Genomic DNA, 67371 nt, shown 5'->3' on the forward strand with positions numbered 1-67371 from the left:
GGAGAAAAGCAAGGGAGAAGGACCTGGAGGAGATTGGCCAGTCGAGTGGCTTGGAGGGAGCTGATGGGGACGGGGTGAAGGGGAGCAGCGGGCGCAGAGAGGTGCAAGGGAGCCAGGCGGTTCAGGGCCTGAGAGGCCAGGCCAGGGAGTCTGGATGAGAGGGGAACGGCTGGAGGTGGTCAGAGGCACTGCAGTGGTATGGACAGAGGGGAGCGAGCCAGGGCACAGGCATGGGGAGGACAGCGGGGGATGGTCAGGACCTGGGTGAGGGGCCGAGAGGAACAGGCAGGTTTGGGGAGGACGTAGGAGGGATCCTCACCCAGTGGGATCAGACTGGCTGGGAGGCAGAGAGGGGTGCTGACGGTGATGCCGAGCGGGCACCAGCCCAGGGGACTGGCTCCTCCTAAACAGGCCAGGAGTCCTCGGGCAACACAAGTGTCCAGGGCCTTGCTGGAGTGGGGCAGGTTTGGTTTCCATTCAAGCACTGCTGGCTCTGCCCGGTGGCCATTGTCCCAGCTCCCCCCTGCCGTTCACTGGGCAGGCGGAGGAAGATGCAGGGCAGAGCCGCCCTTGCTAAAGTCCGTTCCAGGAGGACACAGGAATCCATGTCACATTTTTCTCCACTTTACTGGGGGGCAGACAGAGGGCCAGAGCTGCAGCAGCTGGCTTGGGGTTCAGATGCATGCCCCGATACCTGGAGCAGTGCTTTGTGCTACCAAGGGCCCTGCCCCCCTACTGCTCTGCTGGCCTTTTCCAGCATCTCCTGCCCTCCCCTACACTCCTCTAGTCTGATCCCCGCCTAGTGCTCCACTGACCCCTACACACAGCCCCTCCCCACACCCTCTTCACCGGCACATCTGGCTGTCCTGGCCTAGCTCACCAGTGGAAATTAATTGGGCGACTCCTAACCTGGTCCCAGGGCAGACATGTCTACACTGCAGAACCACTGCGCAAACGGCCAGATGGACATCTCCGATCAGGGAGGCCCAGGGCTGGGGTAGCAGGGGGCTGAGGAGCACTGGCAGAGCTGTGGGTGGGGAGCCCAGGGCTGGGTTAGCAGGGCCCCCTGGGGGCTGTGGGTCAGGACTGTCAGGCACTGGCAGAGCTGTGGGTGGGGACCTTAGCCAGCACCTGCTCACACTCTGCCTGCCTGCTCCTAGCCCCTCACTTCCCTTAGCCTCAAACCGTATAAAATGAAGGAAAATCCGCACCAGGGGTAGGGGTAGGGCAGGGGAGGGTGGGCCCAGCAATGCCAGGAAAACCAAGGCCCCGGCACCAGTCAGATGAGGAGAGAAGGGCAGCTGGGGGTGGAGGGAGAGGAACACAGCTGGAGATGGGCCTGGCTGGGGGAGCCCAAGATTTATCACTAAAACCAAACTCTAGTGACAGAGTGGAGCCCTCTGCCTGTGACTGGCAATAGCTGGACCTGGGTGGAAGCATGTCCTGCTGCCAGCGGGACTCGGACCGCCTGGCTAGAGGGGAATGGACACCTACCTAGGTCTTTATACCACCCTCGTCACCACGGCGCCCCGGGAACAGGGTTAAGGCCACCCCTGCACTACAGCTACCATCCTTCTCTTAGAGACTAACAAATTTATTTGAGCATAAGCTTTCGTGAGCTACAGCTCACTTCATCGGATGCATTCAGTAGAAAATACAGTGGGGAGATTTATATACATAGAGAACATGAAACAATGGGTGTTACCATACACACTGTAAGGAGAGTGATCACTTAAGGTGAGCTATTACCAGCAGGAGAGCGGGGGAGCGGGGGGCTTTCCGGTATAGGGTAGTGTTTATGTGACCATCGCTTATTAGCACCGTAGTGTCCAGGAAGTGGATCTCTTGTGTGGACTGGTCCAACCTGAGGTTGATGGTGGGATGGAAATTGTTGAAATCATGGTGGAATTCCTCAAGGGCTTCTTTTCCATGGGTCCAGATGATGAAGATGTCATCAATGTAGCGCAAGTAGAGTAGGGGCGTTAGGGGACGAGAGCAGAACGCCACTAGCCATCACCTTCAGCCCCCAACTAAAACCTCTCCAACGCATCATCAAGGATCTACAACCTATCCTGAAGGACGACCCATCACTCCACAGATCTTGGGAGACAGGCCAGTCCTTGCTTACAGACAGCCCCCCAACCTGAAGCAAATACTCACCAGCAACCACACACCACACAACAGAACCACTAACCCAGGAACCTATCCTTGCAACAAAGCCCGTTGCCAACTGTGTCCACATATCTATTCAGGGGACACCATCACAGGGCCTAATCACATCAGCCACACTATCAGAGGCTCGTTCACCTGCACATCTACCAATGTGATATATGCCATCATGTGCCAGCAATGCCCCTCTGCCATGTACATTGGTCAAACTGGACAGTCTCTACGTAAAAGAATAAAGGGACACAAATCAGACGTCAAGAATTATAACATTCAAAAACCAGTTGGAGAACACTTCAGTCTCTTTGGTCACTCAATTACAGACCTAAAAGTTGCAATTCTTCAACAAAAAAACTTCAAAAACAGACTCCAACGAGAGTCTGCTGAATTGGAATTAATTTGCAAACTGGATACAAGTAACTTAGGCTTGAATAGAGACTGGGAGTGGATGGGTCATTACACAAAGTAAAACTATTTCCCCATGTTTATTGCCCCCCCCCCACACACACACACACTGTTCCTCAGACGTTCTTGTCAACTGCTGGAAATGGCCCACCTTGATTATCACTACAAAAGGTTCCCCTCTCCTGCCCTCCCCGCTCTCCTGCTGGTAATAGCTCACCTTACCCGATCACTCTCCTTACAGTGTGTATGGTAACACCCATTGTTTCATGTTCTCTATGTACATAAATCTCCCCACTGTATTTTCCACTGAATCCATCCGATGAAGTGAGCTGTAGCTCACGAAAGCTTATGCTCAAATAAATTTGTTAGTCTCTAAGGTGCCACAAGTCCTCCTTTTCTTTTTGCAAATACAGACTAACACGGCTGCTACTCTGAAACCCATCCTTCTCTTGTGCCCCTCACCCTGCTATCTGATCGCCCCTGGATCCTCTTGTACATTGCACCCGTCAGTGTCTTGCAAAGGGATGCAATTGTCATCCAGGCTCTGGGAGGATCCCTGGAGTTACATCCTCCTTAGCACACACACACCCCACCATAAAAGGGGAGGCATCTGACCCCAAGAAGCTGCAAGTAACCGCCTGATTTCCCCTCTGGGAATGTCACTGCCATATTTCCGAGCAGAGAACAGCTTAATTCCACGTGGATTTAAGCCCCAATGTGCTCAGGCTTGCGTCTCGTACTCGGTGCAATAGGGTAATGTGCTGCCCAGCGCCGGGTGCTTGGGGATTAGCTCCTGCTTTATTAGGTGAGCCTAAGGAGGCAGCATTTGAGGCTTGTGGGCAGATGGCTGATGAGCCCTGCGCTGGGATTGGGGACTTCCTAGGAGCCAGGTGATGGCTCATACGAGCTGCAGTCTGTGAGAGACCAGGGCACTGTGTTCAAACAGCAGCCGAACCCAGCATCTCCTCAAATGCCAGGGGATGAGTGGGGAGGGCAGGTGGGCGGGGGGAACCACCTGGGTACTAGGGCAGCTGCATTGTCTGGGCACCCTCAGCATGGCTCTGGTTTGACTGAGGAGGGACCCCTACCAAGCGCGGGCAGGGAGAAGACTAAGGGCCCGGCCCTGTTTGTGAGTGCCTGGATCAGAGCTGGCAAGGACTCCGTGCCAGGCTGGGTGGGTGCCCGCGCTGGGAGACTCACTGCTTGCAGAGGCACGGAGCTACATCAAAGGAGCACTTTCCTTGCCTGACTGCAGCCGGCACAAAATGGACATTGGGGAGAGCATCTGAGGCGGGCAGCGCGGATGCTGGGGTTGGCAAAGCCCGGCCGTGTCTTAGAGCCGAAGAAAGAAACCCCACTCTCTGCTCTGAGCACAGGCAGAAGCAGACCCTGGCAGGGCATGGCTGTGAGAGGAGCTCTGAGCTCGGGCACAGCCTGCGGTGCCGGGGGTGCTGCACAGAGCCCATGAGTCCTCAGAGGCTCCTCTTCCCCCCGGTTAGTGCTCGCCCCAGCGTCCCTGCATGTAGTTACAGGGATTGGTGCGGATGACACCATCGGGGGCGCTGTCCTGGCAGAGTCAGTACCGACGCTAGGGGCCCGGTGCTGCTGGAGCTGCCATTGGTCAGTGGCCCTGTGTGACACTCCGATCGTTTGTGGTTCTTAAAGAGCCCCGGGTGCTTGTTGTAAGTGACGGTGTTAGCTCTGGCGCCCTGGCCAAATACCACCTTGACTGAGTCCAACCACCTCAGCCCCCCTTGCAGTTTCAATTGCACAGAGAATTGTGCTTCACTTCCTGTCCATAACCCCCCCTCTCCCCAATGTGGATGTCTTGCCATGGTGGGGGAAGTGATTTCTTTGTACTTGTGGCCTTGTTTACACAAAGAAGTTGCTTAGGTTTAGTTTAAACTGGTTTTAATCTGGATCAGTTTAACTGGCGCAAAGAGCAGTGTGGACCCTCTTCATTCGGGTTAAGAGCATCTTAATTTGGTTCCGTTTAAGCCAACCCATAACCGACTGAAGCCGCACCGAAACAAACCTGCTTTAAACTGCATGAAGTGGGCCCACGCAGCCTCTGGCACCGGTTTAATGAGATCGGTTTGCGCTTACACCTGGCGTTCGGCCTGGCTGGCGCTGTGTCTAGCAGTGCTCCATGTACTCTGGGACCCACAGAAATGAAAGGTGCTAGAGACAGTAAATGGAAGATCATTCTCATAACAGCCTCCTATTGCCAGAAATCGCTTGCCCAAACATGCCTCTCTCAACCTGCCAAAAGGCTCCATTTGCTAAAAGCATCAGCTAAAAGGTTCTTTCAGGAAGCGCCGTGGGTTACGCGCGGAGAGATGGACTCCAGCATCTGCGCCTGGCCCTGCATGGCTGGAGGTGGTCTGACAGGCTGACCCATAGCCCTAGTAGGGGGGTGGGTGGGTTAAGCCAACTCCAGGGAGGAGGCTGAGAGAAGGAAGCACAAAAAGGGAAACCTGGCTATGGTGTTTTAACTACCAATGTTCCCAAGCTGGGATGCAGGATGCCAAGTTCTCTTTTGTACACAGAGGGCGGCCTGCCCCACAGCAGGCTGCTTCCCCGCCCCACCAGCATCCTAAGCGCCTGCCTACAAATGCAATGGGGTGATTGCCAGCGGCCACCCCGCCCACCCCATGCCTGCTCTTATCTTATCTTGGGTGAACAAAAGGGTGGGACCTGTCTCGCAGGTGGATAGGAGACTGAGGATCCCAGGGTGTGGGGGTGCATGTGCGTCTGGCGCTCATGCTGCGGGGGGCGCCCTCCTCCACGCTGGCACAGGGGTCCTGGCAGCTGAGAGCTCCTGTCTGGCAGGGCAGAGAGCCCACCCTTCAGCGGGAGTGTGCTTGCATGTCAGGGCTCCGCGCAGGGTGACGCATGGCATGCGGGGCCTGTGCTGTCCTGGGGCCAGCCCTTTGAATTAAGTTTTCATGCCACTTCACTGCAGCCTCCCCCTCCCTGGGACCCTTGGGTTGTCATAGCTTGAACATCTCGACTGGCTATGTCATGCCAATCAGGGTGGGGTTCAGAGCCCCAAAAGCCATGGTCTATGTTAAGGGTTAAAATAATTTCCTGATAGTCAGGACTAAGCCATTTGTCACAAGAGATGCTCAGAGCCCATGTCCAGGAATTACCCGCAACCCTTCCCCCCTACCTCCCCTCGGCCCAACGTCTGAGCAAACTCTGCTTAAGAGACCAAGAAACAGACTCACGAAGATAACAGCCTCTTCCAAGGATGCCAGTTATAACAGCTGCAGTCTAAAAAGGGCCAGGGTGATAACAGAGTGTGTGGAATAGATGCACTTAGTAAGAACACTGCAAAGAGCTAGCTGCTGTGAGTGTTTCATAGGCCCTATACTGCAAGCAGTTTAGGGTGATTCTCCTTTAGCTCAGGCACTATAAGCCTGTCTTCTTGCAGCTCCGAGCTCTAACCCCACTGACACCCTGAAGTTCTAGGAGGCAGTGGAGTGCAGCAAACCTGGGAAATCCTGGGGCGTTGTGGGTTCATTGTGACCTTAAGAATTGGCTTTAGGATGCTCAGGGAAACTGGAGCTGGCGTGTCTGCATTGCTGTGTTTAGCCCCATAGCACAAGCCCTGCGAGCCCCAGTCAGTGGAGCCAGGCTCTGAGAGTCGCTGCCACGTGGGGGTTTTTACAGTATAAATGTGCCCTATTGAAACACCTCTTGAGGGTCTCACCTCAGGTACCCCAAAATATAAAAGGTGAATTGGGGGGGTTGGTGAGACAGGGCTACTTATTGCCCCTGGGCTCCTCTCCCTTCTTTGCGCTATAGCGTATCGGGAGCAGAAAGACAAGAAAGCCGCCTCCGTGGCCAGGGGATCTCAGAGCACTGAGCCAGTGTGGCCCGGCGCCCTATGAATGGGGCCAGATAACACCAGCGCCCCAGCCCAGGGAGAGTCACTTTGAAGAAGAGGCTTCACACCAGCAGCGAGCACTCTCAGATCGGCCCCGTCAATGAGGGCGGATGGTGTTAATGTCACTGCGGGGCCATGCACCAGGCCAGGCCTTCTGTCCCTGCGTGGTTAGGAGTAGAGGTAGTCATGGGTGGTGGGTGAACGCCCCCTTTGGGGAGACTAGCCCCCAGCCCCATCCCCTCCCCCTGCTCTCCCTTTCCCCCTCCTTGACCACCGGAGCCCTGAGCGCCCCCCTCCCCACCACAGCCGGAGGAGCCGCAACTGAACCATCCTGACCCACTGTCCTGAGTTGAGCCCCTGCTGACTTCGGGGAGACGGGGAGTCCCGTCCATGGGGCGGAGCGTGGGAGGAGCCATGGCCTGGCCTATGACACCCACCGCCCATGGAGGTGGCGAATGGCGTCAAACAGGCCTCAATACTGCCTGTGTATTGTCTGTAAGCACCCCCCCGCCCCCATGCATTGCCACACCCTGACTGGACTTGTTTCACGTACCCCAGTGCTGGGAATGGAGGGGGGGTCAGGATCACCATGGGACTAAGTGACACAGAGCAGAGGGAGACAGTAACCTGTGTCCTCCTGCTAGGTCTCCTCGAAAGCTACAAAAGAAGAGGGGGGTCACTGCTTGGTTGAAGGGCCTCTGAGGACTGCAGAGGCTGCTCCTGAGTCAGCAGAGGGCGCTCGTCTCTCTGTCATTACTCACCCCGATGCCCCAGCGTCCTGGAAGGGGGTGGGGCGGTGCTGCCTTTCGGATGAGATACACAGGTGAGAGCTTAACCACTTCCGGTCATGAAAGGTGCCGTGACCCTTTGTGCAAGGGGTGAAACCCTGGCCCTGCCGAAGGCAGTGGGAGTTTTGCCCCTCACTTCAGTGGGATCAGGACATTTACCCTGGCCAAGTCCCATTCTGTAGCTGCAACGGGGGCTTTCTGTCCTACCTTGTACTCGGGGACAAGGACTGTGTCTTCTTCTATGTTCGTGCCGCACCAAGCACAATCAGGATTGAGGCCTTTACTTGCTACCGTAATATGTCACGTTGTTGTTGAGTGTGGTTAAATCGCTGCTGCGCCTCACCCCAGAGGTGGCTGCATTTCAGCCGGGGATGACACACTTCCCTGTGTATTCTCTAAGGTGCCACAAGTACTCCTTTCCTTCCCTGTGTATTGTTCGTGAAGGAGCCTGGGGACGAAAGGCACTATAGAAATCCCTTGTGTTATTAAAATCCCACTGGTGTGGAATCTGCAGCTCCAGCGAGTGGGTCTGCTCCGGGCGCAGTTTTACCCACTGAGCCGAGAGTCACGGGTGCCAGCCACCAGTGGTACTTGGAGGGAACTGAGAGCTGCCCAGGCAGGGGCTGCAGCACAGCACACGGGCATCGAGCGCTGGAGGGGCGTCGGTCCCACACAGGGCTGGTTGGCCAAGAAAATAAAGAAGAGCATAAAAGGGCAAATAAAACGCCTCTTGAATGCTGGGGCCATTGTGTGGCGGATCCCAGCGCCTCAGGCTGCCGCCTCCTGTCTGCAGGCTACAGGCCAGCCGAGGGGGCCCTGCAGGACTCCCCACGGAGCTGCAGTAAAATCTGGGCCGGCTGCTCTCTGCATCACAATGGCATTGCTCTCTTCCTGTGCAGCCGGCCCAGTGTGAACACAGGAAGCCGCTCCACTTTCCCCAATCCCCGCTGTGCCTGGGCCCAAGCAAGGAGCTCTGAGCGAGGGACACTCCGGGCATCGCCTGTCCCCCCTTCCCAAACTGCCAGGGAGTCACCCACCCCCCTCAACCGCTGAGGCTGGCTGCCAGGTTGCCACGGCTCAGGAAGGCCCCTTGACAGGCCGGGGCTGGAAGGCAGGCCCAAGCCGTGGTCCCTCGCTAGCTGCCTGCCATCCCCATCCCCTTTCCGTCTGAAAAGAGTGCACAGCTGTAACCGCACGTTCCACGCCTGCGAGCGCCTGCACCGCCCCCCTGTCCCCCCCCACCCCCCCGGGCCTGCGTGCGGCTTGGCCTTGCTGCCGTTACACGCTGCTCTGGCAGCATCTAAAGAGCTGGGCTTGACCTGAGCGCGGGGAAACCCAGCCACCCATTGCACAGCCCCTTCCCTTTCCTGCCGGGGGGGAGGGCGGGGGGATGACCTGCGGGCGCCCTCGGGGGGGTGTGGTTTGATCTGGAGGCTTCTTCTCTGCCCCCTTCCCTCCCCAGCGTCTGTTAAGGACACCCCAAGCGACAGTGCCCAAGGGCTCAGCCCAGGTCTGGGGTAGCCTCGGGGGAATCGGTGGGGTGGGGGGACCCTGAATTGCCATGGGAAAAGTTTGCAGCTCCGGGTGCAGGGAATGTTGCACATGCCCCAGACCTGGAGCCGAGGGCCTTGGAGCAGACTGAATGGGGGATTTCTTATAAGAGGATGAATGTTTGTGGCCTGCTTCCCTAAGGATCTGGCAAGGTGGTCAGGGCCAGCAGGAGGGGACCCAGTGGAGACTGAGCCGGCAGGACCCCAAGCAGCTTGGCTAAGGGGCAGTGATTCCTTCCTACCTGCTCGGCCAGGGGGAGGTAACCCCAGCCAAGACCACTCTGTGGTGACTCTGAGCAGCTTGGCTAGCAAGAGGAGACGCCCAGCTCTTCAGGGATCCCTACTGGAGGGAAGCCCCTCTCTGGCTGACCCAGCCAAGCTGCTTCCTCCAGCCCATAAGTGGGTCTGCTGGTGTCTCAGCTGCAGTAACTGGGTGCTGAGCACCAGCCGGCAGACACGGCCCCACGGTGGTGTCAGCAGGAGAGCCAAAGGCCCTTCTGCCTCCAAACACCCTCTGCCTCCAAACACTGTCCCATCAACCCGGTGCATGGCCCCATCAGCCCTAGGACAGGGTCGGCAGGGCTGTTACACTGCGCAGCTGCTGACTGCAATGGGGGGAAGGAATGGGGAAAAGGACAGAGTGCTTAAGGAGGGAGACAACTAGCAAAGACTGCGTCAAAGGGGGCAGCAGGTCAGCTCCCACTGAGCCCCGGCAGCTCTGCTCTTTGCTCCCAGCAGGGAATCCTTTCCATGTGAACACCACACTTCAGGGGCTTTGCTGGAGCTTGCAGGGAAGAAGCAGGAGGCCAGCCAGATGCGGGCAGCATGTTCGCATCCAAGGGCAGAATTCACCCCTGGGATGGGTGGGGGTATCTGGGACGCGTGAATAGAATTTAAGGCCAGAATATCCATTAGAATCATCCAGTCTGGCCTCCTGCTGAATTCCACCCGCTGAGCCCGTAACTCCCAGGAGAGCTGGAGCGTATTCCTGGAGAGACGACGTGCTGGGCTTCGTGCAGCGTCAGGCGGTAGCGGGGTTTCTGAAGCAGGTGAAACGACAGGCCCAACCGGGGCTGTGCTGATCTCCCCCTGACAAAAGGGATTGTGCGTGGGGATGGATGTAAGGAGCTGGAGCTGGGAATAGCTTTGGGGAGGGGTGGAAGGAGGATGTGGGGGAGGGGAACTTAGTGTGTTTAACTGAAAACCCGGAAAGCAAAGGAGTAACTACCAAGCCATGCACCAACCAGCACTCTGCCTGGATGGTGCATCCCGTTCCCCCAGTCTGTCCAGTGCCGTATGGCCGGCTCTTTGGGGTGGAGACTGTGTCTCCCTCAGTGTTCGGAAGTGCCCGGTCCATGGTGGCTGCTGCTGCATTCTAAATAACACAATTAGCGTAACATACACAGACCACAGTGAGCAGCCAAACACAAGGCCACGGTTTCCAGACGTGATGACAGATCTGACATTCCTTCCAGAAGTCTGGTTTTATCAGCTAGTGCCATACACCCGCCTCTGAGGATCAGGCCCCTTCAGCTTGTCTCAGTTTTGGCACCCAAAATCCCTTGTCACGTCTTAAGGTCTTGGCCCGTGGACCTGATTCTTCAAACTCTGCCTCGCTAGAGCGGCCCCATGAAGTCAGTGGGGCTACTCGTGTACATAAGGACTACTTGTGCGAGTCAGGATCAGGCCCCCAAGAGTGAGAGAGGGCTGGCATGTCAGCTGAGTGCACCTTTAAATGTTTAATTAATAAATATCTGTGGATATAAATTTCCTAGGCCTGATCCTGAGCTTGCTCATGCTAATGTAGATGAAGAGCGGAAGTCATCCACGGAAGTCATAAGAGCGGCCATACTGGGTCAGACCAAAGGTCCATCTAGACCAGTATCCTGTCTTCTGACAGTGGCCAATGGGGAATGAACAGATGCCAGGGAATGAACGGAACAGGTCATCCTCAAGTGATCCATCCTGTGTCTCCCATTCCGAGCTTCTGGCAAACAGAGGCTAGGGACACCATCCCTGCCGATCCTGGTTAATAGCCATTGATGGACCTATCCTCTGTGAATTTATCTGGTTCTTTTTTGAACCCTGTTATAATCTTGGCCTTCACAACGTCCTCTGGCAAAGAGTTCCACAGGTTGACTGGGCGTTGTGTGACTGCCTTTTGCTTGTTTTCAGCCTGCTGCCTGTTAATTTCATTGGGTGACCCCTGGTTCTTGTGTTACGAGGAGGAGTAAATAACACTTCCTTATTCACTTTCTCCACACCAGTCATGATTGTATAGACCTCTATCATATCCCCCCTTAGTAGGCTCTTCTCGAAGCTGAAAAGTCCCAGTTTTATTAATCTGTCCTCATATGGAAGCTATTCCAAACCCCTAATCATTTTTGTTGCCCTTTTCCATATCTTTTCCAATTCCAATATATCTTTTTGGAGATGGGGCAACCACATCTGCACGCAGTATTCAAGACGTGAGCATACCACCGATACACAGTCAATATGATATCGTCTGTCTTATCATCTATCCCTTTCTTAATGATCCCCACCATTCTGTTCGCTTTTTTGACGGCCGCTGCACACGGAGGGGATGTTTTTCAGAGAACTATCCATAGTGACTCCAAGATCTCTTTCTTGAGTGCTAACAGCTAATTTAGACCCCTTCATTTTGTATGAACAGCTGGGATTATGTTTTCCAATGTGCAATACTTTGCATTTATCAACACTGAATTTCATCTGTCATTTTGTCACCTAGTTTTGTGAGATCCCTTTGTAACTCTTCGCAGGCTGCTTTGGACTTAACTCATTAACTTACCTTAAGTCACTGCGGTTGTGCCAGGGTGGAAGGAGCCTCCGCGAGATCAGAATCAGACCTGCTTTGCTTGTAGCGTGTTTGCAGAGGGTGCTTTGATAAGCTCATTGAGAGGTCGTCTGGTTTCATTACAGCTCTTTGAAGAATCTCTGCAGCCTGTGCCGAAATGCCGGCTTGTTATTTCTTAAGGGAAGGCATCAGCCAATGAATCAGAAGAGATCCCTCGACCCACTCCCACCTCTTGCAACAGGAAAAGTGGGTATGGGGGACTACTTTCTGTTCCTTCACAGTGGAAGGACCCCTAGTGTCACAGAGCTGTGCTAAATCCTGACACTGGCCCTTAAAGTGCATCCCAAGAGCCTTATCAAACTTAAGTAGAAGTTGGGGCAAACGGAGCCTCTTGTGGGCAGCTCCAGCATGGAGACCAAGGAGCAAACTATAGGCAGCTGCCTTCTCACCCCCGAAAGTGGTGCCTTCCAGGCAGGGCTCTGCAGGGTGCATGTGGAGCTGCGTGGATGATTGTGCGCATGTGTGTGCGTGTGTGTGTCTGAGTGTGCATGTGTCTGTGTGGGTGTTTGAGTATGCACGTATCTGTGTGTGTATGTGAGCATGCACATATGTGAGTGTGCACGTCTGTGTGTGTGTATATATCTGAGTGTGCACGTGTCTGTGGGTGGGTATCTGAGTGTGCATGTGTCTGTGTGTGTATACGTGAGTGTGCACATGTCTGTGTGTGTCTCTGAGTCCGCATGTGTCTGTGTCTCTGGGTGTGTATGTCTGTAGGTAGGTATTTGAGTGTGCGCGTGTACACATGGGCAGGTGAGGGTGTGTCTGTGAGCACGAAGCATGGCACATGTAAGCAGCACTAAGTTTACACACACCCAAATGAAAAAGGGGGGACAATCCCCCCTTAGACCGGTTTCAGAGTAGCAGCCGTGTTAGTCTGTATTCGCAAAAAGAACAGGAGGACTTGTGGCACCTTAGAGACTAACAAATTTATTTGAGCATAAGCTTTCGTGAGCTACAGCTCGTAGCTGCTGCTGCAGCTGGGAAACACAGGAGCCATTGTTTAAAGTCCGTTAAAGTTTGCCTTGTGGATTTAATTGCCTGCAATATTTTATCATTCTGAATGAAGCTGTTTTTTGCTCTAAAACAGAACAAAAGAAGCGTCTGAAATCCTGCAACGCACACTGGCGTGTGTGTACAAGCGTGTGCACGCACATGTGTGTGCATCTGTATTCATTGAGACCCTAACCGCCCAACCAAACTGAAAGATTGCTTGGAATGAAACGCCTGTGGTGGCATGTTGTTCCAGGCCTTTACCAAGGGGGGACGTTCAGACCGAGGCCTCTGCTAGAAAGGCTGCCGGCCACTTAGGGGCTGCGTTTTTCGGGTCACCAAAATAAGGAGCTGGATTTTCCAACCGGTTCAGCACATTGGGGGCCGAGCGCTCTGGGAAATCCATGCCGAAATGTCGCAACGGGAGCTGCTGGGGGCTGAACTGTTCTGCCACTCCGGCAGGTGCTGAGCACTTGAAAGTCAGGCCCTGAGCTCTTTGGGAACCGGGGCTGAGTCCCCGAATTGTGTGCACCAGGCCAGTGATGATGTTCCAACCTCTGGGGTTAGGCTTAGGCCAGAGCCAGGCGTCAGGCTCCGTGATGCCTCAGCCCTGGTTGTCTTCACCGCACCAACAGAAAGGAACACAGTGCGCAGACACTGATGACATCGTGCTAGTGGGACGTGTTTCAGCCGGATCCTGTGCCCGCTGGAGTTGCGAGCAAAGCTCACACATGGACTTCAGCGAGGCAGGAGCGGGCCTTTGAGCCCCAAAGGAGCCAGAAACTCCAGTTCCAGGCTGACGGAGAAGCTGCTCATTGTATTGTACTTTGGGAGCCCATTCGCTTATTCTGCCTTCTCAGGTAGGGCCCAGACGCGGCAATCAGGAGCCTGCCCCGCTGTGCTCGGGAAACAGAGGCACAGTGATGTGTCTAAGGTCAGCCAGCAGGGCAGTCGCAGAGCTGGGACCAGAACCCAGGTCTCCTACTCAGGTCACCTGCCCCCTGGACCATGTGGCCTCTCCAGGTAACGTGTGCTTTGGCATCGCTCAACCCCTGTAGCCCCGATGTCCTATGGACTTGTTCAGAGCCTGGGAGGAGTGCCGAGGAGCTCCACTCTGCTCCTGCCTGGCTGCTAGATGGAACTGTGCACCTTCTGCAGGAGGCCTGCTCAGGACTGGCGTGACCTGCATCCAGCTGGTGGGCAGGAGACTGAAAACTGAGCTACAGCTGTGGCTCGAGAGCACCCCCTTCTGTCAGGGGGCCCTAATGGACACGCTGCCCAAAGCACAGTGCATCTGCAGGGCGATCAGATGGTCCTCTCGAAGCCTGGGTAATGGCTATTAATGTTGTTTTCCTCCACTCTGCTTTGCTTCAAGTGAATTACCTGGGGCTCCCTGGGAATTATCCTGCAATTACTGCGGCTCTCTGGGTAGCCGCCAGTGATTTATTTAACGTGGAGCAGCACAAGGAGCTGGGCCTGGCAAGAACTGCACAACCAGACAAGCCCTGGAAGACCCAGCAGAAGAGGTGGAAGGCAGAAGGGAACCAGTGTAATGACAAGGATGTCACTGCTGTCCCCTCCGCCAGAGAACCGATTGCAGCCCCAATGGCTGAGCAAGCAAACAGCTGAATGAAACCAAGCTTAATGACAGCATCTGTCCCGATCTCCCCTTACCCAGCACAGAGAGAGCCAAATACAGACCTAGACAACACCAGTGCCATTTGGATTTGGTTTCTTTCTCTATCTATCACTGCAGCTTTAATACACCCATCTCCCTCCAGACTTCAGTGTTAACATCTTCAATGGCCAGAGGGTGAATAACATCCCTGCCCCCAAAGTGTCCCAGCAACGCTGAGCACTGGGTGGTGGAAGGCCCGTCAAACCAGGCCAGGCAAAGCACTAGAAGAGCGTATGCGGGGTTACGGTCCTGCCCTGGGAGCCGGTTTAAATGGTACCTAGCTTCTTCACCACTGATTTCACCTGTTCTGTGACCGCCTGGGCTGAGCCAGGGTCAAAGTGGAAAGAGAACAAGTGAATCATAGAATCTCAGGGTTGGAAGGGACCTCAGGAGGTCATCTAGTCCAACCCCCTGCTCAAAGCAGGGCCAATCCCCAATTTTTGCCCCAGATCCCTAAATGGCCCCCTCAAGGATTGAACTCACAACCCTGGGTTTAGCAGGCCAACGCTCAAACCACTGAGCTATCCCTCCCCCCCCTTCGGTCGCGTTGTTTTAGTGGCTCGCAGGGTGTTTCCGGACACGTGTTTATACCTCACGGTGACCACGTAGGGTGTGTCCGCACTGCAGTTGGGAGCCAGCCTGGCAGCCCAGGGAGACAGCCTCATGCTAGTGGGAGCCCACCCGACCCGCTAGGCTTCAGAGCCCAAGCTCCACGTCCACACTGCTCTTTTTGGCGTGTTAGCTTGAGCACCGCGACCTCAAGCCTGCCTGCCTGGTCCAGGAGGCTCGCTCCCAGCCGCAGTGTAGACATCCCCTGGGGAGTGCTGGCTGGGGCGACGGTCCTGGCGTTGGTGCATCAGAGAGAGCAGCACATCGCCACGAAGCGGACTGGCTGAGTTTGTCGCTGGTGGCATCGGTGGCTATTCGCCGTGAGTTCTTATACCACCCCCATCACTCAGCTCCTTCCAGCCGTGCGCTGAGCGATGTGACTAACGTCTGTCCCATCCTTGCCCCGGGGGGGAGACACGTGGGTCTTGTTACGGTAAAGTCTCCGCTCCAGGGGCCATGCAGGGAGCAGCCCACAAACAGCCAGTGCCAGCAGCTGGGAGGCTCCTGTGGGGTTCAGTGGCTAGGGATTGTGCCCGCTAAGCCATGTGCTCGTTCATGGCATCCCTGCAGTCTTACAAGGTGCTGCATACACCCAGTCTGCTGTGCGCTAGGGAGGAGAGGAAGGTTTTGTGGTGGCACTGAAGGAGGGGAAGTGTCTCTCTCTCTCTCTTTTTCCTGTCACCCATCCAGCCAAGTTTCCATACCACGCCCATCACCACAGGATGTGAGCACCTCCCAACCCCCACAGATTCACCTGGTGGTTTGAATTGAACAAACCGGGGAGCGTCATGTCCCCCAGCTGCCTTCTCCTCCCCCACCAGCAAGCCCCAAGCCTCCTTTGGAGGGTCAGCTGGGGGCTGTGAGGAGGGAGGTTTGTTGGCTTCCCAGCTGCCAAGCACCTCAGCCATAACTTCGGGAGCCTGACCCCGAGGGCTCTTTGAGTAGGTCTCAGGGTCAGTGCAAATATTTGCCATGGCTTTAGTGACCCCCTCTGTGCAGAGTCCTGGGCAGGGAACAGAGACCAAGGTCAGAGAGCTTTTCAGGGCGTAAGCCACCCTCTGACTATTAGGGGGAGGAAGAAATGCCCCCTGGGGGCAAGTTACCCCATAACTGCCTCCTGTGGGGCCCCTTCCTCTGAAGCAGGTGATGCTGGCTAGCATCAGAGACAAGATGCTGGGCTACATGGGCCCTGGATCAGATCTAGACGGGCATTCCCTATGGCACTAGTGAGTAGGCTGCGGGGGAAAGCCTTCCGGGTAGTTCCCAAGTGTACGAGGCGTTGGAGAGGACGATAGCAGTGGAGGACAGGGGCCTACGCTCCAGCTGCTGGAACCAGAGATGAGCCAGGATGCCGGGGTCCAGGCCTCCTGAACCAGGGTGGGTAACGGCAGGGAGTGATTAAGGGCTTTGAATAAGGATCTCAGCTCAGACGAGATCGAGGCCATGGGGGAATTCTGCCCCTGCTCCGAGGAGGTGACCCCAAGATCTCTGGCTCGGGGAGCAGGGGCAGGGCGAGTGGCCATGAGAGAAGGGATTGGAACAGGGTCAGGAGTCATTGAAGGATTCAGTGCTGCGGCCACGAGCTACCGGGGTCCAGACAGGCCGAGAGCCCGAGCCGAGGGAGTAAGAGAGAGGGCCTGGGGGGAGGCAGAGCTGTTGTGATCACGGGACCAGTGGGACATCCCAGAGGCAGACGACAAAGAGAGGAGGACAGAGCCTGGCAGCTGCATGCGGGGAAGAGGCATGCGGAAGGCGTGAGCCCGGGGCTGGTGGGAACAGAGAGAAAGGAGAGTGCTGGAGTCACCTGCTCCTGGAGGGCCGGCAACCACCAGGAGCCCACCTAGGACAGGTGGAGGAGGAAGCCTGTGGCCTTAGCCTAGAAGCAGGTTGCTTACCGCCTGCGGACGGGCGGTCCCAATGGGCTGGAGGGGTCAACACCAGGCTGCTAGCGGTGGACGGGGGTGGGCTGGGAGAGGCGAGCAGAGGAGATCTCTGTCTCCAGGGCGTAGAGCAGGAAAGGGCGGCTGGTGCTGAGAGGATAGGGAAGCAAGGAGGGGCCACCCTTACGCCCAGTAACCCAGTGTCTGTAGCCCTCCCATGGCGGGCGGGAGACCCATTTGGCCTGGTTTGGAGCAGGGACTGGACTCCCACAGGAGCGCCCAAGACAGGGGATAGTGGGGACAAGGGGGAAGGGGACACAACCTCCCCTGGCTGGCTCTGTGTGCGTTAGGCATGCTCAGAGCACACCTGCTGGATTGGGCCCTGCAGGCAAGACGGGGGGGGGGGGGGGGGAACACCGCCTTTGCGAATCTGCTGGGGCTCGGGCATGAGCTGGGTGATGTCAAGCAATGTAACTGCCTGCGGGGCTTGACTGAGGGAAACGGGGGCACCTGCCGGGCTGAGCAGCAGCTGAGCACCGGTTGTGTGAACGCCACTGGTGCCTAAATGTTGGAGTTAGGCGCCTAAGTCCCGCTTGCGACTCTAGCCCTGGGTGCCTTTGATTTCAGCCGGCGACAGGCGCCGGCAGCCATCTGGGGTGCTCTGAAGTGAGCCAGGAAGGGGAGAGGGGAGCAGACCGGTGGCCAGGGCAAGGAGACAACTGGAGCTGATGCCGGGATGGCAAATCTCCATACTCCTCAGTAGCTGCAGAGCCCGGCTGGGTCTGTTCTGGGTGGGGTGACCAGATGTCCCGATTTTATCGGGACAGTCCTGATTTTGGGGTCTTTTTCTTACATAGGCTCCTATTACCCCCCACCCCCGTCCCGATTTTTCACATTTGCTGTCTGGTCACCCTAGTTCTGGAGGCGAGGGATGAGCAAGGAGGCACTTCCTGCATCCACCGGACCCTCCGGTGCACATGGCAGGATATTCTCGAGAGCAGCGGGGCTGGGGGTCAGGATTGAGAGGCATGGAGAGAGCTGTATGCGTGGGGAGTCCAGGACTGGACTAGCAGGGGGCTGAGGGTCTGGATTGAGGACCACGGGCAGGGAAGAGCGTGGGAAGCTGGCACTGCCTCTCCCTGCATGGTGCCCCGCTCTAGCCAGCACTTGTAACCGTTCGCTTTCATAAACACTAAATTCAGGCAAGACCAAAAAGGGCCTGGGGGTTCCCAGCTGCGCGGTTAGGGAGGGTTCTCCCTCCCCCCACTTAGCAGCGTCTAGACTTTGTCACTTTCACCCCAGCGGCAGCGCCCGTCCCACTCCTCTCTGTGTGGCGCAGACAATGCAGCAGGCCGGGGCAGTAATGCAGCGTGAAGCCCCCGGGAGGGGCGCTCAGAAAGAGCCCAGCCCCGGGAAAACAAAGAGCCCCTGAAAGGGAACGAGAGAGCCTGTCCTGCGAAGCCGGAGCACTTTCCTCCAGGGGCCGGCTGGCCCGGCGCAGACACGACGGGGGAAAAGCCTGCCTGGCCAGGTGCCCGTGGTGCAGTTACTGCTCCCTGGGCAGCAGAGATCTCAGAGGAGCCCAGGCGACCAGCCGGGCTGAACGTCAATGAAACCAGCACGAGCCAGACGCAGGCCCTGCCGGGTGCTCGCAGTCACACAGGGGGTGCTCTGCTCGCCCGGCACCGGCCCCTCGACAGGCTGCCTGGCAGGCTCAGCAGAATGCTCCAGGCCACCCTGTTCTCGGGCAAGGGCCTGGCTTTGTGGTGCGGGAGGCTGCCCTCTAGTGGCGAGCCCGTTGGGATGGCGCGGGACCCACAGCTGCTCCTCTGAGCCCCGGTGGCAGAGGCCTGTCCGTGTGGAGCTGACGGATGAGGGTCCCCCCTCCCCGCCTCGTGACGTGCTTGTGTCTGTGACGGTGACACACCCGGGCCCCGCTCCTGCGTGGCTGTGACCCTCCCACCCCCACCCTGATCGGCCCAGGGTTGTAGGGCGGTGGATGAATCGGGTAACTCCACACACGGACCTGTCACCCCTCCCCTGCGCGCAGTCCCTGGGCCCTGTGGATGAGGTCTGTCCTCAGTTGCTCTGCTGCGGCCGCAATCTGGGTAGCACCTGGAAGAAGATCCAGGCTTCGGAGCGTGTTTCAGCTGCCTCTGCTCTTTCCAGGCCTTCCCCCACCTGAGACTGTCCGCAGCCCCCAGCATCTCTGCAGGATGGGGACGCTGTTCAGTGCATGAGAGAGGATGGGGCCGGGCTGCTGGGGAGGAGATGCAGGGGAGCAGATGGGGCCAGGGAGGAGGTGTGGGGTGGGAAGAGGCGATGGAGCACAGGTCTGACCCCGGCTTGTGCCGCGCATCATTAATCTCCCGTAGAATCTGTTCCCATGTGTGCCAGGGGAAGATAGCAGCTGACGGGGAAAATCATCCGCTCAGCAGTTATTGTGTAAGTTGCAACACAGAGTCAGGGAAATACTGAGTTATAGCAAGGCCTGAGAGAGGCAGAAGCAGACAGGCCAGGAGGACGGAGCTACATGGCAGTGAGGCTCACGGGCCCACCCCTTGATGTCCATCTCCTTCACACAGAGCCTGATGTACAGGAGCAGATCATTAGTCAGTGAAGCTCCAGCCCCATGGACTGTATCTGGCCCAGCAGCGTGTGATGCTGCAAGTGAAGAAAAATCCCTTCCTGACCCCTGCAGTGAGCAGCCAGCACCTTGGAGCATGAGGGTGGAGCTCACTATTGCGAGCAGTGCACAGCAACTACAGGCACTGCATCCCACAGTGATGGGTCTGGGATGACAGACAGCAGTGGGGGTGGGAGGTACAGCCCCATGCTTTGAACACAGGGAGCCAGGAACACCAGCGTTCTGACACCAATGCACTGGGAGACCTTGCACAAGTTGCTCCCCCGCTGTGTGCCTCAGTTCCCCTCCCCCCATCCCCATGGAGTAGAGTTAATGATCCTGAGCCCAGTGTGTTGTGGGGATCAGTCACTCAGTGTTTGCAACGTGTAATTAATGCACGAAATATTATAGCCAATCCTCGTCCTCTTCCTCCTGCCTCATTGTGGCTTCTCCTCTGAGCCTTGCAGGGTTGGGCAAGGAAAGGTCCAAGCAGTACAGGCCAAAGCAGCCTCCCTAGCATGCGCCACGCTGGGCCGTTTTACTGCCTTTTACTGCCAGTCGCTTTAGAGGATCCAATGTGTACAACTGTCAAGTGCTTTCCTGCCACGGGGCTGCTAACCCAGCTGTCTGGGGCCACCTGAAACCAAACATCTCCACCCAGCAGGGATCACACCAACACACACACAAACACACCCCACCACATCCACACATAGCCCATGATTTATACACCCCCCACGATACACACACACGCCACAATGCACCATGCTCCTCACACACACACACACACACACACACACACACACACACACCATGATACATATGACCCCCACACACACCACAGTACACCATGATCCTCCTCATACACAGCCACGATACAGACACACATACATACACTCCATGATGCATCTGATCCATGCACACACGCCCTTGCTACACACTGTTTGTACACTGCGGGAGAAGGAGGTGCACTTCGGGGTGCTACAGAATTTTACAGCTCTGAGCCCAGAACCACCACATTGCTCATCGGTCTGTTTTTAGTGTGTGTGTGTGTTTTTCCCCCCTCCATCTCAAGTACATTAGCTACTATGGAAACAATGATGTCATCGCTATGGGCGGAGCTTAGCAACATCCACAAATGCAGTATATAAAGTCCTGTGGCCACATTCAGATCTCAGTTCACCCGGCTTCAATCTGCAGCGACTGCGTTGAAGGCAACGGCGTGACTCTGGATTGACTCTGGAGCAGAGTTTGGCGCCTGGTTTGCAGTGCTGGCCAGGGCTTGTGGTTGGCTGGAGGGCCGGGGGTGATCCGATTATCCCGTATGTGGTATAAATAGAGAGTATTGGTGTGGATCGACTGAACACATGGAATAGATCTCATATGTCTGTCCGGGGTGGCTGGGTTGTTCGTCACCAGCAGGAGATGAGGGCTCCCCAGTTGGTGAGCCGATAAATGGCCGGTCCACAGTGCACTTGATCACTCCTGGCTATTTAGACTGTGTTTGAAAGTGTCCTGGGAGCCGAAACCCAGAGGCTGCTGCTGCCTGCTCAGTGATTTATCTGCAAAAGTCAGAGGAGGGTGGAAGTTGCACAAAGGGCTCGAAGCTGTAGCCGCAGCCAAAGGCATCTGCTGAAAGGCTGAGCGAATATTGGGCCAGATCCACGGTGCGTGTAGCAATACCCATCTGCTACTCCAAGGGTGAATTTTGGCCAGGAAATCAAACCCCGGAGAAAGAGGCAATGTTCATTCCCAGGAGTTATTAAACCTGTGAGGCCAGAGTATCCAATGCTAAGTACCCACAATCGGGGCTGGATTCCCCTGGGCTCAGCACCCGCAATCGGGGCTGGATTCCCCAGGGCTCAGCTCCCGCAATCAGGGCTGGATTCCCCTGGGCTCAGCTCCCGCAGTCGGGGCTGGATTCCCCAGGTATCAGCACGCGCCATCAGGGCTGGGTTCTCCAGGACTCAGCTCCCGCAATCAGGGCTGGATTCCCCTGGGCTCAGCACCCACAATCGGGGCTGGGTTCTCCAGGGCTCAGCACCCACACTTGGCACCAGGTTCCCCAGGGCTCAGCACCCGCAATCAGGGCTGGATTCCCCAGGGCTCAGCTCCCGCAATGAGGGGCCAGATTTTCAAACGATACCAGCACCCAGGGGAGGCCCCTTAATAAGTTCTGACTTTTCGAAGTGCTCAGCCCCCAGAAGCTCGCACCGTGACCCCTCTAGCCAGCTTTTTGGATGGGCGCAGCACCCAAAATGTTGAGATCTCTGGAAAATCTGGCCCCCGATAGTGAGTGCTGAGCCCCTTGGAAGAGCTGGCTCTGAGAAGCAGTGAACAGGGAAGGCGCATTGGGAGGAGGGAGAGAGGAAAGTTCACAGCCTACAGAGGAGGCTGGTCTGGACTAGGAATTAAAGGTGTGTTGCTAGCATGTGTTAGCTGACATATTTTAATGCTAGTGTAGACGAGGCAGTGTGTTCACATGTGTTAGCTTGTGTGGGCCAATGTGGGCTAAGAGCACAATTTAAATCCCAGCCTAGGCAAGGCCTCAGTCAGTGATTGCAGCCTCCAGGCCTTTGTGGAGCGGGCTTGAGTGGGAGAAGAGAGAAAAAAAGATCTGGAAAGAAGAGAAGTGATATGTGGAGGTGAACAGGGGTCATGGGAGAGTTGCTAGCTGCACTGCGCTTCCATAGTTCTAGGGGCACAGACAACCAAAACCAATGTCACTGTAGCTAGAGCGATTCACACAGGAGCTGCCTCACTGTAAAGTCAACCTTTGGAACTCACTGCTGCAAGAGGTCTCAAAAACAGATTTTCTGGAGCGATTTTGAAATGGGGGTGGATGGTCTGACTTCTAATAACATTTTCAGCCACATGTGTTAAAAGGATGGTCTCTCTTGTTTATATAGTGTCTTGCATTTCTCTAGTGCTTGTCCTCTTGAAAGATCCTAGTTATTACTATGCTGCACGATGGGGCCAGTGAGAAGTTTATAGAGGCAGCTGGATTAGAATTCGGATATTCCTCTCCAAAACCACAGGTCCCATCCACTTGAGCTAAAGGAGAATCTCCATTAATAGTTAGCAGTATGGGACCCATGATACACAGTTGAGCAGTTCTGATTCTCTCCGAGAGAGGGCCTTGATGCACATACATAGTAGCCAGTTCATTACACTCTATACAGAGGTCACTTCATCAGTGAGATGCAGCCACCTCTGAAATGTGAAATGTGGCAGCTGTCAAACAGTACAGAGCAAGCTACAAAACAGCTTAGCACATGGGTATAAAAAAACAACCCCTCACCACTTCAGGCATTTATACTGATCACCTGTGGGGCTGAGGAAGGAATCCTGCTTTCTCCCCTAATCCTACCCTACCACATATAGTATGGGGCAATGGGCCTGGTGCATTATGGGTCCCCCCCCCCCACCTTCGTCTGTATCATCGGGTACTAGCTACTTCCAGAGGCAGGATGCAGGACTAGGTGAATCAGTGGTTTGTTCTAGTGCGGTGAAGCCTTTTAAGAACTGATTGGTTGATGCTTTTTTACAGGGAGAAGAGGGGTTCTGCTCACTGATCTTACAGCCAGAAGGGACGGTTACGACAATCTGTTCTGGCTTCCTGCGTAACACAGGCCAGGGGACCTCAGCCAGTGATCCCTGCCTCCAGCCCAACTCCTCGTGGTTGAGCACAAGTGTGTCTTTTAGAAAGAGGCGTCCAATCTGGATTTAAAGTCACCAAGCGATGGAGGAAACTACCATGTCCCTCAAGTAGGTTTTCCCAATGCGTAGTTTCCCTCCAAGCAGCGGAGAAGCTCCCACGCCCCATGGTAACTTGTCCCAATGGCTAGTTCCCCTTGCTGTTAAAAATGTGCATCTTACTTGCTGCCAGCCACTGGATCTTAGTCGGCTTTTGTCTGCTAGGTTAGAGAGCAGAGCGGGGATGCCAGTGTGCACAGCTGATTGTCTGGGGAAATGATCAGTACCACGGTTTCTCACAGAGATGCTAAAAACTGGGCGGGCAGTTAACTGATGGGGTTACCTGCCTAGGGCTCCTCAGCACTGGAGGGCTGCAAAAATGAACCTGGCTCCACCGCAGATCGTAGCCATAAGAAGCAAATGATTACTCGAGTGTCTCGTTTCACGGAGGGATTCGAAGTGACTGCACCACTGTTCACCAGAGCCGGATTCCGGATAAACTCCCTACCCACTCAGCTTTCAGTTGGAGCCTTCCCTTTGCAAGGTGGGATTAAGGATGATTAATGAATTACTTGTTGTTATTTTTGTATCTGTATTACACCAGTCCCTGGAATTTTAGACCCAGATCCAAAGCCTACCACAGTCAGTACAAGTCTTTCCAGTGACTCTTGGGCTTTGGATCAGGCTTGGTTGTACAGTTCTTTGTATTTCATTATTATTGTGCGTTAGCCGGAGGGTTCCAACCATGTTTCTTTTCCTGTTCTTGGGTGGGTGAGAATCAAACCATTTTTATTTCCAATAAAGCCCGAACTTGCTCTCCATTCCCCCCCCCCCCCCCCCGGTGCATTAAGCCAAGAGGGCCCTGTCGAGATGGCGGCTGGCCGAGAAGCGAGCAGAGGTGGCAGCGGTGCTTTAGGGCACCGTCTGCAGCCTCAGTGAGACTTGCTGCAGGGTGGTGAAACTGTCCCCTGTGCAAAGGCCCGTGCACCGGTTATGTCCCACCAGGGCCATGCCTGTAAGTCTACACTGGGGTGTAATGGAGCATAAGCCTTGAGTCAGACCTTTGCACTAGAGTCAGTTTCATCCTGGAGGATTCATGACCCTGAGAGTTCACCGTGGTTTGACTGAGCTCAATTTCACTGCAAATTGTGTCAGTGACAAGGTGTTAAGCTCTGTATTCAGGGTCCCCATCACTCCCTCGTGCTCTCTGTTGTTACCGTTCCATCTCTACTCATTGCATGCACGTGCCTACATGCCCCCTGCCCTTTTGGCTGCTTCTGGAATTCTTCCCTGCTGTGTATGGGTGCTGGGTTCTGGTAAACAGCCACTGTGCTCCACCCCAGAGGTAGCTGCAATTTCAGCGATTCCCTATGCACCCCTAACCTGCTTCCTGGGGATCTCACAGGGGTTACTTAGATAATGAGAGTGGAATGCACTATAGCAGCACACAGTGCAGAGACTGTGACCTTATGAGGGAGCCCACCTAGATACTAGCAGAGTGGGAGGTACCTCTCGGCTTTGGCCTCCTGCAGGTGCCCCAGAAGCAGGGCTGAGGAATGAAGGACCAGTCATGCACTCAGACTAGCAATTGCTGCACTAGCTCCTGTATGGGATGGGGGGGAAAGAGCCGGAACCAGCCCGCCCCCCCCCTACCCCCAACAACAGGGAGCAGCCCAGCAGCCAATAAACTTGCCTCCCAGCAGCTGTGCAAGTCCCATCTCTGTCATGCATTCAGACATTGTGCTGCTTTCCCTGGGCCCTGGACTGTGCCATCCAGATGCCTGGGGAAACTGGCAGCCCCAGCTAACATGTACCAGCATCACAATAGAATGTGAAATGGAGACAGGGAATATTTCTTCTGGGAATGCTTGTTTCAGGCACGTATTATTAGGGAGTAGATATTTATTGAACTCTTTAACATACCGGGATTAATCTCCTGAAGCTGATCTAGGCTATGATGATCCCTTCAACAGCATCTCTTACAACCCTAATTAATAGAGCTTTTGGGAAAGAACTTATTGGAAAACCGAAGAGCTACAAATCCACTAGCCTGGGCGCTTTGCACCCTGCAGGGCTGGGGCCCCGATCCAGTAAGGCTCGTCAACACGTGCTTAACGTCAGCCATGAGAACAGTCCCATTGACTTCCGTGGAGCTACTCACATTAAAGTCGAGCACATGACATGCTGAAGTGCTTTTTCGGGGCAGGGACTAGGGGAATTAACGCATGAAAGTGACAATCATTTCAGAAAAATCATGCTTGATTGCATGGCGGGAAGAGATCAAAGGGAAGCAAATGTGGTACCAGCTTTCAAGCAAGCCAAGCAAAGTGATCCTGGTAATTACTGTCTTATAAATCTGAATTCTGACCCTGATAAATAATGGAGGAAATACCAAGAGAGAAAAATTGCCAGACATCTAGAGAATAATAGAAACATGCAATGAATGGCCAGGGTTTTATAAATCTGGCGAGTTGGTTATTTTTTGATTTGCTTTTTTTGTATAGAATTTTTAAAATATGAGACGGTAGTATATTTGGAGCCTCGTAAAGAATTTGGTACAGTGTTTCATACAACCTTACTCTGACAATTAATTCAGACCAGCTTAGGTGTAAATACTGGGGCATGGACGGAACACTGGCTCAAAGAATGTAAATTCAAGGTAGTAAGAAACGGCAAAGCACTGAGTTGTGGAGGGAAGGGCTTGGTGTCACAGGGACTGGTGTTAAGTCAGGGCAGCTTGTTTATTACCTTCTTAAATGAAAAAGTGACAAAGTGAACTAGCTTGGAAAAGCACAGCTAATACATTCAGCACCGTTACAACCTTGCTATTTACCAATATAACCGCTTAAAAGTTGTTTGTGATGGTTCTCTATTCTGTGTACCAAACTGCACCATAGGGTCTCTATGGATAGAAATTCCATGCTTGAATAATAGGAGTATAGTGGTAGGAATATGCTACTGACCACCTGGCCAGGACGGTGACAGTGACTGTGAAATAGTCAGGCTGATTAGAGAGGCTACGAAACCGAAACACTACCTCCCTATTGACTGGGTACATGTCACCTCAGGATGGGACGCAGAGATAAAATTTCTAGACACCATTAATGACTGCTTCTTGGAGCAGCTAGTCCTGGAACCCACAAGGGGAGAGGCAATTCTTGATTTAGTCCTAGGTGACGCACAGGATCTGGTCCAAGAATGAACCGCTTGGTAATAGCAACCATAATGTAACTAAATTTAACATCATTGTAGGGGGAAAATACCAAAGAAACCCACCACTGTAGCATTTAACTTCAAAAAAGGAAACTACACAAAAATGAGGAGGCAAGTTAAACGGAAATTAAAAGAAACAGTCACAAGAGTGAAATGCCTGCAAGCTGCATGGAAATTCTTTTTAAAACATCATAAGAGAGGCTCAATTTAAATGTATACCCCAAATAAAAATAAGCAGCAAGAGGACCAAAAATATGCCGCCATGGCTAAACAACGAAATAAAAGAGGCAGTTAGAGACAAAGAGACATCCTTTACAAATTGGAAGTCAAATCCTACTGAGGAAAATAGAAAGGAGCATAAACTCTGGCAAATCAAGCGTAAAAGTATAATTAGGCTGCCCAAAAAAGAATTTGAAGAGGAACTAGCAAAAGATACAAAAACGAACAGCAAAAAGTTTTTTATGTACATCAGAAGCAGGAAGCCGGCCAAACAAACAGTGGGGTTACTGGACGATTGAGGTACTAAATCAAGTCAAGGAAGACAAGGCCTTTACGGAGAAGCTAAATGAATTCTTTGCATCAGTTATCACTGCAGAGGATGTGAGGGAGATTCCCACACCCAAGCCATTCTTTTTAGGTGACACATCTGAGAAACTGCCCCAGACTGAGATGTCAGTAGAGGAGATTTTGGAACAAACTGATAAACAGTAATAAGTCCCCAGGCCCAGATGGGATTCACCCAAGAGTTCTGAAGGAACTCAACTGTAAAATTGCAAAACTACTAACTGCGGTATGCAACCTACTGCTTAAATGATCTTCTGTACCAGGTGACTGGAGGATAGATAATGTAACGCTGATTTTTTTAAAAAAGGCTCCAGAGGTGATCCTGGCAATTACAGGCCAATAAGCAAAACTTCAGTACCAGGCAAACTGATTAGAACTATAGTAAAGAACAGAATTATCAGACACAGAGATGAACATGATATATTGGGGAAGAGTCAACACGGCTTTTGTAAAGGTAAATCAGGCCTCACTACTCTATTAGAATTCTTTGAGGGGGTCAACAAATGTGGACAAGGGGGATCCAGTGGATATAGTGTATTTAGATTTTCAGAAAGCCTTTGATAAGGTCCCTCATCAAAGGCTCTTAAGAAAAGTAGGCAGTCATGGGATAAAAGGGAAGGTCCTCTCATGGATTAAAGTTAAAAGATAGGAAACAAAGGGTAAGACTACATAGTTTTCACAATGGAGAGAGGTAAATAGGAGGGTTCCCCAGGGATCTGTACTGGGACCAGTGCTGTTCAACATATTCATAAGAAAGGGGTAAACAGTGAGGTGGCAAAATTTCCAGACAATACAAAATTACTCAAAATAGTTAAGTCCTAAACTGACTGCAGAGAATTACAAAGGGATCTTACAAAACTGGGTGACTGGGCAACAACATGGCAGATGAAATTCAGTGTTGATAAATGCAAAGTAATGCACATGGGAAAACATAATCCCAACTGTACATACAAAATGAAGGGGTCTAAATTAGCTGTTACCACTCAAGAAAGAGATCTGGGAGTCACTGTGGATAGTTCTCTGAAAATATCTGCTCAATGCACAGCAGCAGGCAAAAATGCTAACAGAATGTTAGGAACCATTCGGAAAGGAATGATAAGCTAGAAAACATCATGGTGCCACCTGTATAAATTAATGGTACATCCACACCTTGAATATTGCGTGCAGTTCTGGTCACCCCATCTCAAACAAGATAAATTAGAATTGGAAACAGTACATAGAAGGGCAAGAAAGATGATTATGGCTATGGAACAGCTTCCATACAAGGAGAGATTAAAAAGACTGGAACTCTTTACCTTAGGAAAGAGACGACTAATGGGGGATATGATAGAGGTCTGTGAAATCATGAACGATGTGGAAAAAGTGAATAGAGAAGAGTTATTTACCCCCTTCATATAACACAAGAACTCGGAGTCATCCAATGAAATTAATAGGTAGCGGGTTTAAAACAAACGTAAGGGACTACTTCGTCACACAATGCCCAGTCAGCCCGTGGAACTCGTTGCCAGGGGATGTTGTGAAGGCCAAAAGCATAACTAGATCCAAAAAAGAACTAGATAAGTTCCTGGAGGACAGGTCCATCGACGTGTATTAGCCAAGATGGTCAGGAACACAGCCCCATAGTCTGGGTGTCCTTAAGCCTCTGACTGCCAGAAGCTGGAACTGGATGGCAGGGGATGGATCACTCAATAAATTGCCCTGTTCTATTCATTCCCTCTGAAGCATCTGGCACAGGCCGTTGTCGGAAGACAGGATACTGAGCTAGATGGACCATTGGTCTGACCCCGTCTGGCCATTCGTATGTGGACAGGAATTATGGTAAGTGTCAGAAATAACAGTCGAAGTGGTAAATGGTAGGTCTGCATCTTCACCAGTAATCAGCTAAAATGTGGTGGGCTGACGGGTCCTGGAAAGCAGCAATGGCTGAAGGGGACCCATGGGTGACCATGGACAGCAAATGCAACGTGCGCCTGCAGTGGGAGGAGGCAGCTGCACTGAAGCACCACGTCATGGAACAGGCAGGTGATGGAGCTCTCTCTCGGCTTACCCCTGTTGTCAGTCGGATTGCATCTAGCGCACTGTATGCAGCCTGGAGAAAAGCTGGGGCAAACTGCAGCCGGAGAAGCCATTTGCACAAGTTTTATGGTGTTACAACCCCAGGATCTATGCTGCATATTCTTCAGCGCCATCTACTGGCACTTTATCTACTAACTACCTATCTCCAGAAAGAGAGGGAGCACTCCTGGACCAGGGCCTCCTTAGCAGAGGGATATTGACAAACCAGAGGGGCTGATTAAGAGAAGAATGACAGTAACGAACAAGGAGCTGGAGAGACTGAATTATGAGATGAGACTAAGGATTTTCAAATAAGTCTAAAGGAGCTAGGTGCCCAGCTTCTGCTGAATTTCAAACGCCCTCCATTGAAGCCCCAATCCTGCAAAGGCTTATGCACATTCTTAATTTTAAGCATGCAGGTAAATATTTGCAGGACCAGGGCCTACCAGAGCTTGGCCAAGTGACCAGCTGATGACAAGGTGAGGACATGATGGTACTCTGCAAGTACTCAAAGCATGTTAACAGCAAGGAAGGGGATGAATTGTTTCGGGTGTAAAGTGTAACTACAAGTGGTGGGAAGAAATCAAGAAAGGGAAAAGTTTAGGCTGATTATTGGCTGCGGGCAGAGGTGACGCGAGGGGGCGGGTGTCATGTGTGGTCACATGCGCCCCCCCCCACACACACACACCAGATTTCTGCCAGGGTTTATATGCCCTGCCCTGAACGCTGCTGCATACCACCAGAACCTTTAAATTGTGCCTCCCGACTATCAACAATCAGGCATTATCCCTGGCTGCGGGGAGAGAAGGGACAACTTCTTAGAAGATTTGAAGTGGTGAAATGATATAAGCCATATTAGTTAAAAATGCACTGGGCCAAACAGCGGGGGAAAATTGTGCCGGACTCGAGAACAATCCTGCCCCCAGAGACTGGACTAGAAGCTGGATTCCCCTCTTATGTCTCTGCAAATCCAGAATATCTCCACTGAAGTCTTGCCAGCATAAAATAGGTATGAGTAGAAGGAGAACCCAGCCTGCTTGTTTCTGTTCATCTCTCACATCTGTGGTAATTACTGGAGCAGGCCAAACAGAACCAACAAACTGCCACAAATCTGAGTTTGCATTTGGTATTTGCTGTGGTCACTGCTGGGCTCCTTTCGCCTCTGCTTTGCGCGGGCGTTTGTGAGGTTGAGTTTCACTGGCAGCAGCATCTGCAGGGAGTGTGTTGCAAGATCACCAATGGAAGTGTTGTGTTTGCACAAAATGAATCTTACATGGGAGGGCCCAAGCATTTGCCAGCTCTTCCAGTGAAGGGAAGCGGTCCAACCTGCATATTATAGCTGTGCAAAATCCCATGTTTGGTGAGGAAAGCAGGCACGAGTTCTCTGTTTGCTTGAAGCTACGGGGAGGTTTGGAATGCTAGAAATAGGGCCAGCAGAGACGAATTGATGGGCAGAGTGCAGGTGAGGCAGTCAAAGGTGCATGCTAAACTATTAATCATCATTCTTTGTATTGCTTTCTCGACACTGGCCCCAAACACGATGTTACAATCCCTGGCCTGAACAGCTTGTGCAGTTTATAAGCTGGATATCAACACCACGTGAGTGTCTGGTGTGTATTATTTATTATTCATTATTATTATTGTTACTGGATGTTCTCCATCTGTCTATTAACAAGCTCTGTGTTGTGTTGATCACTAAACATGGACCCAGGGTGAGAAATCTTCCAAATTATATTTTCATGACCTCCGTCGCTGGAAAGGCTTTTCTCCCCAGCCTCAAACACTTTCAAATGTTTCATCTGGAGCAGGTTGGGGGAAAGTGAAAAAACTAGTTTTCTGAAAAATGTTAAATTTTTTTTGTCATTTCAGAGGCTCCAAACTGAGCCAGTTTTTTTGCAGTTTTTTAAAATAAATGTTGTGGGAACTATTGATGCTTATCGAAATTACTCATTTGCTGGAATTGCAGGTTTTGGGAGATTAAAAATGTCAATAATACAAATAAACAGTAATAAACATCCGCCTTTATTTGCAGACAGCAAGAATTGTTGACAAAATCAACAATTTTTCATTCTTTTTTAAAGTGTATTTTTCATCGCTGAAAACTTTTTCTTAAAAAAAAAAAAAAAAAAAGTCAACCAGCTGTAGTTTAATCCAGCTGAAGTGGAATAAAATATTTACTCTATTTTAGGCAACAATATAAAAGGCAGATTAAATACTGAAAAGAAAAACATGTCTAATGTGGAAAGACGCGCTACAGTGCAGCCTTAAAAAGTGATTGGACTGGAATATCTCTTCCTCAACACTGTCTTTCTCTCGATGGCCTCCTCCTTCCACCAGTCATGTCTTCTAGTGGCCCTGCCTCCTGGTAGATGTCTTTCATGCACCATGTTCTTAATGTCCCACATGGAGCTCTGAAGACCATTCTCTTCCCCCTTAATGCTCTGTGCAGGCCCCTAGGAAGTCCCATGTTATAGCTCCAGCCATGAAAGAGTGAGTGGGACTCATATCTGCACTGCTCCTTTAACTTGAATGTGGATCACTTGGTGAGGTCCAGTTTGCTTTCAAGGTCTACTGCTGGCATTTCAAAATTTGCATGGGCCCCAGTGCGTCACACTTGGGTTAACTTATCACTGTATATGATATGCCTTCTGGTGGATGGCTGAATCGTACAGGAGTCCTCCAGTATGTCACAGAAGCCAGACCACGCCCGGTAGAACCCCTGTGCTAGGGTGATGCCAAGTGTGTTCGGTTATTCAGGGGAGAGGTGAGACGTGCTGGTAGCACATCAGAAAAATGTGTTTATTTGTGCATTTGGGGTTCTCGAGTGGTCTTCGTGGCAATTCTGTAGGACTTTGGGGCCCTCAATTACTGAACTGCCTACAGCCACATGGCGTTCAGTCCTGAGTGCTATCCTTGCATATGACCTTCTGCTCCAAACGTGTGGTCCCTTACTACTGGAGCTAACAGGCATGTGTAGATAAATTTTAGGACATGTATCTTCTATTGGTTGCAGCCAGTAGAGGGTGACATAAAATACACACTTGAACACGTGGCACTCTGGCAGTGGGCAGTGCTCCTGCTCACACGCTCCCTACATTCATTGCAACTTCCAACACCGAGAGATACCCGGCGTAAGGTAGTGTAATGCTGATGGCTTTGGGATGACAGCATTGAACCGAGAGAGGTGGCTTCTATTTCTATCTCTGCAATACACTTCCTGTGTGACCGTGGGCAAGTCGTTTAACCCCCTTTGTGCCTCAGTTTCCCCATCTGCGAAATGGAGCCAACTGCTTCAGAAGGGCGTGAGGAGGATGATTTCATCAGTCTGTGAGGTGCCCAAACACCATGGTGATGGGAGCCACAGAAAAACCAGATATGGCATTAAACAGGTACCTTGTAGAGAGGGAGCTCCTAGCTACACTAGGTGTTTCTGTGCACATTGAATGTATATCAAATGATCATTGTTAAAATTAACAAAGGCTATTTGGGCCCTTTTCTTACCCTTGTGCCCAATCTTGCCACCCTCTGCACTTCCAAGCTAAAGCCATGAGGCACGATGGGACACGCGCTATGTTGTAATAACGACACGCTGAAGCAAGTTGTGAAGCAGGAGGCTGGAGCATTGCGGGTGTGTCATTGTTACACAATAAACAATACATGCCCTAGAGCATCCCATTGTAATTATATGGGGCCCTGGTTGTGTGCAAAGGGAAAAGGAAAGGAAAACTTCTTTCAAATGAGGCACCGTTTCGCAGGAAAATAGTTCAGGGAAGAACGGATCCATATCTTTCCAATGACGGTGTTTGAACTGCTGCCCCAGGCCTGGAGTTCCCACAAGTTCTAAAAGACTGTCAAGTGTGAATATTAATTAAATAATTAAATGTCTTAGATAATTAGTCAGACTCGTTTTCCCGCTCGTGGGCATATTGATACGGCATGCGGAGACATAGGTGCCGACTCCGTGGGTGCTCCGGGACTGGGGCTCCTATGGGGAAAATAGTGAGTGCTCAGCACCCAGCAGCAGGCCCCACCAATCAGCTCCCCCCTCTCCCGCCCCCCGCCAGCGTCTCTCGCCCACCAGGGATCAGCTGTTCAGTGGCATGCAGGAGGCGCTGGGGGGAGGAGGCGGAGTGAGGGTGGGCACACTCGGGGGAAGGGGCAGAACGCAGCAGGAAGGGGCGGGCGGGGGCAGGAAAGGGCGGGGCAGGAGTGGGGCCTTGAGGGAAGGGGTGGAGTGGGGGCAGGGCCTGGGGCGGATCAGGGGTCGAGAACTTCCGGGGAAATGGGAAAGCCGGTGCTGGTGTGCGGAGATGTGATTAAAGAGTTCCAAGCCCTGGCCCTATCACCCAGTAAGAACACTGCTCATAACGTTCATCAGCCAATCAGCTAGGTCAAATGGAAACAGCTTGAGACCTAAGGCTCAGGAGACCTGGGCCTGATTCCCAGGACTGCCATTTACTTGCTGTGTCACCTTCCGTACATCACTGCCCTGTCGTGTGCCTCAGTTTCCCCATCGCTTACATTGGAATGTAGAAGCTACGAGCTGATCACCTAGTTGTCCACGCCAGGGTAGGTGTTTGGGCATGTTCTGCTGGAACATTTGGAGCCCCTGCTGCATCGGAAGAGTTGCCCACAACGGTTGGGCTTTATGAGAAACAGGTCCACGTAAGACGCCATTTTGGCCCTCCGCTCGTTTTCGGAGATACACCGCGCGTTCAAGAAGCCCCTGCACGTGGCGCATGTCAATCGCAAGGCTGCGTTTGAGTCCGTTGACCGAGTCACGCTATGAAAGGCCTTAAAAGGATGTAGGTGTCCCAGCCACTCTGCTGGACTTGATTAGCGAGCTGCGTAACGGAACCACTGCCCTTGGGAATCAGATGTTGGCACCTTTTAAATCAGTATCTGGTGTCAGGAAGGGCTGGGGCTGGGCCCCTGCGCTCTTGGGTCGGGCAGTGGATTTCACAATGCAGCATTCCGTCAGGTCCATGGGCATTAAGACCGGTGATCTCTCGCTCTCAGACCTTGACCATGCTGATGACATCGTTCTTCTAGTATAGAGCCCTGACACGTTTCCCAAGGCATTCTAGGAAATGGAGGAGGAGTCGGCCAAGGTCATAGGCGCCAACTTCTGCTAGCGCCGGTGGGTGCTCGACCTCCCCCCCGCCCCTGCCCCGACTCCACCCCTGCCCCGCCCCGTCCTGCCCCTGCCTCGCCCCCATTCCAACCCCTTCCCCAAAGTCCCCGCCCCAACGCCACCCCCCTCCCTGCCCCTATTGCAGTGACGTATTAATGCCTAGGCTGACAAGGCCTGGGCCAGCAAATTTGCAGGGGCGGCAAATTTATAATAGCAGCCAGAGGCTGCTTCCCCCAGTGTCGGTTCGCACCCTCCGCCCCTGGCCCCTGGCCCCGCCCCAACTCTGCCCCCATTCTCTGCCCCCTCCCTGCCCTTTGGGGGCGGGAACTTCCCCCCTGCCCCTATTGGTCCCCTCCCCCAAATCCCCACCCCGGCCCCGCCTCCTCTCCTGAGCGTGCCGCGTTCCCCCCTCTTCCAGCCTCCTTCGCGAAGCTGTTTCACGCACAAGCACTGGCAGGGAGGGTGGCGGCAATTATTTCAGGGCCTAGGGGCGGCAAAATCTTTAATCCGCCACTGCCCTATTGGATTCCTTCCCCAAATCCCAGCCCCAGCCCCGCCTCTTCCCCACCTCCTCCCCTGAGTGCACCACGTTCCCGCTTCTCCCACCTCCCTCCTGGAGCTTGTTACGCCACAAAACAGCTGTTTTGTGGCGGCAAGTGCTAGGAGGTTGGCAGAGGAGCGGGGACACGGTGCGCACAGGGGAGGAGGCAGAGGTGAGGTGAGGCAGGGGGGCGGGGAGGGGATCTTGGCTGCCAGTGGGTCCAGAGCACCCACTAATTTTTCCTCGTGGGTGCTCCAGCCCCGGCGCACCCACGGAGTCGGCACCTATGCCACCCGCAACTCCAGTCCCAGTCTCCAGCTTGTGCTATTTGGGTTCTATACTCGCCAGTCCCTCCAGCTCTCACACGGGGGTTCGTCACCAGATTGGCATCGCAGCCATGGGTCATTTACAATGAATACAGAATCCACCTCGTCTCGGCACGACAACCCAGTTAAGGATCTGTACGGCTGTGAACATGGACACTCAAATGGGGCAAAGCTGGAGGCTTTCCACACAAAATGCCAACCTCAAATAATGGGGCATAAAATGGAACAACTTCAATCGTAATGCAGACGTTTATGGTCGCTCTGACCTACTGGCTCCTGGGGCCACTGTCCGCAGAGGGCATCTTATGCTTTTTGGACATGTCACCAGACTGCCGCAAGATGGGTGACTTGTAAAATCTGCGAGGGTGTTGTGACGGCTGATGTGTGAGAGCCTGGGAGGAGAGAGACTGTAACCTCCCATCCTTTAATATTTTTGTTGAGCGTGTGTGTCATTTTAGTCCTGGTGAAAGGTACTGGAACGACAGCCCTGGGAAATAAAACCACCTCTCCAGCCGCAGAACAGGCATAGCAGAGGGAATAATGGCTCTTCAAGTGTAATCCACTGGCCGCTGTGTATTGCACCCTCCCACCCCATGCAGATCCACAGGGGATGTGACTCTGTTACAGCTCTTGCGCTGTAGAGATTCATGCCTGTGGCTCTGGAGGTCCTCGGTTCAGTGCCTGGTGTGTCAGTCAAGATGGTGGCCAGTGTTCAAACGTCCCCCTTCCAGCTCGTCCTCTAGCTCAGTCTCCATGGCATCTCTGCTAAGACTGCCATCCAGGAGGCCAGTTTTGAGCGGTGGCTTTCCAGATGCTGACTTCTGTCCACTGGAGGTAAATGCTTTAGAGCCCCTGACCCAGTGACTGAGCCAAGCAGATAGTTTTCTCTGGATAAAGTTCTTCTCACAGTGCTTCTGTTTTGAGAGCTCTCAGGCAGTTGAGATTGGGGAACGTTAGAAGAAGAGGGCCGTGTGCTGATTTGGGCATCACAGGGCTTTCTGCAAAGCAGGAGGCTAGCAGCGTGTCTGTGACGTCGCTGGGAAGAGGAGAGCATCTCTGGTATCTGCACACTGACGCAAGTATTAATTTTAATACCGACAAGCTGGATTTCCACTGGGCTGAGACGTTTCAGGGACTCATAATGACGGCTTTGTAACCCGGCGGATAGTAGTTCTACCTAGAGCAGTGGTTTTCAAACTGCAGGTCGCAACCCAGTACCGGGTCGCAGAAGGTAAGGCACTGTGTCACGGCAGCTCTGGTCAGCACCGGTGACTGGGCCATTAAAAGTCCCGTCGGTGGTGTGCCTGGCTGAGGCGGGCTAGTCACTAGCTGATCTGACAGCGCACTGTGCCCCAGAAGTGGCCAGCAGTAGGTCCGTCTCCTAGGCGGGGGGCCCATGGGGCTCTGCGTGCTGCCCCTGCCCCAAGCACCAGCTCCACACTCCCATTGGCTGGTTCCCAACCAATGGGAGCTGGGGAGGGGGGGCGGTGCCTGTGGGCAAGAGCCACGTGGAGCCGCTTGCAAGCCTTCGCCTAGGAGCCAGACCTGCTGCTGGCCGCTTCTGGGGTGCAGCGCAGTCTGCCTTAGTACCCCTGCTGCACCGCTGCCTGGGAGCTGCCCGAGGTAAGCCCGCGCCCCAACCCTGTGCCCCAATCCCCTGCCCCAGCCCTGAGTCCCCCCGAAACCTGGAGCCCCTTCCTGCACCTCAAACCCCTCATTCCCAGCCCCACCCAAGAGCCTGCACCCCCAGCCCAGGACCTGACCCCCTCCCGCACCCCAACTCCCTGCCCTATCCCAGAGCCCCCTCCCACACCCTGAACCCCTCATTCCCGGCCCCACCCCACAGCCCTCACCCCTCTGCCCCAGCCCTGAGCCCCTCTCACACCCCAAACCCCTCATCCCCAGCTCTGTCAGGTCGCGGGCATCAATAATTTTCTTCAACTGGGTCCCCAGAAAAAAATGTTTGAAAACCACTGACCTAGAGTGCGTGTAGGAACACGGCTGGTGACTGGAGAATGCAGAGCCCCTTCTTGGGGCTTGCAGTACTTATAGGGAATTGACAGTTGCCTGCCCATCACCCTTGGTTTCTGTTTACACTGTGAGCGCTGGTGGAAGGAGCCAGACTGAGATCCTCAAGGAATGAGAGCTTCTCTCTGCCTGCAGGATGGGGAGCAGGCCACCAGCACATCTCAGAGTTGCCCTGGAGGGGATGCCGCCTGGGGCCAGAAACAGGAGCCAGGGTGGATAAAAATCAATGATTTTTTTAAAAATTGTTTAAAAAAAATCAGATTTTTTTATTTAAATCAGATTTTTTGATAAAATGCTTTTTGAGGAAAAAAACCTATCTAAAGATAGTTTTAATTAAGATACATTATAGCTCAAAGATATCTCATCATGGAATAGGGATTATAAATTCTAATTCTATAGTATGAAACAATATATTCATGTAATGTTTAAGAAAAGTTTGTAAATGAGTTCCAATAGTTCATGGATTAGGGACCCAATCTTATGAGGTTCCAGGGGCTTCTGTACAGATTATTTAGGTTAATCTTTCTATCTACTCAGTGCTAAATCTAGAAGATACCATCAGAGATGCTTAGTTTTGCAGTTCTCAAACTGTGGATTTGTGTCTCCAGAGATAACATGCTTGTTAACAGAATAAAATAATAAATAGAGGTGAGAAATAACAGACCTCAACCCTATTGTCCCTCTGCAAAGTTGTGTATACAGAGTCAATCCCTTACGTCTCTCTAAAAGTGCAAAGTTTCAAAAAGTTCAATGGATAGAAGATTGTTGGGGGCGGAATAGATCTGGACAAGGAGAAGAAGTCTGGAGATAGACGTGAGAAGGGAGGGACAGGCAGTAGAAACAAAAGTGAAACTGTTTGAGCAGCATATTCCAGAAGTCTTGAAGTCTTTCTGAGTGTAGCCTTCATTGATCTGAGATCTACCATACCATTCTCTCACTAGAACGGAAAACCTATAATGGCAGCAGGCCGTAAAAGAGACCCAGTTTGGGTCTCATCTATCTTTGAGTTGTGAAGAATATGTATTAAGGTTATAAAAACCAACAAGAATGCACTTTTATGTAGAAATCCATGATTAAATTGAGTCTTCCTGACTTGTGATTTAAATCAAATCCACCCTGACAGGGGCCCACCGTTCCTTCACCCCTCTGCTGAGGCTGTGCCATGGAGCAGTGGGAAGTGGACACCAGGCTGGAAGCCATCCGTTCATTTCAGAGGTCACCCTTACTGGGTGTGAGAGATGGCCCCTCCTAACCTGGCCTGGATGCGAACTGGTGATCTAGAGGTGAAAGGCTCCATCCCCGATTGCCAGCCAGTCCTTCTCCACCATTATCAGACTAGTCGCTCTAGAGCCGTTAGCCATTCAAGAATTGAAACAAAGAATGTGGGTGGATTACTCCATAGCTCCATTACCTTCGCTAGGCTATTTTTAAACACCTGGGTTTGCTTCCCCCCCTCCCCATCACCATGGAAATAATTCCATTGTTTTACATGTTCCGTTCAGCACATTCAGGGCAATGGAATCAGTTCAATGCGTGTTCCAGATTGATTTTTGCATTGAACCTCCCACCCATAACCCACCCCCCGCAGGCTCCCTTTTACAACCCGGGCCAACACTCCGAAGAGAAGCAAAGCAGAGCCCGGACACCCACAGGACGCCCCTCCCTCATGGCCAGAATGTCACCTCTGCTGGCTTCGAGTCCTACCCCACGGGGCTGACCTAGAAACGGTAACGGGAGCCCGGGGATGCTCAAGGCTCATCCCTCTGTTTTCCAGAGCCGCTGAGTGACAGTCGCTCCGCCCCGGCTGCTCCAAAGAGCGTAATGAGAATTTCCTACTAGAAGCAGCTCATTGCCATGGAATAAATCGCTCTAGCAGCAGGATCTTTGCAGAGGATTAGAGAGAGGCCAACTTGCTGAGCTAGTGAAATGCTCCCCCCCCCACACACACACACACCACCCTTTGCTGAAGAGGAGGTGAAACTCCTACTGCCTCTTTTGCCTCCTTAATTAATTTGCCAAATTTATCGCCTACCACGGAAGAGCAGCCCAGCCGTCGCTCAGCAGTTCCAAGCAAAGTTCAGCCCTATAAACTTCGGTTTTGAAGCTCCCCCTCCTTTGCACACACTCCTACCCCCTCTCACCAGCATCCTCATTCCTCTCTGTCACTCGCCTCTCCTGGCGCAGGCTAGATAGAGGGGTGGGGAAGCAGTAAAAGAGCAGCTGCCTTTTACAGGCAACAGTTTTGTTGTTGTTGTTCCTCTTTGGACTGCTGAGGCATAAAATGTCAAGCTCCGTCTGTTTCTCTCTGACACACATGGGTCAGGTCATCCCACTGAGTTGGACGACTGTAACTAACCGACGTGAAACACAGGTGGGTTTCTCGCTTGGCTTGTTCTCAGGTGGCCTTCGTTTTAATCATCAGTCCCACGCGGGGTTATTTTAAAAGTGTCCTGGTGGGAATGTCATTTGCAATTTCATATTTTTCTTTCCCAAATATTCAAAGTTTCGATTTTAATCTCTCCTCTCTCTCTATATATATATATATCTCAAAGTGTTCTACAGACATAGACATCTCGCCCTGAAAGAGCCTCCCCTGCCGGAGAAGGAGACACGCGTGAAATGTTAACGTGAAGTTCAGCAAAGGAGCGTTATTTTCCTCAGAGTATTTGGAGAATCCCCAGAGGCAATCTCCGGGCTTTGCTACTGCGCTCAAAATCCCAGCTGCACTGACCACCCGCTACGAAACCCAAAACCACAGTTCACTGCCATGATCGGAACCGACCACTCCTCTTGGAACGTAAGAGGGGCAGCCTGCAGAGACCACAGATCCTTGTATGCGCTGCACCATCTAAATCCAACGTGTAGAGATAACTACACCTGCTCTGCAGTGCTCCCGGTCCGAGTGGTCACACTTTGCACCATCCTCTGCTCAGATCAATAGGGAGCATCACATTCCGGGATCTGTTGTCTGAGCAGGCTACTCATAATTAACTGTTTGTATGACAGTCACCCCTCGAGGCTGAGAGCACGGTGCCATTGGGTGAGACACCGTACGTACACACAGCGACGGAGTCCCTGCCTCGGAGCGCACAGACAAGGTGCGAGTGGGGAAACCGAGCAGAGGCACAGAGAGGTGACGTATACACTAGGGCAGGGGGTCCTCAACCTTTTCCTTTCTGAGACCCCCCAACAGGCTATAAAAACTCCACAGCCCCCCTGTGCCACAACAACTGGTTTTCTGCATATAAAAGTCAAAACTGGCATTAGGGGGTAACAAGCAGGGCAATTGCCCATGGCTCCACGCCACAGGGGGCCCCGCAAAGCTGAGTTGCTCAGGCTTCATCTTCAGGCCCGGGTGGCAGGGCTCAGGGCCCCAGTCTTCAGCCCCATGCGGTGGGGCTTCGGCCTTCTGCCCTGGGCCCCATTAAATCTAATGCCAGCCCTGTTTGGCAGCCCCCCTGAAACCTGATTGCGCCCCCCCAGCGGCCTCAGACCCCTGGTTGAGAACCACTGCACTAGGTCACACAACAGTAACGGAGCTTAAAAGAGAATCCAGGTCTCCTGACCCCTAGTCCAGCGCCCTGCTCACTAGACCATGCTGCCTTCTCTAAGGCCACCTCCTTATTCAAGGTGAGACAACCATGCTGTTGTGGGCTGAACACCACAGGGGGTCATTTGCCCACCCTATTTTAACAGTCTGTCGCACCTAACCCCAATGTTGAACATTCAAGTCCCACGGGCACAATAAGGCAAAGTGGAGATGAGCACAACATTTCCAGCTAGAGGCGAAGATGCTAGGAATCTGGGGCACGTTTGCATCTTGTTGTGAACCTGCAGTCAGGACTCAGGTCATCAACAGAGCTAATGCATTTGGGGAATGTTCCCCTGAAACAGAAGCTCTTTTCCAGCCCAAAATTCAAAGTGAGTTGTTGAAATATTTAAACTTAAAACATAGTTTTGAAGTTGGCTGTTGTGTGGGATGGGTATATCGGAAAGCCTAAAATCCATGTTAAAATAGCTTCTTTGGCAAATTTAACAGAGACAAGGAAACTGGGGGAGCAAAAAAATGCCGGACGTAAAAAGTGCTAAAAAATTCCATGCCATTTTTTCTCTTCTTAAACAGCTTTGCTGAAGTTCGGGCAGAGATGAGTGTCAGGGTCTAATCGCAGCAAATCAGAATGAATAACCATCCAAAAATAAACACTGCAGGAATCATAGAAATGCAGGGCCGGATGGGACCTCGAGAAGTCAGCAAGCCCGGCCCCCTGCGTTGAACGATTCATCCTTTGTAACGGGCTAGCAGCAAAAAACTCCATTAACAGGGCTGCCTGGTTCCTTTCCCCTCTTCTCTGTACAGCCCAGTGGCCGCTGAGTCCATTCCACACTGCTACTGCGATCTTGTATCCGGGTTTTCGCGACCACTCTATCGAAGACGGACAGGAGCGTCGCCCAATAAGAGGCCGCAAAGCGTCAACACAGCGTTCGCTCGGGGCTGCTAGCCAATCCGCGTCGCCTGGGTCCTATATCCCGCCTTCCGAGGACAGGCACTGCTCCGGCCCAACGGCCATGTTGAGTGTGGCAGAAGCGCTGCTCCGCCCGGGGCTGCTCCTCCGCCCGCCCCCATCCCCCCATTCCTGCGACGGGCACCGGGAATTGCCTTATGAAGGTGCTGTGGTGGCGGCTCGGCCAGATCCGGCCTTCTAGAGCCCCTGGCTGGGAGGGAAAGCCGAATGGTTGCCCCATGAAGGGCTCCGGGCGCCATCTTGAGTGTGGCACGTTCCTTTCCCCCCCCCCGTTTCCCTGCCCAGCTGCCTCCATTGAACTCAATTGCAGCTTGAAACGGGACTTTCTGCCGGTCCGACTGCACCCGGCCCAGCTGGGATGGGGCCGGGGCCGGGGCGTGTGACACAGACGCAGCTTCGTGCAAAACGTGGGGAATTGCGCAAAAAAAGAGAGGAAAAAAAAAGGGGGGGGGGTGGTTTTCAAACAAAAATTGCAATGTGGCTTTTAAAAAAAATGCAAAAAAAAATCCTATTTTGATTTATTCCATTGTATGATATTAAGGCGGGAGGGTCTCTCTCTCTCTCCCCCCCCCCCTTTGCACCCCATTTGCAAAGTTACGGGGGCGGGGAAGTGGTAGGGCTCTAGCAAAAGGGGGAAAATCCTCGATGCAGGTGGGTTGGGGGTTTTTTGTTTTGTTTTGTTTTGTTTTTTTAATTATTCTTCACCGATTAATTTGTGCAAATTTCTTGCTTTCGGGAAAACTGAGTTTTGGGTTTAAAATGAGATTTACAAGGCTAATGCGGGATGAGAGCGTTGATGCCCAGGTGGGAAAGATGCTGGATCCTCCCCTTCCCCCCCCCCCAAAAAAAGTGTGAAATTGGGGGGAAATCGGATCTGGTTTTTTTAAACTGTAATTTCCTGGGTTTTTTTTAGGAAGGGGGGGAGGTTTTGTGAATGGTGGGGCTGGATCGTAAAAGGTTCAATCAGCACTGAGAGAAAGGGAGCGTGTGGAGTGGGGAGGGATCGCTTATTCGATCGTGGATTGAAACCCCGACCTCCTCTCCCGTGAGTTGGAAAGTCCCAGCCCCGTGTGAGGTTTTTCATAGGGACGAACGCGGCTCTTGGGTTTTAATCAGCGAAAGGCGGAATAACTCCCCCCGCCCCCCCGCCGCTTGCACGCGTGTAAAACGCGCAGCGGCTCTTTGCAAAGGGGGGGGGCAATTAATGTAGAAGCGGATTTCTTTTGCATCAACTTTTAAAATCCCCCCTCCCCTTACAGAGTGCGGGTCGCTGCTCTCATGGCAGCGGAGACTTGCTGAAGTCGGCGGCGGCACCGCGGCTGCAGGAGAGAGACGCAGGCGGAGACTGGGGCGGGGGGGGGTAGGTTTCTCCTCCGGCTTAGTGCCTCTGTTCCCTTCCAGCCTCGGCTCAGCGCTAACAATGCAACCCAGGGCTCTGCGTTTTGCACGCGGCATGCGGAGCGACTTCCCTGCGGAGGGAGGGAGGGAGGGAAAGGAGCAGCCATGCCGTTGCCGCGCTTTGCTGCCTCTCGCAGCGCTCCGCATGCTGAGGCCGGGCGCAAACTCATTGCACCCATGGGGGGGCTCTGCCGCTTTAAGCAGCCTTGCCCATTGTTCGCCCCCCGACCAATGACCGGGCCCATCTCCCCTCCGCCTGGCCAATGGGGATTGCGCAGGGGAGTGAGCGCGCCGCCCACTAATCTATATTAAAGCTAGTGGCGCCGCGTGAGTTCTCCACTGGCTCTGTCCAAAGCCATCTTTGCATTGTTCCTGCCCTGCTCCGGTCCTCCGGCCGCCGGACCTGCACTTTGCTTATTTTTATAGCAGAAATATTTTCTATACCCCGCTCCCCGCGCACCATGTCAGACACAGCCGTGGACACCAGTTCTGAGATCTCCACCAAGGTGAGGCTCCAGACCCAGCTCTCCTCCGCGCTCCCGCCCCCGTTTTTTCCGCTTTATGTATTTTTTTTTTTTTTTACTTTGTGTGCCCCCCAAGTACCGTTTTGTCTTGCGGGGGGGGGAACCTGCTATGGTTTGTTTGTTTTTTCTCTACGAGGGGTGGGGGAAGGGAACGTGATTTGTCTCGTAAATGTTGCAAACCTAGAGAGGCTTTTTTTTTGTGGGGGGGGGGGGAGTTTTGTAAAGTCTTACGCTGGAGGGGTTTTGCTGTGTGTGTTTCAAGGAGGCATTGGGCTGATGTTGCCTGTCTGGGAATCTCTCTCTTCATTCAAATCGCCTCGCAGCTTGACAGCCCCCCTCCCCCATCAAACTTGGATCCCACTTTAGTCCCCCTGCCCTAGAGAGGGGAAATAACCTGCCTGGAAAGTGGTGGGAACGGATCCGGCACGAAACACCCACTTTTTAAGGGGGATTGATCGCAGCCCCCTTGTTTTTGAAATGAAGCGTTTGTTGGTGGGTTCGGCTGGGTTGGGCATTTAAAAAAAAACAAACCATCACCCAAACAAACAAACAGCCCGATCACTTTAATTGCACGGAAATAACTTTACAACTTGGCGGAGGCGAATAATCGGAAGCGATTTCGTTGGATGGCCGGCGGGGGGGCGAGCCTTGACTTTGATGGGAAACGCTTGGATTTGACTGCGAATGTTTGTGGTGATCTGCGCGGGTTCTTTGTTTAATGATGCCAGGAAGCGAGCACGCCGGGCCGGCGAAATAGCGTGGCTTTCCCTCTCGGGGATCGCAGCCCCAGATACCTGCCCGGATCCCCCCCCTTCCCCAAGCCCCGCCACTTTCAGTGTCAGCCTGGCTCCCCAGCTGAGGACGGAGCCCGGTTTCTCCCCCCCCCCCCTTTTTTTTTTCTTTTTAAGCGGGTTAAGATCCCCATCAGGCTGCAGGGTTTTTAACTCCAGTTAAAGACCGATTAACCTTGTGGGGCAAAAGGAGGGAGGCGAAGGGAGGGACCCCGCACTGTTTTAATCGGAAGCTTAATATCGCTTGCGCTTTGTCCCCCTTTCCCCGCTGGCGTTTGCCCTCTGAGCTGGGCTCCCCCGTGGCGGGGGGAGCTGGCGAGCAGCGGGTGTCCCATCCGCTGCCCCCTACACGGAGGTGAAGCCTCAGGACAGAACCTGGCTCGAGCGAGGGGAGATTGTCAGGGAGCCCACGCGTGCGAGTGGGTGGGAGTCCCGGGGGGGTGTGAAACTTCCAGCCACAGCTTGGGGGGGGGGGGAAGAACCTCCGGCCCCGACTGGCAGCGTCCGAAGTGGCCGGGCTTGGATACAGCGTAGCGAGCGGTGGATACAATGTAGCGAGGGTCACCCCACGCGGTACCAGCCCCGGTTTCCTTGCGGGGTCGCGGCTTCTCCCCGCGCTCCGGGCCGATCACTGCGGGGGGGGGGGAGTTGCGGCCATGGTTGGATCCTCCAGCCCCATCGGGGGGAGTTTCCTCTGCCCCCCGGCAGGGAAGTGTGGGGAGGACGCCGCTCTGCTCTGTGCATTGGTCTGGGTTTCGAGGTGTTCCGCCCGCCGCCTACCCCCACCGGGGCTGGGGAATAGGTCAGCGCCCCCCCCGCCCCCGACAGGCGCTACAGCCGGTTACGGGCTGCGGGGCTCAGCGCCGAGCCGCCACCGGACTCAGCAGCCCAGAATCCGGCTTGCAAATTTCGTTTTCACTTCTGTTTTCCCGCTTCTGCGATTCGAGAGTCCCCGGACCCCAGCCCCCGGTCTGCGGGGCTCTTCCCGCCCCCCCCCCCCGTTTCCCTTCTGCCCCCTCCCCCCCCTTGCTGAACTTTGGCTCGCTCGGGTCCCAGCCGCGGGCCAGGGGGTCCCGCCCAGCGGATGCAGGGGGGGTGGCTTTGCTCCCTCGCTCGCCCTCCCCCTCCAGCAGCCTATTTCGGAGGGATCTGGGGGCGGGGGGGGTGAGAATCTAATTAACCTTCCCCTGCCCTTTGGGGGCGGGGGAACTTTCCCCGCTGCGCCCCCCCCCCCGGATTTGTGTAGCAGCCCCCTACGCTTCCCCCGCAGGAGTGCACTTGGGCGCGGGGGGGGGGTAGACCGGTGTCGCCCCCGCTGTGCGAGCTGCCCCTACTGCCCGGGGGAGGCAGGCTTGGGCGATGCACCCCCAAACCTTGCAGGGAGCCGGCTCTGGAGGGGGGTGGCGGCGCTTTGCACCTTCCCCAGTCCGGGTGGGGCGTTGAGTCCACCTCCCTCCCTCCCGCCCCCATCCCCGTGGGGGTCCGGCGGGGGAGCACACCAAGGGCGCGGGTCCCGCCCGCTTCACGTCGGGACACTGAAATAAACAAGACACTGAAGATTTATTCCGCCGGGTGGGGGGAGGGGTCCCAGAGCTGCCGCCTCGGCTCCCGGGCGGTGGCTCCTCCTGCGCGGCTCGGCACCGCCCAGCTTCGCAACAGCTCCCTCATCACCACGTGCTGCCGCCTCTGCGCGCTCCGCCCGCGCGGGGCCCCATGGGAATTGGAGTTTTCTCCCCGCGGGCGGCCTTGGGCCGGAGGGCCCCGCGGAGACTACAGTTCCCGGCAAGACGCGAAGGGCGGGGCCGGCGCGCCGGCGCTGGGCCAATCAGAAGGCGCGGAGAGTGGCGCGCGGTTTGAAATGGGGCAGGGCGCGTGGCGCTGAGAAGCCGGCGCCCCCTGCTGGCGGGAGGGTTGCTGCAGCCCACAGCCTGGCCCTTTGAAGCCAGAGTGAGCCCCATTGACTGACTCGGAGCACTGGGGGGTTGCAGGAGGGATTTGGGGGTCGCAGCAGACTGGCAATAAATAAATAAAATAAATGCAGCTGCCAGTTCCCTGAGAATCCTGGGAGTGTTCAACTTTCTTTTGCAAATTGGTGATTTTACCGAAAATTGCGGCCCCTTAAAATGCATCGCACCTTGGAGTCCATGCAAACTGAGTGACTGAATGGTGTGGCTAGAACTAAGGGGGCAGGGGAGTCCCCTGCAGCAGGGCAATAAATCACATAAATATTCCAGAAGTACCTGGGACTGGACCAACCCTCGCAGTTTGTGGAGCATATTTTTTAGCCCACTTTTAAATGATCAGTCCTGATTGTTTTATTTGATCTGTCTGTACTGGGGTCTAGCTATGACATGGTCTATGAATGCAGTTGGTTTTGATGGTTTCTAGTATCTGTTACTATGTCAAATGGAATATTCGAGTTCACTTTTTGGGAGTAGGAGAAGGTGGAGGCTAGGGCTTCCCTATGACTAAACATCACTGCTGTTTTATGGACAGACAGCCCTGCCACACCTATAACTGAAGGCTCCATCAAAGCATTAAAACTAAAGTAATACTGCTACCTTGACTTCTCATCTGAAGGCTGGTACAAATTTGTCTATTTGCATTGGAGTTGTTCTTTGGAATGGAAAAAGTCGTAGTATTTCTAGCAGAGCACTGTCTCTATGCAAATAAGCATGGCCTGGTAAGTCAATTATAATCGAACTGAAAGTATCTTAAATGGAACACTGATGGCTGGTGCCTCGGATTTATTAAACTAAAATTAGTCATAACATTACTGCTCCTCCTTAGCTATAAGAACCACTTGTGTTTTACGCATAACTTCTCAAAAAGGACTATGAACATAGTAACTGGTGACTTGGAAATTTTCACTATTTTTCATTTCTTCTGTGTTAAACTTGGGGTATCTTAGAATTTCCTTGTAGGTCAGTTTAAAACGGTGTGCTGGCTCTAAGTAGTTATGGCATGGCAGCGAATAAGAGTGAGGTTAAATGCTAGCATCTCACTCATCCAATAATGAGTCGGAGATAGCGTAAAAACTGATGGAGTGGGTCAGTTCAGAGAAACTGCAATTTGCATGGGATTCAAATGTTAGTGGAAGGAGGAAGTAGATCTGCACTTCTGTGAGCCATGAACAGAATATTTACTTGACTAGGTGATGTCTCAGCAACAGGTGTAGTAAACCCCAGTGCTTTCAAGCTGTTCAGGGCTAGGTCGTAGGCTTGGTGCCTTGGGATAATGCAGTCAGACTTTATTAATCCTTGCTTGGTTTATCCAGATGCCTGGGTATCTGAAAGGCTTAAGTAGTCCACTGTTCTAATACGCCAGTGCTGTTGACCGAATAATCCAAAGGTTATTTTAATCCAAATAAAAAGAGAGAGGTGGCCATAGTAATCAGGGCTGGCCATGCTGACTTTGGTGACACGAGGAAGTGACACTGATTCTGAGAGTGAAAGTGACACGCTTCCCTCCAGGCTGGGGGGCTTGCGGAGATGCCGCCAAAAAAAAACAGGTTTGCTGCTGCAGCAGAGGAAGGAAGCTGCCAAAAAGTTTCCAACACCTCATGGTCTTTGTTCAAGGCAGACTGCGTGGCTGCCCTGCAACCCTGGTGAAAGGCCTCTTAACTTTCCTTGGCAGGGGTAATAACTTCTCTCGTGGCGAGCAGGATCTAGCTGCAGCTGATGCAGTCACATAAGGGGAGGATGATGCAGACTCGGGTGCCAGAGTGTTCTTTTTAGCCATGTGCAGGAACAAAAAGTTGGATCCGTTCAGCCTGTTTGCCGAGTGACTTGGCATGACATCTTGACAGTGATCAACAGCAAAAACATATGGGCGCTTGCTCTCTCCTGCCTGTGCTTGCGGTTCGGATTTGAACTGATCTAGCAGTGTTGAACCTAACGGCGCCATATTCCTTGGAGTAATGTGGAAAAAATCGCTGTCTCCCTGCTGTTTGACTAAGAGTCTTGAGATTTATCCTGGAGTTTCCACTCTGTGACTATAAGTAAGAGCAAGCCGGTTGGGAGAGACACCACAGGCTCTGCTAATAACAATTTGGGCTCAGTTCTCTACCCTTCCCTGTTGTGAAGGCAGCAAGTGGCTGTGTGAGTCTGCAGACCCTGGGGTGACTGATTCTGTAATTCAGCACACGCCGAAGGGCTATCAGTGGGAATGCAGCCGTTTCCCCTGAACACGATAAGGTGGGAAATGAGCCAATGCTTTGGCTGCAAAGCAGATGCAGGGGACCAGCTCTTTATGTTTGGAAGATCCTGGGAGTTCCTAAGTTAAATGTAGCCACCTTTTGCTTTAATAAAGTGTAGTAATACACACTTAAAATCTCTCTCTCTCTCTCTCTTTCTCTTCCCCCCAGTTCCAACCCCTGCAACAACTGCCCAGAACCAGTTGCTTGTGCAAGGGATGTGAAGGGGAATTGTCTCCCAGACCTTTCTCCCCCCACTTGCCCCTTTTAACTTTCCTACCGTGAGGACTGTAGGCTGGAATCCTGGTGACTCATTGGTTATTTTTGTTCCTTTAAGGATCTAAAAGAGAAGAAGGAAGTTGTGGAAGAGACAGAAAATGGCAGAGATGCACCAGCCAACGGCAATGCTGTAAGTATCACTAGACCAGCCTTGGGAGATGGCCCTTTGCTTGCTGATGTTCCTGCGGACTCCTTCTTTGACATTCTCTGGGAGGAGGAAACGTTCCATACAGCAGCACTTGGCTGTGTAACCCCATTGTGAAAGCAACATGCTGGTACAGTTTCAGAGTCAGTGAAAGCCTCCAGCCCGCGGGCGATTTCCAGGTGCATGGGAGGGGGAGGAGAGGTGTGGTGGGAGCTCTTGGGCTGACTCTTACATCCCTCAGAGAATGAGTGTCTTCAGTGCCGCCTCCTTCTAGAAGCCGTCATTTGGTTTGAAAATGTGGCAAACAGATGGGTGGGAAAAGCCTTGTACACAAGGAAATCTGGGGTTTGCTTGGTTTTTTTTTTGTTTTTCTAAAAACTGCCAGAGGGAAACTGACAATGCTGCCTTTTAATCTGACACGGTGTCACAATAGACTTTAGAGTCCTGTCTGAGGCTCAAGATGCAGCCGCCACATTACCATAAAATTTAAGTCCTTCATCTTTGTTTCTGCGTGAAGCGTAGACGGAACGGGGAACAGCCTTGAAGTGAAAACACATGTAGCTTGCATGTCAGCCAGTGGGCACCTGCTACGAGAGCTGAGGGAGGGAGCGAGCCAGGCAGGGGCCTGTCTCCTCAACTTGCACTTGCTGGATGGGTTCCTAGATCACTTGATCTCAGGCTGCGGCTCTTTGTGTGTGTGGGGGGGGGTGGCGGGGGGGGGAGTGGGAATGGGATGGGGAGGCGAGCCATTTCCCTCCATGCATTTTTTTTTTTTAAGTGAGTGTCTTGTCTTGACAAGGAGAACGAGGAAAATGGAGAGCAGGAGGCTGACAACGAAGTAGACGAAGAGGAAGAAGAAGGTGGCGAAGAAGAGGACGAGGAGGAAGAGGGTGATGGTAATTTTTCACCCTGCTTTCTCACCTTAGAGTAGCCAAATCTGGCTCTTAAACGGAGCCCTTTAGCAAGAGGCTTGAGTTACTGCACGTGGCCGGCGAGTGCCAGGAGCAGCATCTCCCCCTTGTGGCTGCTCTGGGGCAGTTCTCTGCCTGCTGCCACTGAGGGTCTAGCCAGCCTTGTATTGTCCCTCCCCTGCCTCCTAGCGGCCCCGATCCGCCAGCCCGGGTTTGGATTGGTTTCCAGTGAAATCAGCCCCGGAGTTGGCTCTAACAGGCTGAGGACCGATCGCTCCCCATTCTGGCTCTAGCTCGTAGCGCGTAGTTGAAAAACCTGCCCTCAGTCCCAGGAGCTGTGCAGAAACGGCACACCGACGGGCGAAGGCGCAGTCTGACTGGCCTGACCTGGCCGGGGAATGAGCCAGGTCTCCGGGGGGTCTCCCTTTGCAAGGCAGGCGAAGAGCAGAGCGCATAGGAGGTCGATGCCACTCTCGTGCAGTCCGCACAATCATACTCCCTTCCCAGGCTAATGATTCATGCTAAGCAATTGGTTCCACTTAAGCAGATGCATGAACCTTTAGCTCTTTCCTGCAGTGCGTCTTATCTGCAGCTAGAGCAGGAGCAAATGGCTCATTTAAACTTTTTTTCAAAATGTCTCCCCTTGCAGCTCCCACCTCCCTCTGGTTTCCTAGCGTAACCCAGCCTGCAGGCAGGCGTCAGTGGACCACCAGTCACTTCCCTACGTGCTTCCCTTTTCAGCCTCCCTGCTCCTTGTCCAAGACCCACTAGGCTGAAAAACACCATCTATTTTTATACCCCATTAAGGCTGGGAGGAGGTTGCGAACCATTATTAGCAAGCCATGCCCCTTGAGCTCAACCTGAAACAAGTCCTTTGATTAGCTATTCCTGGTTAATCCCCTGCAATCTTGGGCGGCAACACTTGGGTTGTGCTGGGCGTGGGGTTTTGAGGCCAGGAATTGAAGGCCTTTAAGCAAGCCCCTGTTTGAATAGAGGAAAGTCTGGGCTCCTGGCAGCAGCCCCGGGAGGATAAGCGGGACACGGCGCTCTCAGTATAGGAACTGGTTCTTGGATAGCTCACTGGAGATACACGGGCAGCCTCGGCCTTGCAGGGTGGAGGTTTAACCCTTGAAGTTGAATTTCACCCCAGCCTCGTGGGAGCCTGGGCCATCTGCCTTTTCCACGAAACCCGTGAAGGGCTGCCTGCTACTTCTGGGTGGTTTGCAGAACTGGGCTTCGCTGCGGGTGTGGGGCGTTGCTTAGATACCGTGGTGGTGAGCATGATGCAGCCCCCTCTGCCGTCACCCCCACCCCTCAAAAAAGAGCATGGATACGATGCGGAGCACTGAGCCATCTGCGCCCTGTGCTCCATGGTTAACGCCTGGCATGGGGAGGGGAGGGGGAAGAGGGAGGCGCTCTTCGAGGAGGGGTTAAGTCATGTCTTTCCAGCCTAACCCCAGGTAATCTCTTCATGGAGGAGGTTCCTATGGTGCTGGTCCGAGCAGTCTAGGCATTGCATAGGAGAGAGAAAAGCCAGTAAGGGCTGCCCGTGACCCTCTTGCCTCCTGCTGGTTTGAAACATTGGGAACAAAACTTCAGCCCACAGTCATCAAATCTGTTTTTAAAGACCCCCTCCATCCTCCTTAGCCCCCTCCCCCCCCATCCCATCATTTGCTTTGCTGAAAGAAGCTCAAGCAACTAAATGTGCCCCCAGTCAGCTTGACTGCAGTCACGTGATCCACCCAAGTAACTCAGTGCGTGAGCTCGCGGGTGAAGTGTTGAGCCATCACTTGCAGCTAATCTGGCAGCTCCAGAAGCTCGGGAAATGCTGGGTCTGAGCATCTGCTGGCAGGGGGCAGGCGGGTGGGCGTGCCAGGTGGATGACCCTAATCCCCAGCTGTCTATACGTGCAGCTCGTGGTGACATTTAAAGCCAGCTTACTGGCCTGAACGCTGTCAGTTTAGCTGGGCCTCCCGTTATGCAAAGGACTTAGGTTGATCTGCAACCAGGCTTTCCTCTCCCAAGTCTCACGCCCCTCCCGGTTGGACTCGGGCGCCGTAGACAACATTGTTCTGATCCACTGGCCTATTTGAGCTCAAAGTGGGTCACGTCTGACTCTCTCCCTGGAAGGCTGTGGCCTGTCAGCAGAATTTGTTGGCCGCTCTGATAATTAGAAAGTGTTCTGACTCAGAACTAATGCGTTCTGGCGCTCTTAACTCATTAAAGATGGACTAATAGCTGCAAAGAGAAGCAGAAGTAATCTGGAGTAGTTAGAGCAGCCGCTAGGAAAGGCTTTTCTTTCTTTCTTTTTTTTTTTTTTAAAGCGAATTTGGTGCTGGTCGCTCTATTTATCCACACAAGGAGTGGGGGGAGAGGTGGCCAAGCCTGGGGCTCCCGCCCCTGCCAATGCTCCCCACTCCAGATGCGGAGGGGACCATCTCTAATGTCCAGGTGGCCCACTCAGCTCTTGGCCCCTCTGCTGAGGCCCCCCACCCCCAGAAAAGGGCCGTGTGGTGACGATTTTGCAGCCCAGGAACCTGCAGCGTTGGGCATCGGGGCCCCAAGCAGCTGTCAGGCGGTAACTGCTCAGCTAGGATGCAGTTGGCTTTGAACTAGTCGGATAGCGGCCCCGTCTCCTATTCCCAGCTGCCATCTTTTGTAATCATCCCCACCCTTCTCGTCCCACCCCTGCACGGCGGGCGTGTTGATCCGGTGTCTGGCTGCACAAGCCAGAGCCCGAGGGTGTCTGATGCCAGCCGAAGGTGGCGTGTGCCAGACCTTGCAGCGGGGGCAGGAGGGCTGTTCTGGGCGTTGCAGGGGAGCTGCGCCGTGAGCCGCTGGCTGTCTGGAGGGGGGCCCCGCGCAGCCACGCGCTGGGCAACGTGCACGAAGAGCTGGCGCTGCCCTCGAACGTCTGAGGAGCAGAAGGACAAACCCTGAGCTTGTCCCCGTAAGGGTCAGGTTCCCGTTCCAGCAGGTCTCTGCCTAGTCGGACGCTTTGCTCGACCGCCTGCCCGCCCGGTGTCCTTTCCACGTCAGGCTGGACCAGCGTGAAGCTGCCACCAAAGGCTCACGTTCCTTGTTCTCCCTACCCTGCCCCCCCCAGGTGAGGAAGAGGACGGCGATGAAGATGAGGAAGGCGACGCACCCACAGGCAAACGGGCAGCTGAGGATGACGAGGTAGGTGGGGTGCCTCAGGCTGTGAACCAAGGAGAACAGCCAGCACGGCTAGCTGGGAGCCCTCACAGCTACTCGGAGGGCTGGGAGAGGAGGGGGATTGGCAACAGAGGCGCTGGGTGCTCTGGGAAACCCTGGGGTGGATTAGAGAGGGCTGGGCAGCCAGCTCCCAGCATTGTCCTCAATTTGTCAAGTCCTGATGAGCGTGGGAGCTGTAGCGCTCTGCTAGAGAGGAGTGTGTGTGTGTGTGTGTGTGTGTGTGTGTGTCCCCGTACGCGCTTGGCTCTGCACACAGCCAGGCTGCGCATGGGGGAGGTGGGTGCTTGCCTGAACTCTGGGTCCCTTTCCACGCTGCACCTGCTCCCCTCGCGCTTGGCTCCGGCGTCTGCTCTGACTATTCGGCGCGCGCTTGGTTTCCAGCCAGACACCAAAAGGAAGGAAATGCTGGGAGCCTGTGGGGGGGCGGGGGTGAATAGGTGCTTCCTGGCTAGGGGGGGGTCTCACTTGGTATCCAGGGGTATGTCTACACCTCATGTTAAGCCTGGATTCTGATTCAGATTTGAGCCTAAGCCCCTCTTCTGTTACACACAAGTCAGTTCAACTCTCAGCAAGCAGCCAGGTCCTAGCACCCTGCTGTGGGGCGGGGAGGGGGTGGGTGGGTCAGAGCCTGCTTCCCACTCACTGGGGGCCAAGCCCTGTCATTTTGCAGTGTGGACACAGCTTGAGCCGCAGACCCGAGTCAGGAGGTCCGCAGGGGGCAGGCTTGTGTTTCAAAGGGACCTGGTCACTGGTGGGGGACGTGGGATGGAGGGGCACAGGCAGGCAAGGAAGATAATTGGGCTATTAACTCCTTATCCCTGGAGGGAGAGGAGACCTAAACCCCTGCCACTGAGCAAATGCCAAATCCCTTATTGCTGGCCCCAGCTCCATGGGGCATGTGCAGGGGAGTTTAGCTTCCAAGAGTCCTAATGGTGCCCATAAGGGCCCTCTAACACACACACACACCCCTATTGCTGAGAAGCCCTGATTCACTACACAAACATCCTAGTGCTGCTTCCCACGCTGGCCGGAGCTGGGCAGATCCAGCCAGCGATGTGCTGGTGGCCCTGCAGGTCTCAAGCTCCCTAGCAATGCCAGCAGGAGGTGCTGGGTGAAAGAGAAGCCAGGCTGGCAGGGATGAGCCCCCTGCCTGAAACAAGGCTAGGCTGCAAATCGTGGCTTTGCCGGTCTACCCATGCAGCTGCTGGGCTGACCCCAAGTATAGCCACGCCCGAAGGGATGAGCGCTCCACCCGCCGTACGCGCTTAAAGGGACTCGGGCAGGATTTCCCCGGGGCAGCGCCCGGCAGACCGTGGAATCCGCACTTCCCCTGGGCCGCCTGGCCAGGCTTGTCGCCGGCGCCCACCCAGCCCCCTAACGCCTCTGCTCTTCCCCAGGACGAGGACGTCGATCCCAAGAAGCAGAAAACCGACGAAGATGACTAGGCAGCACATATGTATAATTTTTTTTTTTTAAATAAGGAGAAAAACAAAACAAACAAAAGGCCAGCGCGACCTGTTCACTTTCAACGTCCCGTCGCAACCCCCCGCCACGGTCACCTTCCCCAAGTAGAGCGAACCTGCCTGCAATGCCGACGCCACTCGGAACGAATGCCCGAAAAGATTCCCCCCCGCCCCCCGTCAGTGGGGCGAGAACCCCTCTTTCCCCAGCACCAAAACTTCAAGGCCCTGCTTTCTTTCTTAAAAATACTTTAAAGGAGAATTTGTTTGTATTTTTTATTTACATTTTATATTTTTGTACATATTGTTAGGAGGTCAGCCATTTTTAAGTGATCTCGGATTGACCAAATGGGGGGGCTTTGAAGTGTGTCTCTCTCTCGTTACCCATCTCTGACTTTACTTGTGGTGTGACCGCGTCCCAACAAACCATTCTCCCGAAGGAGGAAAAACGACCTTGTAAAAAAACAAAAACGTAAAAAAAAAAAAAAATTTACAATCTTATTCCGAGCATTCCAGTAACTTTTTTTGTGTATGTCCTTTAGCTGTACTATAAGTCGTGGGTTTGTATGAGATGGCAAGGCCAAAGATAAAAGGGTTTTTTTTTTCTCTGTCTATGAAGTTGCTGTTTGTTTTTTATTTTATTTTATTTTATTTTTTTTTTTGGCCTGTTTGATGTATGTGTGAAACAATGTTGTCCAACAATAAACCGGAATTTTATTTTGCTGAGTTGTTCTAACGAAGCTGGCTCCCAATTGCTGGTTTGTTTTTTGGTTTTATTTTTTTTTTAAGTTGATTTGATTTGTCTGATCAGAAGCTGGGCCAGGCCGGAGAGGGAATTTGATGGCGGGATTTTGCTGGGCGCTCCAGGCCTTCCCTGTATGCAGTAGGCTTCCTAGATTCCAAGACCAGATGATGGTCTCTATAAGAGCCCTTCCCTTCTGCGAGTGTCTCCCGGCTGAGGATCCTAGCATCTAAACGCTAGCCACTCCCTGGGAGGGAGAAACCCTGGCATGGCTGTGGAGGCTAAATAACCTCTTGATGGGAAAGAGACATGATTTCAGAGGTACTCCTCTGCGGACTTAGGCCTAGCTCCCCAAAGCTATTTAACTCCCAGGGGAATTAGATCCCGAAGTACCTTCCAGGAACTGCTCCTCAGCTGCCCCAAAGGATGAGCTAGTATATGCACTGCAAGGGCTCTGGTCTTTCAGCCGAGCAGCCTGCTTGCTTGTACATCTTCCAGCTGGTTTCTGGGTTAGTAGGACAGCGAGTTATCGGGGGACTCACCAGAAGCGGTGCTAGAAGAACATCTGGGTGAGTGTTTAGAGCAGGGGGTCTCCCTGCGGAGGCTGTTCAACAATTCCCGGCCACGGGAGGTGGTAGCTCCGAGAGGGGAAGGCTCCACAGGCTGGCCATTACGGACATGACAAAACTGGGAGATGTCCCCCCCTGCTGTGTAGTCTTAGTTCCTGGCCTGTACTGCATCCCCAAGAGTCAGTGGAAAAGACCGTGTAGGATGGCGCATGCTGCAGCAGTTTTAGCTGGTTGCAAGGGTCGCTACCTCCTGTTAGGTTGAAGGCATCCAGCCCACCGATGCTCTGCACCTGAGTTGCTCTACGCTTACACAGATGTTACTGAGCTCAAAGTCTGGACCATTGTCCTGAATCACCTGCCTAATTGCACCAGCAGCTGGTATGCAGCATTGTGGCCGTGTCCATCCCAAGATAGGAGACAAAGTGGGGAAGGACTGACTTTATTGGACTGACTTCTGTGGGTGAGAGGCAAGCTTTTGAGCTTACGCAAAGCTGGTCTTCAGGCCTGTCTTTCTCACTCAGCGGGATTTGCAATAGCTGGTTTTCATACCAGCTTTGCAGGCTTCTTCCTCTCAGGCTGCGCTGGCTATGTCCAGCCACATTAGACTCTGAGGTGTCACAAGGACTCTGTTTTTTTTACTTACTACCCTGGCTCTTTGAAGGATGATTAGCAGGAATGAAGGGTGATTGATTGATTGGTGGGTTTTCCACTCTCCACCTGAATGGCTGCTTTGACCTGATTATGGCTTGCATCGGCAATCAGGGTAGGGGAACAAAACTATGCACCAAAATGGACCTGGCAAACAAGGAGTGTAGGGACCACCGCTTTGTCCCTTGAAGTAGCTGGGAGCTTACTTCAAAGACTTGGGCTGGGGAAAATGTGTTGGAGGTGGAAGCGCTAAACAGATGCAGGAATAATAGATGTTTGAAGTGAGCAACAGAGAGCGCATCCCGTGCACAGCGGAGGGGCCCTACAACACAATCAGCCAGCCAATGGCTCCTCCTGATGCCCCGTTAAAGGCTCTGACTTTTGGTGGGTGACCAGCGTAACCCAGATCTTCTGTTTCCTGGTAGAGCCAGGGGAGAGACTAACCATCTTAACCCTTTGGAGACTGCAGACCGAGGGAGCAGTTGGTGGAGACCTGGCTCGAGGCTGGGCTAGCTCTAGCCTTGTCTGTCAGTGTCTTGGCCGTCCTGCCTCTGACAAAAAGCAGGTCTTACCTTTGAGGGCCATGGCTGTGTGCACAAGAGGAATAAAAGATGGGGGCAGGGCTCCTGAACCCAGCCCTGATGCTAGGCTGGCAGCAGCGGGCCCCAGACCAGTTTAAGGCAAAGTGAGCTGCCCAAAGGATCTTGCCTGTCTCTGGGCCTTTAAACGCTGCAGTGAAAGAGAAGGCAAAGTCAGACCATGGGGCAGCTTTCGGGCATCGACCCTGGTTTCTAATGCTTCAGCCCCCTCAAGCTCAAGGACTGTTGGGGCTTCCATCACTGGCAGCTGAGCTCCACCCAAGCTGCAACGGATTTAGCCTCACCGCACCCTGGAGAAGGGGCCTTATCTCCATTTTACATATGGGGAACTAAGGCCCAGATCTTCAAAGACCTCTGTGACTTTGCTGACCTCAGTGACTAGCCAAGGGTTGGCCAGGGTGGGAACTCAACAGAGGTCTCCCATGCCCATGGCTGGTGCTCTAACCACTGAACTGTCCTCCCCCTGCCATTTGCACAAGGATCTCTCTTTACAAGTGTGGGTGAGTTTAACCCCCGGAAGTACGTCGGTACCATCCACCCCAAGAACAGAGACAGAGTGAGGGGCTCAAGGCCACACCGTGACAGGCGGGAATGGAACCCAGGAGACCTGCTCCCCAGTCCTGTGCTTTTAGGGACCGTGCTTCTCTAGCGGGGGATTCCCGCTAGGGCTGCGTGGACGGCGTTTACGGCGATGCAGGTCCTGGCCCCGCAGGAGGTTTGAACTCATGGCTCTGCGCAGGGAGCAGGCACAGCCAGTGTTTATGGATGTGCAAGGTAAAATATGCCCAAAGCTCCCGGCGCTATAGCGCGTGGGCGGAGTGAAGCGCTGGCGCCCCACAGAGCCCCCGTGGTCCTGCCGCTTCCCTGCAGTCTGAGCTGCTCGCTTCATGTTAACAAGGGGTTAAATGGGGGCTGGGAACCTGAGCTGGCACAGAGCCCGCACCCGGCCAGGTTACTGTCCAAGGTCGCCCTTGCGAAAGGGAGGCTTTGTCTGCATGGTGAATTTGCCCAGATCCCATCGATCCATGACCAGCCCCCCGAGCAGCTGCACTCCTGTAAACCCGCATTGTGGAGAAAGAAAGCGGTATTTACCCCAGGGAAGCGCCGCAGGCCTAAATCCTGGCTTGGCCGGCCTGCAAAGGGGTTTGCCCCAGTGTAGCTACCCCAGGGCCTGGAATCAGGGCAAATCCCCCGTGCAGCCAAGGCACAAGACATGGTCCTAGGGCGTCGACAACTGGGGAGGGAGGGGAACCAGTTGTGGGGGGAGGAATGAGAGACCGTAGGGGCTGCGACGAAACCGCTGAGTTTATGAACCTCTGGGAGAAAGGGGGAGTGAAACAATCCTGTGAGAGTGAGAGCGGGAACGTCTGCTCGAGCCCAGCCTGCAGGCCAGCTGCCCGTGGTCCACCGCTTTCGCCCAGCTCGCACACTGTCCCCAGCTCATTGCCCTGCTAGCCAGCTGCCCTCGGCCCACCACCCTCGCCCTGCCAGCCCACCAGCCTCATCCAGCCAACCAGCTGCCCACCACCTTTGCCCTGCTCCCCCAGCCCCCACTGCCGTCCCCTCCCAGGCTCACAGTCACGCTCTTTTGGCCACAGCTGCCTTGTATGCGAGGCGCTAACGGCCCCCGGGGGTGCGTACTGCAGGGCAGACTTGGCGTTGCTAATTGCCATGAGGGGGAGCTCTCCTCCCTCAACCATTCCCCTCAGTCCTGCCCCCCCCCAGCCAGGACCAGCAGGAGGTAATCTGCGGGGACCTCTTGACACCCCCACACCAAGCCCACCAGCAGTACCTCCAAGGCAGCTGGGCCAAGCTGTAACCGTAACAGCTTGTGCCTCTTTCCCAGCCAAGCGCAATGGCTGGGCAGCTTGGGAAGGCTCCTCTCCCCACATGTGTGTCCCTCATGGGGGGTCTGGGAACACATGCAGACCAGCCCTTTGCATGCCATGGGCAGGGAGAAGCCCTGAGATGAAAGGGCCCAGAGGAAGCCTCCGTTAAATTGATGGCAGGGACTCTCTTTCTGCTCTGCCCCTTCTGCCACGGATCTCCAGGTGCTTCACTGAGCCTCACGGCCCAGTGGGAGGGAAGCAAGTGTTTGAATTGCCATCCTACTGATGGGGAAACTGAGGCACACCTCAGCGAGGTGACTCGCCCAAGCTCACAAAAGAAAAAGTGGCAGAGTTGGGAATAGAACCCAGGTGTCCTGACTGCCCCTCCCCCACCCCGTTTCAATCACAGGGGCCTGCCCAGCTGGCCACGGGCAGTGGCCCTTGCCACAATCCTGGGCTTTTGCAATGAGGCTGGGTGCAGTGATAACAACAGCCACAAGGGGGCATAGGGGGCCTGACCAAGGCTCTGAGTCTAACCTCTCAAGGGGGGGGTGAGGAGGGCACCGTGCCCCTGCCGGGTTAGCAGAACATTACGTAGCCACAGCCTCTGTACGCAGAGCTCAGTGCACGCACAGCAAGCTCCCAGCGTCCCTCCAGTCCCCGCTCCGGGCCACCCTCCCATCCCCTGCTCTTTCAGGGACTCCTTACAACCCCCTGCACCCACCCCAGCCCTCATACCAGGGGTTCTGTGTGTCCCCCATGCCCCCTCCCCCAGTGTCATTCACCCCTCTCCCCCCCAGGGCAGAGTGTCCCATTGTCCCCTTCACCCCATGCCCAGGGCCCTGTATGCCCCCCTCATGCCCTTTCCCCATCTTCATTCCAGCCCTCCTTCCAGCTCCCTGTTTTCCCCTCCCTGTCTACCCTGCCTCCCCAGGGCCCTGCATCCCTACCCACCCACCAAGTCCCCCCAACCCAGTCCCTGTTCCCGTATCACCGCGACTCCCCATCACCCCAGTCCCTTGTGGGTTCCTGCTTTCCCCACCACCCCATTGGATCCCTGCAGGCTGGCGAGTTGAGTTCAGACCTCTTTTTGTTCAGCCAATAAATCTTCCGTGGGGGGTTTCCACCCCGAATACACAGGAGAGCCAGGGGAATGGATGGAGTTCCTGGAGGATAAAGGGTAAGACCTGCAGGCCCAGCAGTGACAGTCTGGCTTTCCCCACTGGCATGTCAGTGAGCAATATATATAAAGTACCTTCCACCCAAAGTATCCAACCAATTGATTGCAAACTCTAGACACAGAATGAGGTGACTTAACCCACCCCTGAAATGCAGCCACCTCTGGGGTGGAATACAACAGCTGTTTAACAACCACACGGCGATGCTCCACAGCAGAATTTAGTGCACTGCATCCAATGAGAGCTGCAGGGGAGAAATAGGTCAGCAGAATAGAACCGCCTTCTTCTCCGTTTCCATCCTATCTGGCCCCCTTGCCAGTTTCATTCCCACCTGTTCTGTTTTTCCACTTGCCCGGGGGTCGTATTCCCGATGGATCTCCTGTAGTTTGTCGTCTGTCTCAGAGCAGCAGACAATCTAGACAACCCCAGTGCTGGGCTGGGAGGAGTGGCTAATTTTACTGACATGGGTTAGCATCCCTTTGCTGTAGCCTCTTTCTCCGCCAGGAGGCTGGTGTCCCATTCCCTTTCAAGTCTCCAGCTCTGTCTTCATGAGCAGTCAATCTGGACAAGGCCCTCCCTCACCTTCCCCACCAGTAAACAGACACGGGGTGCTCAGACTCTCCATCCACGGGCTGCACGGCATCCTTGCCACAAACCAAAGGGCTGTATCAAATGGAAAACCTCCCCACCAATGGTGCATATCAGAGGTACCCTCCTGGTCCGTACAAGGGTGCAGGCCACAGAGACTACATGTCCCAGCATGCAATGCTCCTCGAGCCAAGCCACCTGGCCACCTTGCATTCCGAGACCTGTTGCTTCCACGGGCCAGGCCTCTGTATTAAAGGTGTGGGCCTCCGCCGGATCCAAGGGAGGCCTCCGTAGGATGAGGACAGGCTACACTGTGCAGAGCAGTGGGGGATAGATTATATTCCCTGTGCCAGCCCCACACATAGGGGACACGGCCTTCCTTGAAAACCCTGGCATCGGGGGCAGAGGTGGAAACATCTTGTGTGGGCCGGTAGCGGGGGCATAAAGCCGCCTTTGCCCCCATTGCCCTGGGCTGTGCTTCCAGGACGGGCAGCATAGAATCACATCTTTGCTGTACATTGGGGTTGCTCGTTACTTGGCCGGAGTCCCTTTGTGAAGGGCCCTGCAATCAGAGACACTTACAAGTACAAATTAGGCTTTGCAGCAGCGCTTCGCCCAACAAGCCCAGAGACAGGGCCCTGGTCTAGCGAGCTGCCCACGACCGGGGGCGTCTGCTCATCTGCTGAGGAAAGGCAGCAGTTTTCCCCTTTGGAGTGGAGCGAGAGACATGCTCCTGAGACCCGCCGATGCCCAACATGGATCAGCCGGCGGCCTGGGTATGTTATACAGAGGCCCCAGATGTCGGAGAACAACGAAGAGCAAGGAGATCACCCAGCCTGAGACTCGAGCCGTCCTAGTCACGTTAGCCCATAGAATAAAGCGATACAAGTGCTTGCAATCAAACACCCTGGGCTGGAGCCCCGCAGGTGCCGCTTGCCATGGAGTGGGTGGAGCTGGGCTGGTTTACATCAGCAGAGGGCCTGGCCCTAAGAAAGTAGCAACAGGCAGAGCTTGGGTTGGAGTGAAGAGTGGAAGCGGGGTGATAGCCTGGCTCCAAAACAGGGGAACCTGGGCCACCCTGGCTCCGCCTGGAGATGGTGTAAAGTTGGCTCCTGTGCTCGGAGAGGGACCCAGCTGTTTTCACCAATACTGGCCTCTTCAGAGAGGATGATCCTGGGCAGACGTTCGGTGGGGCCGTGATCTGCGCTCTAGGCGCTCCAGCTGGGTTCTAATCCCGCCGCAGGCCCCGATTCCCTCTGCAGACTTGGGTGAGTCACTTATCCACTGTACCACTCAGTTTCCTGCTCTAGGAAACGGGGGACAATGGCAGTTAATTACCCCCCACCGGGGAGGATTTGGGAGGTGCTCTGAAGACAGAGTGAGGAGGCTGCACTAAAGAGGAGCGGGGAAAATAGAGGGGAAAGGCAGGAGGCTACCGGGCACCGTGATTGCATTGGAGGAAATGCATAAGACAGCACTGATAGCTCCAGCACCTGCAGCACAATTTGTGGAAGCTGAAGTATAATAGCTGCTCAGAGGCCACGGTGATGGGCATGGTGTGAGTACCTAGAACAGAACGATCCAGAGCACTGAAATCTGCCAGGCTTTGGAGTGTCACGGGTCAGTCAAGTGGGGGAAGGGACGGGATGAGGAATCTGGCAAGCTGGGTTCTGTTCCTGACGCCGACATGGGCTTCTTGGCTGTGTCTCAAATTCTCTGTGCCCCATTTGCCCCCATCTGTGTAACAGGGCTACCAGTGACTTAGCTAGGAGGGACGTGGCAATGCTCAGCCGCTACAAGGCACTTAATGTCGTACACGGCTGTGACGCTGTTGCAAATGCATCTACACAGCAGGAAGGCCCTGGCACTGACCCCGGGAAGCATCATCTCTTTGCTCCACCCCGCCGGTCCCTGACTGTAGCAGCCACGGCCCCAGGTGGTGCTGGCGAGCCAGGGCTCGCTGGGTGAGGCTGTAGCAGGCACCTTCAGTCGTGTGTGGATTGGCACAGCAGGGCCGTCACACACTCCCCAGGGCGACACGGTTGCTCTTTGGCTGCGCTGTCAGGGGCCTGGGGCAGGGGAACCTGTCCATACTCTGAGGTGCTCCGGGGAAGAGAAGGCCGAGCCCCTGGGCATGTCCAGGGAGATGTCTAGGGCGAGGGAGGTGCCACTCTGTTTCAGGGCCCATCAGCACCATCGTCACAAGCCCCCCTGCGCACACTCGTCCTGGTGCTTTGGATCTAACCCCTCCTCCCCCTTCTGGGGGCAAAAGACATATCTGGCTTCAAGACTAAGCTTGATAAGTTTATGGAGGGGATGGTATGGTGGGATAGCCTGATTTTGGCAATTAATTGATCTTTGACTATTAGCGGTAGATATGCCCAATGGCCTGTGATGGGATGTTAGATGGGGTGGGATCTGAGTTACTACAGATAATTCTTTCCTGGGTGTCTGGCTGGTGAGTCTTGCCCACATGCTCAGGGTTTAGCTGATCACCATATTTGGGGTCGGGAAGGAATTTTCCTCCAGGGCAGATTGGCAGAGGCCCTGGGGGTTTTCGCCTTCCTCTGCAGTGTGGGGCACGGGTCGCTTGCTGGAAGAGTCTCTGCACCTAGAAGTCTTTAAACCACGATTTGAGGACTTCACGAGCTCCGACATAAGTTAGGGGTTTGTTACAGGATTGGGTGGGCGAGATTCCGTGGCCTGCGTTGGGCAGGAGGTCAGACGAGATGATCATAATGGTCCCTTCTGACCTTAAAGTCTGTGAGTCTATGATTCTGGGTGGAAGCCAGCAAGGAAAAGCCTTCGCATCCCTGGTGACAGTGACACAGAGCAGAGAGGAGCGCAAGCACCAGAAGCCTCCCCTCTCCGGGATTAGCAGCCAGTGCCAGATGGAAATTCCTTTGACTGCGCCGAGACACCCTGGGGACTGGAGCAGCAGGAGCACAGCAGCTAAATTAGGGCGTGCCAGGAGCTGGATATGCCTTTACCAGGGAAGACACGGGCCCCAAGCCTCCTTCCCCCTGAGCTGCCAGCCCTTCCACCCTGGAGCCTCTGGCTTCAAGTCCTGTGAGTTTCCCAGCCTGTTGGGCCCAGTAGGAGCGAGATCAGAGCCAGGCCCCTGGGCTTGTCTAGGTGGGGATCATCAGCTGCAAGGTGGCACGTGCTTTATCCGTGCCGAGTGGGTGCCCCTCACACCTCATTCGCGGGATCGTGGAGCCTGTCTGCTTGGTGCTGGCTGGGTTAGCGCCGTAACTGGGGGATCGGGGAAGCGCCCTCTGTGTTTATCGAGCCCCAGTGGGATGGGCTGTGGGGCCAGTGCGTGGCTTTGTTAGCTATGAGCCAGTGGGCAGTGCCATGCTGGGGGGTGATGATCTGAGGCCTCTCCCTCTTGGACTGCAGACCTCCCATCTCGCCAGGGCAATAAGCGATGTGAGCAGGTGGGATCCAAACTTGCCCACAGTCATGGACTGGGACCCCACTGCGCTAGGTACCGTACAAACCCAGAACACAACCATGGTCCCTGCCCCAAGGAGCTTCCCATCTATGTACAAGACAAGAGACAACAGATGGATACAGGCAGACCAACGGGGCAGTACCAGGAAGCAGTGAGACACTATTGGTGAGCGGCCGTGGTCACAGCACAGACACAGCTTCCCTGGTGTCCATTTGTTTGGCAGCTTTCCCAGCAAAGGACAGTTCTGAAGAGCGATTTGAAGGTGGCTAACGAGGTGGCTTTGCAGATGTTTATGGGGAGCTCCTTCCCAGCATGAGGGGCAGCCCTGGAGAAAGCGTAAAGGGGGTTGTTTGAACATTTAACAAACGGGCAGTAGTGGCTGAGATCATGGGCCGACCGGAGCCGGGAACCCACATCTTGATAGCGAAGGCGAGATGCTCCGTGGTTTGAGCCTTGGCCTGCTAAACCCAGGGTTGTGAGTTCAATCCTTGAGGGGGCTATTTAGGGATCTGGGGAAAAAAATTGGGGATTGGTCCTGCTTTGAGCAGGGGGTTGGACTAGATGACCTCCTGAGGTCCCTTCCAACCCTGATATTCTATGATTCTATGACGGGTCGGGTGGGAATTCGCCTGGACAGCGAAGACAAGCAGCTTCGGTTGGATGCGACAGAGAAGGAGGGATGAAACGAGAAGGGTGACGGGCAAGAAGAAGTAACGAGTGATCCTGGGGATCTTAGACACAAGGAAGGGCCCTGACTTTTAGAAGATGGGTGCTTAGCACTTTCTGAAAACCAGGTCCCTTTAAGGCATCTCATGCCGGGAAGCCAACCATCGAGACCGGGGCCAGGTCACTGGTCACTACTGAAAATGTAGGTCTTAGTGACCGTGTAATGCCTGTAACGTGGGGCTGGATCTCCTGCTGGCTGGTCCCCAGAGGAGAGAAGAGCCTACACACCACGTCCATGCTGTTCTGCTGACCTCCACGGGTCAGTGCGTTGCCCGAGGACAGCGCTTTACCAAGAGACCTGACTGCAACCTGAAACGCAGCCCCGGGGCAGGGCGAGCTGGATTTCTGAAGAAAGGGAGATCTCTGGTGGAAAGCAGGAGAGTTGCAAGAGGACTGCAAAACGACAGATTTTCGAACGCTGCCTCTGCCAACCCAGGGGGCACAGGCAGGGAAGTGGCTGGCAGGGAGCTGCCCCTCTCCTGTGTGCCCTCAGCTGGGGCGGTCTGAAGGAGGAAGGTTGCCAGTGGAGACCAGACCCCCTTGCCTTGCAGAGACACAGGTGTGAGCATGTAATGTACAAGCCCCAAACAGCTTGTAGCTTCCTCCCAAAGATTGGTTTGCTACCAGACAAGCTGCCCTAAAAGGATGCGGGGGCACCAGATGCTCGGGACTAAGTTTTCCAAGGGACACTGTTTCAAACAGCAGCTGCTCCAGTGGGCCAGCCGCTCTGCCAGCGGTCTGCATGGCCAGATACCGCGGTGGTGGTTTCTGATCACGTGTTACTAAGTGTCTGGCTAGTTCCTCTTGGGCGGCCAAGCCAGGGGACGATGTGTGGAGTAACTCGCAATGAGCCTCCTGCTGCTGCTGGGCCTTCTTCTTGCCCCTTAGGTAGCCTAGCCTTGCTACAGTGGGGCCGGGGGGAGGGGAGGTTTACCTGACTGGTGGGGCTGGGGAAGGATTCTGACCCCTCTGGGCACAGGCTGTATTTGACACAAGCAGGAGAGAGATGGGACCAGAGGCTGGAGTTGGCTCCCCCAGGCAAGGTCAGCTGGAGACCTCTAGCCATTGATCTCTGATGTGCGAGTCTGTGTAGCTAGGCCCACAGCCTCCTACTGCAGGGGGACAGACCTGACCTTCAGCTCATTTTCATTGTTCTTCTGAGATTCCAGTGTGAGGATCCTTCCTCCGTAGGTCTGCCAGCACCCTCAGTCCCAGCCCGCAGCCCCCCGGTACCAGCCCCGGGCTCCCCACACCCAGCTCTGCCAGCACCCCTCAGTCCCAGCCCGCAGCCCCCCGGTTACCAGCCCCGGGCTCCCCACACCCAGCTCTGCCAGCACCCCTCAGTCCCAGCCCGCAGCCCCCCGGTACCAGCCCCGGGCTCCCCACACCCAGCTCTGCCAGCACCCCTCAGTCCCAGCCCGCAGGCCCCCGGTACCAGCCCCGGGCTCCCCACACCCAGCTCGGCCGGCGCCCCTCAGTCCCAGCCCGCAGCCCCCCGGTACCTGCCCCGGGCTCCCCACACCCAGCTCGGCCGGCGCCCCTCAGTCCCAGCCCGCAGCCCCCCGGTATCAGCCCCGGGCTCCCCACACCCAGCTCTGCCGGCGCCCCTCAGTCCCAGCCCGCAGCCCCCCGGTACCAGCCCCGGGCTCCCCACACCCAGCTCTGCCGGCACCCCTTAGTCCCAGCCCGCAGCCCCCCGGTACCAGCCCCGGGCTCCCCACACCCAGCTTGGCCGGCGCCCCTCAGTCCCAGCCCGCAGCCCCCCGGTACCAGCCCCGGGCTCCCCACACCCAGCTCTGCCAGCGCCCCTCAGTCCCAGCCCGCAGCCCCCTGCTGTTCCATCACAGCCCTCTTCCAGTGGCATGTCATCGTTGTATGCCCCCCCCTCCCCGAGGGCCGGCTCTGCCAATGGGACGATTCCATCCAGCCCCCCGAATGCACAAACAAAATGGTGGTGGCCGCACAGCGTGACCTCACACACACCATCCAGGCCAGGTCACACCGCCTGGAGGACGCCCATTTGTAGAAGACATTGGTGTCCTCCACACGGGGCGACCTCGGACAGTCAGTGTGCGTGAGGCCACGCTGGGCGGGGGACACCCTTGTGCATGAAGGGGTACAGCTGTGAGCACACCCCTGCCATCTTCTAAGCAGCCCTTGCCTATTGTGTTGTGCTAGATGGTCCAAAGGTTTAAGGCATGCCCCTCGGCTGTGCTGGGAGAGGCCTTCCCAGATGTATGCCCCTCTGGTTGGAGGCCAACTACCCTCCTGCCCTGGAAGGAGAAACGTATGAAGAGCTGCAACTGGGTGGGATGTCAGGCCTCCCTCCTCGTCCAGCAGGGCCTTGGATTCAACCTCAGGACGGGCGTGGGGGTCAGGAGCTGGGTTCATGTCTCTTCCTGCCTCTGCCGTGGAGCCACTGCATGGCTGTGGGCCACCATGTCCCCTCCCAGTGCCTCAGTTGTACCATCATCCTCACTTCATAGGCACTTCAGGGACTGGATCTGCTGTTTATTCGATGCGTTGAGAAGGCTCTGCAGGGATGGACCTGGGGAAATACAGGCTTGTTGATAACAGGTG

General features: G+C 54.3%; 1 protein-coding gene and 1 long non-coding RNA gene across 5 annotated transcripts; both read left to right on the forward strand.

The window, feature by feature from the left end:
- The first annotated feature begins 38959 nt into the window (after positions 1–38959).
- On the forward strand, positions 38960–42897 carry LOC141993343 (uncharacterized). Its single transcript, XR_012640821.1, has 4 exons — positions 38960–39384; positions 39566–40111; positions 41137–41679; positions 42796–42897. It is a non-coding gene; the product is annotated as an uncharacterized LOC141993343 (long non-coding RNA).
- Positions 42898–43243: 346 nt separating this feature from the next.
- Positions 43244–54467, forward strand: PTMA (prothymosin alpha). 4 transcript variants are annotated; one of them, XM_074963399.1, is made up of 5 exons: positions 43244–43440; positions 48782–48853; positions 49668–49764; positions 52886–52959; positions 54393–54467. In XM_074963399.1, exons 1-5 carry the CDS (start codon positions 43396–43398, stop codon positions 54438–54440), a joined length of 336 nt encoding a protein of 111 aa, XP_074819500.1. In that variant the 5' UTR covers positions 43244–43395; the 3' UTR covers positions 54441–54467. The 4 variants fall into 4 exon arrangements, with proteins under 4 accessions (XP_074819500.1, XP_074819503.1, XP_074819504.1 ...); XM_074963402.1 differs by having other exon boundaries at positions 49668–49758; XM_074963403.1 differs by having other exon boundaries at positions 49671–49758.
- The last annotated feature ends 12904 nt before the right edge of the window (positions 54468–67371 follow it).

Source organism: Natator depressus, chromosome 9 (genome assembly GCF_965152275.1).
Source record: "Natator depressus isolate rNatDep1 chromosome 9, rNatDep2.hap1, whole genome shotgun sequence".
Taxonomy (NCBI): domain Eukaryota; kingdom Metazoa; phylum Chordata; order Testudines; family Cheloniidae; genus Natator; species Natator depressus.

Coding starts and splice junctions, on each gene's coding strand:
- PTMA (XM_074963399.1), top strand. CDS start 43,396: ATGTCAGACACAGCCGTGGACACCAGTTCTGAGATCTCCACCAAG. Junction 43,441..48,781: donor GTTCTGAGATCTCCACCAAG/GTGAGGCTCCAG, acceptor TGTTCCTTTAAG/GATCTAAAAGAGAAGAAGGA. Junction 52,960..54,392: donor GGGCAGCTGAGGATGACGAG/GTAGGTGGGGTG, acceptor GCTCTTCCCCAG/GACGAGGACGTCGATCCCAA.